General features: G+C 40.9%; 1 protein-coding gene across 2 annotated transcripts; it reads left to right on the top strand.

Moving 5' to 3' along the window:
• The first annotated feature begins 17,881 nt into the window (after window positions 1-17,881).
• RB1CC1 (RB1 inducible coiled-coil 1) lies at window positions 17,882-69,154 on the top strand. Of its 2 annotated transcripts, none has more exons than XM_082233730.1 (24): window positions 17,882-18,241; window positions 30,139-30,257; window positions 31,079-31,208; window positions 31,786-31,912; window positions 31,999-32,169; window positions 34,323-34,525; window positions 35,470-35,905; window positions 37,168-37,338; window positions 41,808-41,992; window positions 42,647-42,833; window positions 42,936-43,017; window positions 43,751-43,812; window positions 44,456-44,559; window positions 45,336-45,462; window positions 47,516-49,422; window positions 55,552-55,705; window positions 56,518-56,626; window positions 56,723-56,963; window positions 58,245-58,299; window positions 60,732-60,779; window positions 64,300-64,358; window positions 65,733-65,869; window positions 67,366-67,436; window positions 68,185-69,154. In XM_082233730.1, the coding sequence occupies exons 3-24, from the start codon at window positions 31,138-31,140 to the stop codon at window positions 68,260-68,262; spliced, it is 4,785 nt and encodes a 1,594-aa protein (XP_082089856.1). In that variant the 5' UTR covers window positions 17,882-18,241; window positions 30,139-30,257; window positions 31,079-31,137; the 3' UTR covers window positions 68,263-69,154. The 2 variants fall into 2 exon arrangements, with proteins under 2 accessions (XP_082089856.1, XP_082089857.1); XM_082233731.1 differs by having other exon boundaries at window positions 17,883-18,241; window positions 65,733-65,860.
• Window positions 69,155-72,089: the final 2,935 nt, after the last annotated feature.

The following is a 72,089-nucleotide window of genomic DNA, read 5'->3' as shown; positions in this document are numbered from 1 at the left end:
GTCAGATATGCTAATTGTCTAATGAGAGCTTTTGCCTTCACCTGCATCAATCTGGAAATTTGTTGTATGGTCTTGATCCTGAGAAAGAACAAAGCTTTCATTTTGTTCACTACTAACTTTCCTTGTTCATTTCCAAGGGGACTTAGCACAACTAAACTTTCTCCAGATAAGGCCTCATAAGTTTTAAGAGCTGCAAAATGTTTAATTTAGATGCAATCAGTTCTGCATCCTGTCTTGTTAATAATGAAAAGCAAAGATTATATCTCTGCAAGCCCTTTCCTGTTTGAAATGAGTTACAATTTTTATATTTGGTTGGGAGTACAAGTTTAAGGAAAACATGATCACTTCTTTCCATAGATTCAGTGAGAGCCAATGTGGTGCAGTGGTTAGAGCGTCAGACTAGGACCTCGGAGCCATAGCTGTCAACTTTTCCCTTTTCTTGAGAGGAACCCTATTCGGAATAAGGGAATTTCCCTTAAAAAAGGGTAACATTGGCAGCTATGCTCGGAGCCCAGGGTTCAAATCCCTACTCAGCCAGAGAGCTAAATTGCAAATAATGGCAATAAAGTAAAATGAAAATCAACAGATTCAGGTTTTCCTATCTAAAACCATCAGGCTCCCTCCATCAGATAGAAATTCCATAGAAATGTAGGTGCAGACCAGAGAGAACAACAATGTTTCAAGGATGAGTCAGGCAGCCTCATGCCAAAGCAATTGTTCTCTGACAGGTAATACATTCAGGATGCCACCTAAAGATAATCCTTTGATGGTGCTTATTTCCTGCAGGCAAGACAGCATGACTCACCATGAAGCCACTTGGCATAGTCATTGTCCTTGATAGGTAAAGCCATTGAGGAGGGCCATCCACAAGGTAAACCTTCTGGATGAGTCGTCCTTGTTTGTTTATATGCCCCAATCCACCTATTTCCAGAACTCACCCTTCAGGTGATTGACAGGTGGCTGGGTAAAAGTTGTCACACAGGGTGCGGGTGGGGGGAAAGCGCCACACCTCTATATTGGAAATAGCTGCTGTGTACAAACATTCCAGAAAAGAGCAAAATACTTTAGGCTATTATTATGTTGGTCCATCTGATGCTCTGAAAAAGCACCAGGTGTTGCGAAGCACCTCCAGGTGGCTCTCCTCTAGCTGGGTCAGGTCTAGCTGGCACAACCTCCCTTCCACCTGCTTTCCATGGGTATAAGACTTCATGTGAACCCCCCTACACCTAGACTTGATTTCTGGCTGGGTGAACAGTAAAACATTAATCCAAAAGCTTTGTTGAAAAGGTATCTATTTCCACCCCTTGCTCTCCCTTTGCTCGACGAAGTCTTTGTTTTGGGAAAGGCTCTGTAAATTCTTGGGTTGCTATTGTGGCATCACATTAAATGGACATGATCACTGAACTCAAAGTGCATTCCACCTTGCGGTGGTGTGAACAGAAATCCTGTAAGTAAATTTTCAGCTGGTGCTTTAGTTTCAGACCTGCCACCTTGATTTTGAAGAGGTCTGCTCACAATTCTGGTGAATAATTCAGTGCTCTGCTGTGATTTAATTGTGAGAAGAAGCCAAGATCATCATTACTGTTGGCTTTATGACACCCTGTGAAATCTCACAGCTACTCAAATTTTTTTGAAAACCCTGAATTTTCAGCTCTTTTCTGCATGAAAAGAATGGATTTTCAATTGGCTGGGATGGGGAGAGGAGAGAGAGAGTGATCAAACATTTACCACACAGGAAGAAGCTGTCAAGAAACAGAACGTGAAACTGAAGGCAGCGTGTTAGGATTTTAGATGCACAACTAAGATGAACAAACCTGAAAAGAGTGTGTGGGAGGTGCAGAAGATATAGCATGTAATGAAAGTTGTGTTGAAATTGCCTTTTCAGTGTTTGGAAGCTCAGCAGTTCAGCTGTCGGGGCCTATTTTTCTTCAGACAAGGTAAATAAACAGCAGCTCAAATGTACTGCTGTTTATTTTTGAGATAAACAAATATAAACTGGATTATCTCATTTGTCACTGCGGGTGCTTTCAGACTGTTGTTATATTTGGGTGGCCTTGAATCACATACCAGCACATTCAGGTTTACACAATTAAAGGTGATTTGGAGCTCTTGTGCAACACACCCATCTCCCCAAAAGACCAGACTTCTTTGTAAAAAAAGAACTAGTGGTGATGGGAAAATGCAGTGAAAAGTGCAGAAACACCTTTGCTTTGATGAAAGGTCTAGCCATATAGACTGAATATTGATGTGGGTTTTAATCTGTTTTTAGTTCATTGCTGATTTTGATTCTTTTGATTTTTACTGATTTATTTTTTTTTTTGTAAACCACTTTGAGGTTGGGTGTTTTGTTTTGCTTTTAACAATCAAGTGATGTATAAATTTTAAGAAATAAATAAATGTCATTTAGACTCCCCACTAACAAATCAGCATGATTGCTCATTAAGTAGCCAGCTGTTGCAAACAAATCAGGATGAACGCTCAGTAATGTTCATTTTCAGAGTTGAGACATTACTGTTATAGGCAATATGGGGTTGAGGGGAAAGAGAAGTGGGAGGGGGGAGGAAAGGGGGAGACAGTAACATTTCACTCTTTTACGTAATATATGAGCAAAGCTTTTGTGTCAGCATCACGTAAACAGGTACTTTATTTTTGCTGGCAGTGTGAGAGTCCTGAGGGTCCAAGGCGTGGTTGGTTGCAGACAGTTGGTTGCTGTGTGTTTTGTTTGTGTGTGCCAGGGGTGTGTGTTGCTGGGACCTGCCTGACTTTGACTTCTCTTGCATTCCAATCCTGTTTCCTTCCTTTGAGTGGATACTGTCTTTGCCTGTCCATCCCCTGCTCTTGTTCCAGATTGCTACCTGACCCAGTGGCGTAGCGTGGGTTCTCAGCACCCGGGGCAAGGCAAGTAATTTGCGCCCCCTAACCCGGGGCAAGGCAAGTAATTTGCGTGGATTTTAGCACTCGAGTCTCTTCCGCGCCCCCCCAGATGCTGCGCCAGGTGCAGCAGGCCCCCCTGCACCCCCCATGCTACGCCACTGCTCCCACCACAAGTCTTCAGGACAGCCATCCGAAGGCTGGCGCGGGGGGAAGGTCTCTCCGCCCCACCGCCAGGCTTCAGAGGAGGTCTGAAGACAGTGGGGTTCCTGCTTCCTCGAGGAGGGCCGGCCAAACGCGCCCCCCCAAATGTTGCGCCCGGTGCGGCCGGCAACCCTGGCACCCCCCACGCTACGCCACTGACCTGACCTGTTTTCTCCAGAGTCCACTGGGCTCATATGTGCCATGTTTGGACAGATGGGGGAATGGGGTATCTGCTCAGCCAACCCCAGGAGTACAGATGGCTGCATTCCTAAGGCTCTGCAGAGAAAGAAATGAAGCCGGTAGTGCTGTGAACTTCAAAGGGAAGGATGATCAAAATTAAAATAATGGAGAAGTTTTGCCAAGAAAAATCAATTCACAAAAGCACTTCCATAAAATAAAGGCATATTATTAAGACAGCTCATTATATCAAAGAATGTTTTTTCAATAATACAATGGGGGGAGGGAACTATTAATGATTAAGAAAAAATAAATAGTGAAAGTAGAAATAAGTGTGTAACTGCTTTGCCAGTGTAACTGTTATTTTTAAAATAATATATCATATACATATGCTACCAAAAAAGAAACTTTTAAATACTGTACTTTAAAATATTCTTCCTGTAAGCAATGAATTGAAGATAATATCAATATTCCAAACAGACTGTTGTATTTAATTTGCAGTTAAAAACAAAAAAGGTATTTCCAATATAATAAAAAAGGTAGGAGCAAAATGTGCTAACCTTGACCCTTGAACATATGTATTGTTTGTAAAAAAGTATTACTAATGTATATATTGTCTCTTTTTTTGTCTTCTGTTTGCTTTTTCCAAGGCTACAAATCATTACTTTTCCAGCTCAATATATAGTAGCATTTTGCTGAGACAAACATAAAACAATCAGATACAGTGTTTAATTCTCCTGGTCCCACATTGCTTGTCCTACAAGAAAGGGCAGCACGAGACTCGGAAAATATTAGCATAGATAAATGAGCCATAAGAAGACATGTAACTATATATAATAGTTAGCAAAACAAATTCTTTGTGGTCTTAAGGATTTACTGGCCTCTCCCATAACATGTAAGTTGTGTACTGAGTTGACTCATAATTTGGTATACCTCAGCGGTGTTAAATATAAACCATGGCTGAAACTCTTTACATGCTTATATGGGTATAGGTCCCAGTAAATCACTGGATTTATTTCTGAGTATACATGCACAGGATTGTGCTTAGTTGCATTTTTACACTAGTTCATGTTACATCCAGATGTGGTGGGTCATTCTTAGGCGGCTTCAAATATTGCAATAATTGCTTTTTTGAAGAGGTGCATGAGTGAATCTGCATTTCTGATCTTTCCACGCAGCAGGTGATTCCTTTAAAGGAAAGGACTTCTCTTTCCCAATGACCAGTAGACAGATGTGCTTCCAGTATAGTGACAGTGGCAGCATCATTTTTCAGTAATGGAGATTGAACTACAACCTTGTTTACAGGCCTTTCATTGGCTGGAAATCAGGGATGGGGAACCCATGGCTCTTTGGGTGATATTGGACTCCGACTCCCATCAGCCCCAGTTAGTATAGCCAATGGTATAAAATGAAGGAAGTGGTAGTCTAGCAATATCTGGAGGGCTACATGTTTCCAGTCCCTGTTGCAAAGGATACTTTTGATGGTTCATACATACAGTGCTAGAGGTAGAAGGAAACCAAAGAGCCATATTGTCTAACCTCCTGCAATGAAGGAATCACAGCTAAAAAAAGATGCCTGACAGATGTTCATCCAACCTCTGTTTAAACCCCTGTTAAACCTTTCAGAGAGGTTATTTGTACCATCTCCTCTGCCACCTTCTTGCCATCAGGACTGTGCCATTGGCTCTGAATGAAAAATGCATTGTTCCTAGTTTTGAGGAACAGTGGTCTTCAGAAAACACACACATAATAAGAATCAGAAACCCATATGGATAGAAGATTTAGAAATTTGTGGGGAAATCTGTGAAATTGAAGATCTCCTTGACAACAAGAGGATCTTGAGACAGGGTATGGTGAGCTGTAATACTGACATGACAAAGTCAGCTCAACATGGCAACTTGGCATGTGAAATAATGTCACACAAATATCACAATACAATACTGCATGATGACACAAAGCCCTATTTTCTTATGATTCATAAAAAGATTATCCTTCAGTTTAGTTCTCTGTAAGGCACCAAAACTTGTATTTGACTGTAACAAAGGTTTAGTCAGCAAATTTGAGGAGTTAGATGCACCATATCACAACTCCCTTGAGCAAGCAATGGCAGCAATGTCAGCCTGACATAGATTGCCCTTTCAAATAATTCCTTCCCCAAGCTCCCACATGGCATCATCTTTAAATTAAAGTTCTGCTAGGTTCTCTCTAACCTCTTGCTCTTTTAACAGGATATAAAATCACCTTGCTAGGTTTAAAACCTCTTAAATAGGGCACTGAAGTGAATGGAACTAAAGCTGCAATTAAATGGCTACTTACCTGGGAGTAATTCCCAAACAACCCAGTGGAACTTTTTTCTGAGTGAACATGCTGAGGATTGTGCTGTTTGCCTGCTAAACTGTTTCCTGAAGTCTCAGTGGAGCAAAGCAGCTGTCATACTAGTATTTTTTAAAATTCAGCTTTTAATGATAAGAAAAAATATAACAAAGAATATAATAGACAAAAAATGTAGCACAACAGTCATTGTCAGATCTAATCATTACACTTCTTTTCACAGGGATTCAAAAATGGAGCAGAGAGTTCCAGAGACAACACTTCATTGATCTCAAATATCCAGTCATGTATTAAGCATTCCACAAGCTTGCCTATCTTGCTGTGGTGTCTGAGGCTGCTACCTCTTCACTGAACCACTTTGAAGGTTTTGGATTTTATTTTTCTTACAGTTAAGCGGTATATACATTTTATGAAACAAATAATAATTTTATATATTTAATAAAGTTGAATCAGACTGGATAAATGTGTATTTTTGACAACCCTTTATGAAAATAGATTTTCCAAGTTACCTTTCTCCACATGGACAGAAAGCATACTTTGCTATACCACTGTTCCAATGTGGCTTTCTCCATGTATTTCCCAAACGGTGCAGTGGTTAGTCTAGCCGTCAGCAACAGAGAACATATTTATTCTTTATTCTTATGGTCTATCTTTTGCTCATCCCAGACATTTAAAATTGCCAGGGAGGAAACTGCAAGCACGTATTGATTCGTACTGTTTTGTTTACTCCAATATACAGCACCAGAAAACTGCCACTTTCAGACATGTGCCCCAGAGGCAGAAATATGTGCCCTTCACATCTCCACAACTCTAGCTTTTCTGAGATAATGTGTGTGCAATCTATGACAATATAACTGGATGAAACTGAGAGGGGGAAAGTGGCCATTTTAAGCAAGTAGGTTTCAGCAGAGGTGACATGTGTGAAAGTGTGTGACAGTTTGAGCAGGGCGAGAAGGGAGTTGGGAAAGTCTCTGTTGCGTCAGCTATTTGGTGTTTGCTTCTGTGTGGTACATTTTTCCTTGTAAAAACTGGCTTAGAAAGCAATCCTCAGTATCTCTCCATCCCTGCTTTACTCAGACTTTTGCTCTTGTTTCAGCCTAGCAAGAAGGGAGGAGCATGGGCTGTTTTAAACTTGCCCCTCTCTTATTCCTCAGCACATCATGTGAGAGAGATAAAGGATGTGGAGCCCTCAAAACATTTCACAGTACCTCCCCACAATGTATTTTATTCCTGGTACTATATGTTATCTTCAGCATAGTAGTAGTCATGTGGTAATTTATAAGATGTATTTTATAAACAAGCAAACACCTACAGAGGTGCAACGTCTATCAAGAGAACTGAACCTTTTCTAACTGAACATGTAAACTGACAGGCTTGCTCTTAAGAGTCTATTCACCTTGAAGATACATATCAGCATGGGGGGTGTACAAAGGGGGTGCAGAACAGAAGGGAGAAGTGTTAAAATGGGGGTGGTCTCTGTGGAAAGGAAAGGTGAATGAAGATGATAATGATGTGTGCGTCCTGAGTTGGGCTGCACAGTCAGAAAGCCTAAGGCACAGATATGGGTTGATCTGTGTGCAAGGGAGAGCTGAGGAAAGTGAGGAGGGTGGAGGGAAAGGGGAGTCAAGGTGAAAATGGGGGTGCAGGGAGGAGTAGGAAGCATGAGAATGGGGTGAAGTTGAAAGCAGGAGCATGAAAGGATCTGAGGAATAGGAGGGGATGGTGGCTTCATAATTGGGTGGGTGGTGAAAAAGGTGCTTAGTAATCTGTGGGAGGAGGAAGACGGAGGTTGCTGTGGGGGGTAGTTTCGTGCTGGGACTGGTATTCAGAAGCATTACTGCTTCCAGTTATGGAATCAGATCATTATCTTCCTTGAATTTGTCTGATCCTCTTCAAAAGCCATCCAAGTTGGTGAGTATTTTGCATCTTTCTACTTGAAAACATCCTTTTGAGCCTCGGCTTTGCATGGGGTGGTGGCAACTGCCTGTCTCAGAAGAGCCATTCCCACCCTGTGTGTTCACATACCTTGTGATTTACATAGCCAACAACAAGGCTTTAATGATGTTCTCATTAAAAGACATCAAGCAAACCAGGCTACTCCTGCCGCTGTATAAATGGGTGTGAGTGTTTGTGTATGTGTATCAGGCTGCATCTATGCTTGTATCTGTGATGGGGAGCAAGGGAATGAGACAGAATTTACCATTCCCATTTACCTGGAAAAAAGGAGACAGCCTGCAAACTCTCCCTACTTTGTGCGAAGGCACATGCTCCCAAAAAAGGCCAGCTTTGGTTTGACCCTGTTTGGTGCAAGAGTGGTCACTGCTCACACCATACCTGATTCAGTTAGGCGCGGATGTGTCTGGTTGCTCAGCTTGCATGGCTCAGTTTGCCTCAGGAAGGTTTCCAGCAAAGGAGCAGAGCGGTAAAGTAATTACAGATTCATTTGCTTTTATTGATAACTTTACTTAATTAATACTTTGAGGATGTCCAGGGACAGCCCTTTTCAAATGACAGCCACAGCAGCTCTTAAGGCAGACATAGATGATCCCTCACCTGCAAATTTAATTGGAAGTTATTAATCCCAGATTAATAATCCCAGATTTGACCAAACTGCAGGAGGCAGTGGAAGACAGAAGTGCCTGGCGTGCTCTGGTCCATGGGGTCACGAAGAGTCGGACACGACTAAACAACAACAATCCCAGATTCCTCCCACTAACATGCTCTTATAACTCAGCCTCTTTGGTGTTGTTCATTGGGTGGCATTATGCCCTACACTCCTACTAGCACAATGGAATACAATGAACTCCTTGGTCAGAGGATTTTTAAAAAGAGTAAGTTGTCCTCCACTCGGAAGATGCATTAGAGTACTTCTTTAAGCATCCCAGGATGCTGAAAGATGAGCAGGCACTGGCTGAGGAAGGAGAGGAGTTAATGAATCATGCATGTATTTGGCGAGTTGGGGCCATGTGTGTCAGCCACATTCCCAGCACAAGAGGATTTGCTCAAACTTTGATTGGCTCCTTTCCCTCCCTTCTCATTACCACACCATTAATGACTCATAACTCTGTAATGGACGCTATTTCACTTGGGAACCTAAGCCTTCTTGTTGTTTCTTTACAGGCAGTGATTCTGAAAGGATCAGGTGATTACTGTTAGGACTGTCTTATTTCTGAGCAATCAAAACAAAACAAAAAAAATCAAAACAAAAGGGAGGATGGCTGGAGGAAAACTTGGATAAATCAGACCAAGCACAGGCCAGATATTCTGTGGCCAAAAAATATAAAAAGAGCCCTGCCAGAACAGACCAAAGGCCCATCTTAATCCAGAATCCTGTTCTCCCAGTGGCCATCCAGAGGCCTTTGACAAAACTACACGCAGGAGCTGAGGGCAACAACATTCTCCCCACTGGTATTGAGAAGCATCCTGCCTCCAACACTGGAATATTTTCCATGGATTTGCCTAACCTCCTTTTAAAACAATCCAAGTTGGTGGCAAATTCCACAGCAGGGATGACACGGAAGGGAACTTAATTTTGTCACCCTTGTGTTTGCTTGTTGCTGTCCAGCAGACTTCTTCTTCTTCTTCTTTTTGCTGCTGCAGTGGCATAATGCTGGCTTTCCTCTGGGATAAAACCCAGTTAATCCGCTGTGGCTCAATCGCTCTGCATTTTGCTGATAAAAGCACTGGCATTTTCTCTGGCTTAGATGCCACACTGGTGTAACTCAGCCTTATAATTATTGCTAGAGATGAGTTCAGGTTTTGCAGCCTGGGGATGTAGACGTGTTTATAATAATATAATAATAATTTAATATTTATACCCCGCCCATCTGGCTGAGTTTCCCCAGCCACTCTGGGCGGCTTCCAATCAAGTGTTAAAAACAATAAAGCATGAAATATAAAAAACTTCCCTAGACAGGGCTGCCTTCAGAGGTCTTTTAAAAATAGGATAGCTGCTTATTTCCTTACATCTGATGGGAGGGCGCCACTACCGAGAAGGCCCTCTGCAGCCTGCCCTCTGTTGTGTCTGGGCACCAGTGAGTAATCTGCAGCCCAAAGAATGAATGCACGTGGCCCTTGACCTTCTTTCAGGTGGTTGGCAAGGAAGTGGAGGCAGGGTAGAGGTGGCAGAAAGAGAGGAGTCTCACATACTTTGGGCTCTATCCCTGCCCACTATTGCCAGCCCCACACACCCCAGCTCCAGACCTGCCTACTGCCAGTATGCACCTTCCAAACTATTTCCCTTCAGGAAATGTGTCCCTTTATAGAAAAATGGTTCCCCAACCCCCAGCATTGATGACTAGTTCAGCCTGATTAGGTAGGAGAGGCAATGTCAGTATAGAACAATAACACTGGATAAATCAAATATTCTTCATGTTTTGCTTTATAATGGAGTGCATTAGGTTGTGGTTTGAAGGGTGTGGGGGGGGGTTTTTTGCCTCTGGCTAACCAGCATTAGTGTGCTCAGTAAAGGCCAGATGTTGACTCCCCGATACAAATCAAGCTTTCTGGCATGACATTGCGGCCTGAAGCTGTTTCTGGGTCCATATCTGTATTTGATAGCAAAATAAACATGGTACAAAGAAAGCAGAGCAAGTTGGCACGTCATAGATCATTAGATTCTGACCTGAGACAGCAAACAAAAGAGCACAGACTGAAGTTTGGCCCTGGGTATCATGTTTTATTTTCATATTTTCTGGAGATTTTGGCCAGTCATATATGCACTTAGGTGGGAATAAAGCCCATTAAGCCCAGTTGGGCTTACTTCTGGGTAGACATGTATAGGATTGCATTGTGCATATATACCTTTAGCACACATTTAAATGCTCCTTTCCTTCTTTTCCTCAATTACAAAACAGTAACAGCGCTACTTCATCACAGGGATGTTGAAAACACACACAAATCGTTTCACTACTTTGGAAGGCTTTAAAATTTACGCTCTGCGGGATTTTAATTTGCCTGGTGACATTCAATATTTTGAACTTGCTTGATACCAGCTTTATTGTTTTATAATGATACTTTATGCAATTCTTTGTTGCTTTTATATTGGACTTCGATTCTTTTTTAAAAAATGAAATCAACGCGGAAATTATTAAAATAAACACCCAGGGAGGAATATGGAAAAGCAGAGTGAAACTCAATATCTTAATGCCCAGGCTGCTGCATATCTCAGATACTTCTCAGATAAAGGTAGGTAGCCGTGTTGGTCTGCCGTAGTTGAAACAAAATTTTAAAAAATCCTTCCAGTAGCACCTTAGAGACCAACTAAGTTTGTTATTGGTATGAGCTTTTGTGTGCATGCACACTTCTTCAGATACCACGTGTGCATGCACACGAAAGCTTATACCAATAACAAACTTAGTTGGTCTCAAAGGTGCTACTGGAAGGATTTTTTAAAATTTTGTTTATACTTATCAGAGCTACACTGCGTTCAAATCTATATTCCTATGGAATATGAATTCATAGAATCATAGAATTGTTTAGTTGGAAGGGAACATGAGGGCCATCTAGTCCAATTCCCCGCTATGCAGGAATCTTGTTGAACGTGGGGCTTGAACCCACAACCCTTTCATGCTCTACCAACCAAGCTAACATAATTCAAGTCACTTAGGAACAACAGTTTTGGAAAGGGGAAAACCATTGATTCTTGAGAGCATAGGCTTGTTAGCAATGCACATTGCATTCTTCAGGTGCAAAGTTCCCCCCGCCCCTGCAAATGTCCATTAAAATGCATGAAGTAGATGGAATCTTATTTTGAGAGTTTTGCAGAAAAGGTTTGGTAGAGCTCACTGGGAATTCAAAGAGTGTGTTATGTGGCCCTAAAAAGGTAGCGCATGCAGTGACAGTGCAGCATTGCATCTGTTTTGCTAAAGTATATGTTTATCACTAGACAAGAGGAAGAAAAATGGGAGACCTGTGTACAGACCTATGCGCTATTGGTCTTTAATATGGTACTTAAGATTTCTTGGCCCCGAACTGCTTTAGAGCTTTAAAATGGATAACTAGGACATCACATTTTGTGCCAAAATGAACCAGCTGCCGGTGAAGATGATACAAGTGTGGAACGACATGTTCCATCACTAGGTTTCAGTTAAAACTGCACAATTTGTTGCTGCCACTTTTATTTCGAATAAGATGAACACACAATGATATGGAGAATACTTACACAGTGAAGGAAAATGCACCATTTGTTCTTCTTTCCTAAATTGGTATGTGATTTATCATTTGCAAGCATCATTGCGTTCAGCAGAACTCGCTCAAAGTGCCAAGTATACTGGGATGTATTATAACCTTCCATTCACACATGCAGTAATTTCTAGAAAATTTGATGCTTAAATTTTATCTCCAGAAAAGTGTTACTACCCAGTCTGTTGTGTCCTTGCCAGAGATGGTAACAAGCTTGAAATACAAACAATGGTTTGATGCTCCCTCTAGTGGCGCTTTTGTAGCATTGCCACTTGCAGTTTGTAAGCTGACTAATAAGGTACGCTTTCATTGCTTGTGGCATGGCATCGTTTCCCAGAAAAGGAAAAGTCACCATTCGGAATGCTATATTTCATGGATACATCTAACTCACTTCTGGTGCTGAAAGGTAAAAGGCTTAAGCAAGCTATAGTCCACATTGCAAGGACTGATATAGAACCACCACCGTAAATGCATGTCATTGAACAGAGAGAGAAAGCAAGGTTTTCACAGAGTGGCAAGTCAATCAAACACACTCCAGTGATGGCAGATGCTTTGCAATGACATATGACACAAGTCAAATATAGCAGGCAGTGTGTGATCATTCCAAGGCAAAGAAACAGATACTTCCATCTCCACCAGCGCAGAGTTGGAATCAAAGGGTAGAATCCAACATGGTGCTAGTATTAGTGTTCTGTCTGTGCAAGCATTGCAGTTTGCCAGATGGAGTGACCCCCACAGTACACTGTTCTGAATGCCCAGCCAACCTCCGTGGGCACGTGGAGGCAGGAGGGGGGGGGGCGGGAATCCCATTGCATGGGTGGAAATCTTTGCACAGGGCTTCCACTGACAGGGCATATTAGGTGAATCCCACCCAAAGTAACACAAAAATCACATTGGATTGCTCATACTCACACTATTGGGGTGATGGTGGAAGGAGGCTAAAGGTCATGAAATGCACAAGCCCTACCCATTGTCAGTTTTAGGTAAATCATAGGTCAGCTTTTAAAAGCAGTACCTAAGGGTGTGGTGGTGGGAGGCATCATAAATGGAATGTGCCAGGATTCTTCTCCTCTCCCTGTAATTCGAGCACTACGTTGTTCTTTCTCAGGTTCATGATTCCTGCTCTCAGCTGATCCCTCCAGATGTAAGACAGCCTCCAACGAAATCTGTGCTCTTCGGGAAAACTGACTTGCAATGTACAAGTCTAGGGGCATTGTGAGGGGGTGGCCTGGGAGTACACAGCACATAGTTAAACTATGGAATTCACTCCCAAGGAGGCAGCGATGGCCACAAACCTGGATGGCTTTAAAATAGTACTGGACAAATTCATGGAGGAGAGGGTGACTGATGGCTACTAGCCATGATGGTTATGCTCTGCCTCCACAGCTGGAAGCAGTGCATGCTTCCAAATAGCAGTTGCTGGAAACCACGGGGGGGGGCAGTGCTCTTGTGCTCATGTTCTGCTTACTGGTATCTTACAGAGCCAGTGTGGTGTAGCGGTTAAGAGCAGTGGACTCGTAATCTTGTGAACTGGGTTCAATTCCCCGCTCATCCACATGCAGCTGCTGCTTGGGCTAGTCACACTTCTCTGAAGTCTCTCAGCCTCACTCACCTCACAGGGTGTTCGTTGTGGGGAAGGAAGGGAAGGAGATTGTTAGCCACTTTGAGACTCCTTAGGGCAGTGATAAAGTGGGATATCACATCCAAACTCCTCCTCCTCCTCCTCTTCTTCTTCTTCACCACAGGCTTCTGGCTGGCCACTGAGACAACAGGATGCTGGACTAGATAGGCCACTGGCTTGATCCAGTAGGCTATTCTTTTGTTTTGCAGACCGAACAATACCCCTAACTCCAATCTGTTTTCCCGTAAATGTAAAGTCCAAGAACAGGCTTCCTCAACCTCGGCCATCCAGATGTCTTTGGCCTACAACTCCCATGATCCCTAGCTAGCAGGACCAGTGGTCAGGGATTATGGGAATTGTAGTCTCAAAAACTACAAGGTTGAGGAAGCCTGCCCAAGAATATGTGACCTTTCACAGAAAAGAGTCCCCATCCCTCACCTACATCGTGGTTCAAAGTAGGGCTTGTTAACCTTTCTGAGTTTATTGACACATCTACAAACAAGAGAAATTGCAGTGGTTACACAGAGTCTGCAACCATGCACATACAACAACCTTTTCTATTGGTCATGAAAGAATTCTTCTTTCAAGTCTAATTTCAATGTGGTGGAGGGAAATAAGACCCTGGAAAGGCCTCTGAGCACATGTGTGCCCATGGGCAACCTGCTAGTAATCCCCAGTGAAGCCAGCGTGGTGTAGTGGTTAGTGCTGGCCTACAACCCGAAACACCAAATTCCCATGCAGCCATGAAAGCTCACTGGGTGATCTGGGGCCAGTCATTGCCTCTCAGCCTAACCTCACAGGATTAAATGAAGAGGGGAAGAACCATGCACACCACCTTAATTTGACCTCCTTCGGGAAAAGGTGGGATATAATTGCAAGAAATAAATAAACAAACATTTGTGTCACTCTCAAAGGTGTATAGAGTATGGGCCAACAAGTGGCCTAAGTAAAAGGAGGCAAATAAACAGATCTTACCTTACCCAGAAAGGCTAAAGTTAGAATGCTAACAGTGTGTCTCAATAACTTTAGTTAAAGAAGAGTGTTTCTGAAAATGAGTTATTTGCAAGCCAGCTACCATCAAGGAAGAGAGTGATTTTTCTTCCCTTAATATTTTCTGTTCACGCAGAATGAAAAGAAAATGAATAGAGACAGACAGAACTGAGACACAATTGGCAAGCAACAGCTTAAAAATAAAAACATGAAAGGCCATGATTATCCCAGCCATGATTGCTTCTCTGTCTCAGGCCAACAGGCTTCATTTGGCAGCTGCAAAACAAATAAACAAGCACATCCAACCAAGAACTCCTTGGTATTCTTCTTGGGCCTTTGTTTGTTTATCGGTTGGAGGAGTATTTGACAACTGCTCAATAGCCATGCAGAAAACAAATGTTTATGGGAAGCTTGTGTAAAATGTATGTGCAGGTGACACTGAAGCTTTCATGATGACCTCTGTATCACTTGGACATATAGTCTAGAATAGACTACTGACATCCCTGCTTGCTTATATCGACAAGCTCTACTAGGTGCTCTTTAGTTACATGTATACTTTACTGCTTTTGCTTGTGTAATTAAAGTCTGTAAACATATTAGTTTCTCTTATTATAATTAAATATAGGATGGATCAATTTGAAGACAGGAACGTGGCAGAAGTTAAACAGCATTTTTTAAATTGTGCAGCAAATACAAAATAGAACCAATTATGAACAATTACATATAATTATATACCTATAATGAACAACCACAGAACAATAACCAGTCTTCAGCAACCACGTTCCTTTCAGAGGTTTTAGACTACAACTCCCATCAGCCCCAGTAAAGCATGACTACATTGACTGGGGATGATGGGAATTGTAGTTCAAAACACCCGAAGGGCACCAAGTTGCCAAATGGTTATCTCTAAATCAAAACATGGAACTTACAGCACACTCCAGTGCTTTAAAATTAATGATTATTTTTTTTAGTAAGAAAAAGTGAAAAAGCTTGTCAAAGAGGGGCAATGGAATAGAAGGACTGTTTTTTAATCAGCTTTCCCCAATCAGATGCACTCATATACTTGCTTAAACCTATCTATTACTTGCTGTCTTGCCTTGCCCTCAAATCCCATGTTATTTAACTCAGTATTGCCAGTTTACACAATGTGATCATAAACTACGCCTTAAGCAACATTTTTAGCAGGCACAAGAGTAACACAAAGGCTGCCTTGCAAAAACACACCGAGACATGAGTGGGACGGAATAGATCCCACAAGGGTAGTTTTCTGCATATGCAGCGATATGACAGCTCTGTAGATGACAGTCTGTATAGGAAAATCACGCACACGGGGAACTGAAAGACAACTGTAACAGAGTTGGGAATCTGGATATGCACATGAACACACAGACACACAAACCATTTCTGGAAGTAGCAAATGTGGGATGTGTGTAGTGGGGAAATAAGGCAAGACAAAGGAAGGACAAATATCTTCATTGGTCCCTTCCTGCACACAAACACTGACACACACCTGTGTTTTCATAAATAAACAGCAGAATCCTCCCATTTTTAAACACGGCATAGCATGCCTCACAGTCACACACAACTTTCCTCCCTGATGTGGGCATACACTCCTCCCTTGCTTGGGCAGGATGACATATCACTCCCTCACTATCTGCCCTGAGCACACTCAGTCCAAGAGGACAACTGGCAGGCAGGTAGTTTAATTCTTTATTGATAAGCAGGAATTTACAGTAGCTCCTGAGGTGCACTCAACATGTACACCTGTGCTTCTGGTGGCTAGGTAGCTGGTACCTTTCCCTGGACATGGTAAAGCCACAGGCTCTTTACAAGCCCTTCATGGTTCTCTGAAGTTCCAACTTCAGGACTTCAAAGTGCTAAATCCCCTGTGACGTCAGGTTTACTGACTGGTGGGTGGCCTGCACATCAAATGTGGCCTGCAAGACTAAATCTGAGAAGGATTTGGCCTGTGAAGTCATAAAGGTTCCCACTTCTAGTCTAAAATGTTGTCTATGGAGCACTGAAGAGTTCTGAACTGTTAAAATGAAGGATTTTTTTAGAATAAAAAACTAAATTTAAGTTTTTAAAGAATCCTATATTGCTCTGCTTTAACAAAACCCAGAGCTCTTCAGAACTCTGCACATAGCATTCTAGACAGCCTCGCATTGTAAGCCCTACTGAAGACCTATATAGCTTACTGGGGGACTCCAGTAATGACCAGAAAGAAAGGCTAGTGTGATGCCTTCAAGTTATTTTTTTTTAATGCAGAGGCAAGAATACACATCACTTGGCCACCTCTGAATTTCTTTAAAGTTAGAAAGACGGGAAAACCCACTCTTCCTGTAAGGGATTATTATTTAGGAAAGTGAATCCTTTTTACTTTCCCACCACCCCTGGATCTATTTGTCTACTATTTGGGAGACTTAATCCACACTATAGGGATTCTTGTGCCAGCAAATTTCATCCAGTTTGGCCCAAAGGGAAGTTATTGCGTTCCGATTCCCTGTTATAGCGCATGAGGAATCAGAGTTTGTTTTATACAGAATAACTCATTAGCTGAATTCAGATTGGAAAAAGAACATAAAGTGACTCAGAAACAGACCAGAATTGTGAATCTTGGGGCCCAAATGTTTTCATTTTTAACCAAAAGAGACTGTATCCTTTTACATTCTCTTTAAATGAAAGCTGAGGGAAAAATAAAATATAGATCAAATGTTACATAATAGCACCTTCAGCTCTACAAAGCAACACCCTCTATTCACAGTGGCCTAATTTCTAATTAGGTAACCTCATGCCTCAGCACAGCACTAATTTATTCAGCTAAATTGGTAGCTGTAGATTGTGGACCCTTTGGTCAGGGACCCTTGTTGCTTGAGGCTGCAAGGCTAACCATATATATTTAGAAGCAAGTACTGTACCATTGAATTCAATGGAGCTTACTCCCAGCTAAGTGGGTTTAGAATTGCTGTCCTGGAGTCTTACAGGAAGGTATTCACATGCTGAATGGTAGCAATGGGGAGTGTAAAAATATTTTTTCCTGTCCACAAAATTTCCCCCTCTTTCTTATACCCTTGGTTTCTACATTGGCGCTAACAGTCATGGGAAAAAGAAAGGGCATCTTCTTTGAATTCTCTGGTTTTGTGAAGACATAAAAACAATCTCCTGTTCTTTAGCAGGACTCAAAATTAGATAAATACAACCTCAGATGGACAACAACACATGACGTTTACGTCGAGTCACCGCCCAACTACGCTTCTGCTCCTGGTAAAGTCTCCATTTCCTTTCCTTTCCTTCTTTTCTTTGGGGGTGGGGAGGTGAGGAGGGACAATTTCCCTCTTCAAAAACCGACCCTTCCAGCATTTGGAAGGGGAAACTATATGGATCCCCCCTTCTTAGCAGAGGAGGAAGTTTCCGTGCCACTCTATCCTCCGAGTCACCGCCTCTCTCTATGGTTCCTCCTCCTACCCCCCTCCAGGTCCTCCGGCTTGTGCCTTACCCAGCGTGCACCGCGGCGGAAGAGAGTGACGACAATAACAAACAGCGGCGGCGAGGGCTGCGCGTAAAGCGAGCGGGGGGCCCTGCGAAGGAGCGCCCGGAATCCCCGGCTGTGTGGCTTCCCTTCCCCTCGCGCCACCTCCGCGTCTCTCTCCCTCCCTGTTCCTGTCAGGGAGCCCCGCCGGCGCCTCCCTTCCCGCTCTTGTCCTCCGGGCGGCGGCGCCTGAGGTTGCCCTGTGGAGCCGCAGCGAAGGGGAGGAGGAGGAGGAGCTTCCGCGGCCGCCGGTCACCGGCGCGGGATGGTGCGCGGGGCCGCCCAGCTGTTGCTGCCGCTGGCGCCGCCGCCGCTGCTGCTTGGCTCTCCTTCGGGTACGTCGGGAAAAGGGCGCGGTGGGGGAGCGAGGCGGCCGCGGCAGTTGCTGCTGTCGCCGGGGCGACCAAGGCCCGCCTTCCTCCTCCTCCTCCCTTCGGCAGGGAGGGGCGAGGACCCTCTTTTCGTGACGGGGGGGTGGGCGCACCCGCTTGCGAGGGCGGAGCCGCCGCCACCCCCCCTCAGTTGGGGTGGGGTGGGGAGTTATCTCCGTCCGTGGGCTAAAGAACCTCGCGGTTTGGGGGCTGAGAGCTGGGGCTCTCCTCGTCTCCCTCCCCGCCTCTGGCCCGCGCAGCTCGGAAGGGGGACCGGCTCGTCCTGAAGTTAACTCTGAGGGGGGATGACTCAGCCCATCTGCGCTTCTCGCAGCCCCGCCCACAGCACCTTGTTGCGAAAAGGGAAGCAGCGTGCTCCGAGGGGGTGGCTGGGGTGGTTTTGTTTTCTTCTTTCCTCACCCAGGACAGCAGGCTTATTGCCTAAAGCCTTCATTCGCACGGATGCTAGCGAAGGATTTCTAGTTTTTTTTTAAATTTTTGCTCCGTCTTCTCCCCCCCCCCCCAACTTTCTCTCCTCTTCCTTTTGCGCTGAAGGCCCTGTGTGAATGCCAAGTCACATTGGGTCGGAATGGTCTTCTAAGTTAGGTGGGCTTGGCCCAAATTGACTGTTTGTGTGGGTGGGTGTCACTGACCGGGTGATATTCACACAAACCAGGTAATTGCCTCTTTGTAGGCTTCGCTTATGTTGTAGGTTTGAGCTTGTTGACAAAATACACATAAGCATGCTGTTACAAGATGAAATTGTTTGGGACAATTAAATGGCTGTTTGGTAGATAAGCATAATAGAACATTGTATTTCATTGACACCATCATGTATTTCATTGACACTGGGTCACGTGAAGGTAGATTGGTTTAAGTGATATGTAGGTTATGCTGAACATGTTATGAAAAGTTGGTGTGTAGTAAATCACTGTACTCTTTTTACCATGAATACTACAAAAAGTATTTAATTTTTCTACTATGAAGTTAAAGCTATTGGAACATCTATCAGTGTGAGTAGCATTGCAACTGCTTTTATTTTTAACTTCGGACACTGGTTTCTAACTTCAGACACTGGCGTTGCAAAATTTGCTGCTATTTCTTTGTGTCCTTACGTTTTGAAGCTTTGAGGTGCATTGTAGGTCTTTGCCAAAGTAGAATGTGAAGAATAATAGCCTTCCCAATCAGCGTTAACAGCAAGCGCAGCAATCCAACACCCCCTCCTCTTTATGCTGGATGGGGGTTGCATTAGGTGGAGGTGTTCCTCTGCCCACCTCTTAGATCTTCTGCTGAGCGGGTGGCAAGCTGTTGCTCAATGGTGTCAGGCCCAGTTGTTGTGTCCCCACTTTCCACTGTGTCCACTGAGAGTGGCAGGGCTTCTATTGTGGCAGTGGCTCCACTGCTCTGCAAAACCCCAGTGGCAGGAGATGGGAGTTTGGATTGCACTCTTTAAATTTAGTTTTATGAACCTGTGAAGCATAGTGTTGTGTTCACATGAGTTCCAATGATTGGTGTTTCTTTTTGTAAAACTGTTTAGTTGACAAAATATTTAAGTCATTGGCAGTGTGGACTTCATTTTTTTTATTTAGAGAGTAATCATCTTTCCTCCTGTATATAGTATTAGATATTTATTTAAGTTTAAACCTACAGTAGGACTGGGCAATATCTGGTTTTGAGCACCATGATACATCCACCAGCTAAACATAGCAATATATTGATATATCATGATGTCTGAAATAAAGATGGAACTATGTAAAGGCAAATAGTCCTACAATGTATTTGGGAAATCAAGAATTTAATGTGAACTGTCATAAGAAAAGTTCCCTGTCACAGTATTGTCTTAATGTAGCATAGAACAGTACATAGCAGTTACATAACCAACTACTGCTGTAGTACTAGCAGTTAGTGAATCTTAGGTGTATTAATAGGGCAAGGGCTGCATTCAAGTATTTCTTGGATTTATTTATTTTTTAGGGGAAGGAACTTGCTTGTACCTGTGTGCTTATAGTTTATTGATCAGACATTTTAGTCTAGCGCTGAGGTAGAAAGTATTTAATATGTTGGTATTAAAGTATTCCCATGATACAGGAACACACCAATGATATAGCCTGCATGAAATTATTTCACAGTTGTGCCATGCTATAGACTCCATTGGCCTCATAGTTTACATTAACTGTACTGATAGAGGGGTATAGGTATCATAGTTGTGAAGTATTTCACCTTAATTTGTGATGTACTTGTTTTTGAACAGCTCCAGTATATCCTTATGAGAAGCTAATGCTCCATGTAAGGTGTTTTGTCCTATGTATTCTCTACTGGTTTTATTCTCATTAGGAATCTTCATGGACACCCTATGTGGGTCTCCTTTATGGGGGTCTTATTGAGCAACCCTATAGATACTTTCCTGAGAGTAAATCCCAGCACAACACTGACTTCTAAGTAGATGTATAGGATTGCTCTACTGGTTTAATTTCAGTATGGATGAAGAGATGTTTTCATCCAACGTGTATTGATCCATAACTGCTTTGGTGATTTTTAAAATAATGGTTATTATCAATGAAATTTCATGATGCTTACATTTTAAAATTAAAATAAGTTTACTGGTTGCAGTAGGAGAGTTTGGGATTACATGTAAATTAACTGTTAAAGAATTTAAACTCTGTTGGCATGGGGGATTGAAGAGATTGTATCTATAAATCTTAAGAATCCATGCAAATGTGAATTGTTACTTGACAGAATACCTTATTTGTATAGTGTGGGTTTGCCAACTTTTTTTGACCACCAGGTGCGTTTGAATTTTAAGAGTTCTGGGGACGCTAGTCACCAAATAGCTGCTAGTAATGCAAAATGGCTGCTTGGCATAACACTAAATTAGAGAAACAGTGACCCCCAACAACCTTATGTTTACCATGGGAAGTCAGCTATGTCCTGCTGGTCCTGATTGTTGAGATTGTACAATATCAATTTTACACACACACTGATAGTGTTGTTTCCTAATAGAAATGGGAGCATTCCTCAGTACCAGGAAAAATATACAAGGTGGCCACACCATACTGGACATTTTGCCTCATAACTTTCTTTCTAGGAGGGCTAGATACTTACTTTACTTACTGTCAGGGAACTGACATCGGAGGAAAGGGAAGTGGTAAGGCTCCCAGAGACTGGGAGAGAGTCAACAGCCAAAGCAGGGACCAGCAGGGGGAGCGCGGGGTCTCTGGAGGAGGATCTCAGTAATGCTGAGAGAGACGCAGCAGCCCAGGCAGGAAGCAGCAGGGGAGAGAAAGGGGTGAGAGACACTTCGAGCGAAAATAGCGGGGAGGTGTCAGAAGCAACTGCAGGGAGACCCATGCTTCGCCGGAAGCTGCCACGTCGTGAGTCCAGGAGACGCGTTTCCGTTAAGGAACTTCTTTGCTGGAAGCGCTTCCGCAGACAGCCACTGTCAGACTCTACTAGTGACTAGAGCAGACATGTCTGAGGAGCTCTGTCACACACAGAGGTTTGTGGGGTCGCACAAACTCTGAAGGGGCACAATTTTAAGCACAAGCAGCTAACCATCCCCTGACAGCAGTCTGACAGTCTCTGTACGCTGCCTGTGCAGGAGAAAGCATCATGAGCAACCCAGTCGGAACCGGAGACGCAGGGGTTGGAGCTGGTCCAAGCTTGGAAGAAAGGTATCAAGCTCTGGAGGTCCAACTTGCGCTGCAGACGGCGAGGCTCGAGGAGAGAAGGGCTCAGGATGCTGACAAAAAGGGGAGAACCACTCAGTTCCCCAGAAAGGTACCAGGATTGGTGCAGAAGTTTGGGGGGGACCCCAAGGATTACCATGCCTTTAGGACTGAGATGCAATATGCTCTGAATGTGCAGTTTGATGAGTTCCCTGATGAGGAATCGCGAGTTGCGTTCGTAATTGGGCATCTTGAGAAGGGGGCGCGGGACTGGGTTCGACCCCTGATGGCAACGCACAACGATATCCTAAAGGACACTATGAAATTCTTTCGTGCAATGGATATCATGTTTTCCAGCGATATTGAGGAAGGGGTGGTACGCAGACAGCTAATGGCTTGCAAGCAGGGAAGCAGATCTGTCCGTGAGTACTGGACTGAATTTACCATGCTGATTCACAGATTGGGGTGGGATTTATCGGCGGCACCCATTCAGATGCTATTTGAAGAAGGTCTTTCTTCAGCTGTGAAAGACGAGCTGGCCAGGAGCCCCAGGGCGGGGTCTATGGATCAGCTGACCAAATCTGCGCTGACCATTGGAGCGCGCCAGGAGGCAAGAGCCTTGGAGAGGCGGGAAGGGAGAGGGGAACGTTGGAAGGAGTTACGCATTCCAGACATTCCTGAGCCAGCTTTCCCGCCGGCAGAGCCGATGGAAATCGGAACAGCCCGCGCGCGCGCAGTTTCAAAGCCCAGTGAGGGGGCGAAGAAGGAGGGAAAGGGAGCCCGGAAATGCTATCTCTGCCAACAGCCAGGCCACTTTGCCAGAGTCTGCCCCCAGAGGAAGGAATGGCAAGGGATGGTGGGAGCTGTTGAGGGGGAAGAGCAGGGAGAAACGGAGCAGGTAAAAGCCAACGCCTGGTTGCCAGCAGGGCACTGCAGCCAGGCCAAAGAGCAGTGAAAGTGCCCCTTCCCCAAGTGCCAGTGCCAGAAGCTCCTCGACCTGCTCTAGTGATTGAAGTGTCGCTAGAGCTGCAAAATGGACACCCCCTAAAAATAAAGGCGCTGTTGGACTCAGGCAGCTCCTGCAATTTCATGAGCAAGGAGTTTGCTGCTGAGCACCAGATACAGACTATCCCTTTAAGCAACCCCCTGCAGGTGACCACGATCGATGGCAGGGAACTGTTGGGAGGAGGCGTCAGCTTGCAGACCGTCCCAATGATAATGAGGGTGGCAAGGCACACAGAACTGATAGCGTTTAATGTGGCCACCTTGGGAGGCGCTCCCATTATTTTGGGAATGAGCTGGCTAGCCCTACATGATCCGCTGGTGGGCTGGCATCAAAGAGTGGTTTCCTTCGGTTCCGCACACTGCTTAGAACACTGCAGGGCGGAAAAGGGGTCAGCAGGGGCCCAAGCCACCCTAGCAGGGACGGAAGTAATGGAGAAGGGGAAGGTGCCACCACAGTATGCTGATCTCAGCGACGTGTTCAGCGAGAAGGAAGCGGACCAACTACCCCCGCATAGGCCCTTTGATTGCCAGATCAATTTACTCCCTGGAGCACAGCTTCCTGTAGGCAAGTTGTATGCCATGTCAGACAGGGAGATGCAGGAGTTGCGAGCGTTCATTGACAAGAACCTGAAGAGAGGCTTCATCAGAGAGTCCAAGGCAGCGGGGGGTAGCCCAGTGTTTTTTGTGGATAAAAAAAAACACGGACAAGCCGAGGCTGGTATGTGACTTTCGGGCCCTAAATGCAGTGACAGAGCCGGCGGCTTTTCCTATGCCCAGGATTGATGATATTTTGACCAGGGTGCGAAAAGGAAAGATTTTTACAAAGCTGGACCTAAGGGGGGCGTACAACCTGATACGTATAAGGAAAGGGGATGAATGGAAGACCACCATGTTCACCCCTTTGGGGGCATTTGAATACCTCGTTATGCCTTTTGGATTACAAACAGGCTCCGCGTGTTTTCAAGCCTTTATGAACCATGTACTGGGGCCTTTGCTCTACAAGAATTGCGTGGCCTTCTTAGATGACGTGTTGGTGTATTCGGAGAATGAGGAGCAACATGTGAGAGACGTCAGAGAAGTGTTGAGCAGGCTGCAAGCCAACAGACTGTGGGTGAAACTGGAGAAGTGTCAGTTTCATACCAAGGAGGTGGAATTCCTGGGGTACCGCTTGTCAGACAAGGGGCTGGCCATGGACCCCGGCAAGGTTCAAGCGGTGCTGGAATGGAAAACACCCAAGACCAAGAAGGATGTGCAGAGGTTCCTAGGGTTTGGAAACTTTTATCGTAAGTTCATCCGAAACTTCGCCCACCTGACGGCGCCCATCACGGACTGTCTCAGCAGCAAAAAGAAGTTTGTTTGGACGGGGGAGGCGGAGCGAGCGTTTGAGGAACTGAAAAGGGCCTTCGCCTCTGACGAACAACTTCTACATGTGGATTTACAAAAAAAGCTGAGGGTCGAAACAGACGCTTCTGACAGAGCCATAGGGGCGGTGCTTCTTCTGCAGCCGGGGAAGGAGGGGTCAGAGTGGCGACCGTGTGCCTTCTTTTCGCGAAAGCTGAACAAATCTGAGAGAAACTACACGGTGTACGACCGGGAACTTCTTGCGATTTATGAGGCCTTCCGGAGATGGAGGCACCTACTAATTGGTGCACAACAGAAGGTGCAAGTGTGCACGGACCATAAGAATCTAGAGTATTGGAGAACTGCGCGAGTGCTCAACCAAAGGCAGTTGAGATGGGCCCAGGAGTTCTCCAAATTTAACTTTGAGATTTGTTACGTACCAGGCCCGGAGAACGTGAGGGCGGACGCTCTCTCACGCAAACCTGAATATTTGGAGGGAGAGGGTGCACCCGAAGAGACCCATGTCATTCCCGAGGACCGCTGGGTGTGTGGGGCGGCTTTGGTGGGGCAAAGGGAACTGGTAGAGGGAACGGTGCAGGATGAATACGCCCAGGACAAACTCAGGGGTCTCAGGAGGGAGGGAGACAAACCCGGGGGTTTTGAGGAGAGAAACGGGGCGTTGTACTACAAGGGAGCGTTATACATACCTGAAGGGGAATTGAGGGAAAAGGTACTCAAGCAACTGCACGATAGCCCCACAGCAGGGCATTTTGGGCAACACAAAACCATGTGGCTGGTTACCAGGGAATTCTGGTGGCCCAAGGTCAGGGAAGATGTGCGTGAATATGTGAGAGGGTGTGACCGATGTCAACGAGCCAAGGGGGAGAGGCGGGCACCGGCAGGTTTATTAGAACCACTACCCACGCCGGAAAGACCATGGGAGGCAGTGGCAATAGATTTCATGACTGATCTGCCCAGGTCCAAAGGGAAGACAGCCATTATGGTTGTGGTAGACCTGTTAACCAAGATGGCCCACTTTATAGCCTGCTCACATGCGGTCACAGCAGAAGAAACCGCTAAATTGTTTGTGGAAAATGTGTTTAGGTTGCATGGTGCCCCCTTGAGGGTGGTTTCGGACCGAGGGAAACAATTTACTTCCAGGTTCTGGAGGAAGCTCATGAGCTTATTGCATGTAGAGGTGAATTTTTCCACTGCCCGTCATCCAGAAACCAATGGGCAGGCGGAAAGAGCTAATGGTGTCCTCCAGCAATATTTGAGGTGTTATGTGAATGACAGAGAGAATGATTGGGTGGAGAAGCTGGCGTTGGCAGAATTTGCCTATAACAATGCAGAGAACGTGTCCACGGGGATGAGCCCTTTTTTGGCCAATCACGGGTGTCATCCCCGAGCCTTCCCAGAGGGGGAGGGGGAGAACTGGAGCGTTCCTGCCGCAGAACAGTTCGTTGAAGAAATGGAAGCGATCCATCGCCAGCTCCAACTTAATTTAAACAGGGCGAAGGAGGAATATAAGAGGCAGGCAGACAAAACCAGAAGGGAAGGGGAAAGCATTAGGGTGGGGGACCAGGTGTGGCTGTCCACCCAAGGGTTACCATTTAAAGGAGGTTGTAAGAAGTTAAGACCCAAAAGACTGGGCCCATTTGAAGTCACGCAACAGGTCAACCCAGTGGCTTTCAGACTCCGGTTACCGAACCACATGTAGTTGCACCCAGTGTTCCACAGATCATTGCTGTCACCGTATATAGGGGACAGAGAGGGGAGGGTCAATAGGGGACCAGCTATGGAGGAAAAAGAACACAGCTACCATGTAGCGGAGATTCTCGATTCCAGGTGGAGGGGAGAGCAAGTAGAGTATTTGGTAATGTGGGAAGGGGAGCCGGAGTCGGAAAACACCTGGGTCAGGGCAGAGGATGTAGATGACGAGGTTTTGATTGAAACTTTTCATCAGAGATTCCCTAGAAAACCCCAGCCAGTGGCGAGGTTCCGGAGGGAATACTTCGCCACCACCGACGACGAAGAAGAGTTGGAGGGGTTCGCTGATTCCGAGGTGGAGGAGGATTCAGCGAGTCGGAACGAAGACCGATGGAGGGAATTGTTCGAGACGTCTGAAGATGAAGAGGATTCTTTTAGGGGTTTCAGCTCCTCACCGCCCAGAGGAGAGAGTAGGGGCGGGGGAGAGGGGGGCCCTGGAGGGGAGGTGGATGTCAGGGAACTGACATCGGAGGAAAGGGAAGTGGTAAGGCTCCCAGAGACTGGGAGAGAGTCAACAGCCAAAGCAGGGACCAGCAGGGGGAGCGCGGGGTCTCTGGAGGAGGATCTCAGTAATGCTGAGAGAGACGCAGCAGCCCAGGCAGGAAGCAGCAGGGGAGAGAAAGGGGTGAGAGACACTTCGAGCGAAAATAGCGGGGAGGTGTCAGAAGCAACTGCAGGGAGACCCATGCTTCGCCGGAAGCTGCCACGTCGTGAGTCCAGGAGACGCGTTTCCGTTAAGGAACTTCTTTGCTGGAAGCGCTTCCGCAGACAGCCACTGTCAGACTCTACTAGTGACTAGAGCAGACATGTCTGAGGAGCTCTGTCACACACAGAGGTTTGTGGGGTCGCACAAACTCTGAAGGGGCACAATTTTAAGCACAAGCAGCTAACCATCCCCTGACACTTACTTTCTATAGTGAATTAGCATTCCAAATTCTCATCACAACAGTTTTGCATATAGGCTGTTGTGTGCAAAATGCAGGCAAAGATCACAGATGATAATGTTGTGACTTGCTTGAGGTCAGTGAATAAATTCATAGCCTAGTCACAATTTCAAATTTAGTTTCCCAGCTCCAGTCTTATGCATTCACCCACGTCCACCCTGTCTTAACAACACTATTTTTTGGAATCTCTGCAGTTTTTTGTGTTCCACACAGCAAAGCAATATTCATAGCATATTTCATATTTTACGGTTGGGGGTAATGAAATTCCTGGGCGCCAGCTTTTAAAAATACTTTGGTGCCTAGGATTTTTCCAGTTTTCTTTGAGTTTTTTTTGCTTCTGTTTAGACACGCCCTTGGTAAGAATGGTACAGACACTGTCCTGGACCACACAACATAATAAGCGAAATGATAGCTTACTTACTGAAACTGCCCAAATGTGGGCTCCGAGAGAGGAGTATGCAGCTGCTTTTCTTCTCCTTTTTCCTGCTGTCCTGTGTTGAGCTAAGCCATGGTTTGTCATCAAACCAGGATTTGTGAGTTACACTCTCCTTGCTAACCACAAGCTGTAACCAATATTTTGTTTTTTGTTTTTATTTCACTTACGAATCACTCCCATAAGGAATCCTTGGAGGACCTTACTGCTTATTTTCCTTCCTTGTAAAAAAATGTCTCTTCCAGCCATTTTGTCCTTTTACCTGTTTTCAACCTGTAAGAGTACCCCTTGATCTTGTTTCTTGGCTGCTCAGTTTGCTCAGAAGCACTTGAATAGTGTATAAAAAGTTCTGTGGATGTTCCAGGTACATAAAATTTAGCTGATTACCCCAATCTATATACTTGTGACACTCTGAAATAGAAGTGGCAAGTTAGAAGCTCTTTGAAGAAGCCATGCTGACTTGTCTTCAACAAGGCTTATGCTTTTAGGTGTTTTAATGTCCTAGCTTTAATCATGCTTTCTTCTAATTACTTAGAACGTCACGTAGGCCTACTGGTCTGTAATTTGCTAGATTCCCTTTAAATACTGGCATTAATTACACTGATAGCCTTCTAACCCTCTGATTCTGGTTTTAATAAGTTGCATTCTTTGTGAAAATTTGGCACTTTTCACATTTGAGTTTGTAAAGAAGCCTTGGCTCTGGCATAGACAAACTCGGTCCTCCAGATGTTTTGGGATTACAACTCCCATTATCCCTGACCTCTGGTCCTGTTAGCTAGGGATGATGGGAGTTGTAGTCCCAAAACATCTGGAGGGCCAAGTTTGCCTATGCCTGTCTTGGATGAATGCTATCTTGCTCCAGTGATCTGTTAAACTTCTAATGTGACATTTAGCTTTATAATGAGATTGCTTAGCAGCTTTATTTGGCATGGCTCTTTCTTCCCCGAAAGGAGTGGTTTGACTGTGGAAAACCAGCATTTTTTACAATGAAAACTAGTGGAAACAACACATTTTGTTTTGCTGCAGTCTCCAATATTCTTACAGTTGTTCTTTCACCCATTTGCTATCCAAGGTTCTTACTGCCTCTTTACTGGTTTCCTGCACTTAATATCTTAACTTAAGTGCTTGTGGGTTTTTTTTAAAATACTCTTGTTCATCTTTTTTGCTTGCTTCAACTTGTATTTGCCACAGTAAGCAGTCTGGTTAATTTACCTCTTTTGAACAGTGCTTCCATTTTTCTAAAAAAGACTCGTTGCAGTTTACGGTGTTCTTGACATTTAACCACATAGTCTCTTGGATTTGTTCCTTTCCTATCCTTTCTATTTTATGTACTTATTTTATTGGATTTTTATTAAAGTGGTTTGTATAACCTCGAAGCTTTCTGGGACAATCTGGGCCTTCGTTATATCTCCAAACTGAGTTACTTTAAACAAATCATCTCCCATTTGGAGGGCTGCCTCTTCTGAAATGAAGTATAACTGTGCTGGACTTGCTAGGAAGTTTTCTGCTCATGTGCATGTTGAAAATGATAGAGTTGTAATTGCTCTTCAGAAGAAGTTTGGCAACACATCCTTGATCTGATTCAGGGCACTGCTCAGGATTCGGGCCTCATCTACACTATACATTTAAAACATACTACTTTAAACAGTCCCAAAGAATCCTGGGAAGAGTAGTTTGTTAAGGGTGCTAAGAGTTGCTAGGAGACCCCATTCACTTCCAAAGCTACACTTTCAGTAGTTTAACGCTGGGTGCTTCTTCCCAGGGAACTCTGGGAACCGATGGAAATGAGTTGGGTGGAATGTGGTTGAAGGAGAGAGAAACTTGTTTGATTGGATGCAACTCAGTTTCCAAACAACGTTCATAATAAACCCGTGATCTGATTATGTTTGGATGTGCCCTGATTTTTTTGTTCATCTCAGTGTCATCATCAGAACTTTGATCTGGACCAGGTTAGGGCAAGAATATATAGTATTTGTACTGCATTTCAAACGAAGCCTCTCAAAGTATATTGCACTTGTTTTTCTTCCCACAGTGGTTCTGGATAGGATGACAACTAAGGACTATGCTTTGTTCAGTTGTAAATAACAAAGCCTGGTCACTGGTGGTAATTTAGTCTCTCCTCTGGGCAACTAGACAGGGAAGCGTTTGTAAATTACAGAACAGCTGCTTTTTCTCCTTCTTAGAATCATAGAACTGTAGAGTTGGACCCCAAGGGTCATCTAGCCCAACCCCTGCAATGCAGAAATCTTTTGTCCAATGTGGAGCTCAAACCCACAGAGCTGAGATTAAGAGTTGCATGCTCTACTGACTGAGCTATCCCACTATACACCAAATTACTATCATAGATATGTGTGAGCTGGTGGTATTCATGAGTCTGAGTTTTCTGTTTCAGCTTAGATGAAATTGTTGTGTTCATGCTGTACAGAAATAATTTAAATGAGATTTTTCAGTATTAATCAGTCTTACATTTCTTTTCTCTACAATCACCTAGTTTCCCCCACCTAATGTTTATTGTAAACCTTCTATGGCAATTTTGTTTTTTGTTCTGTTTAGTACAGAGTATACAATTGGCATGAAAAAGTGCTTTAATAGTAGTTTTTGAAGTGCAGCATTGTCATGAACATTTGAATAGTCATTGTTAACTTGTTTCCTGTTGCACAAATATTCGCCCTTCATTCTCTCTCACCCCCCATTACTTTTTAGGTCTTTGATGCTCTGTGTTTAATAGAAACTTCATTCTCTTGCCAAAGTCAAATGAGGAAAATAGGTGGTTTTGCAACCCAGCTGTTAAAGACAGTGGAACCTCCATGCAGTGCCTGAAGGTAACTGTTTCATCCCGGAGAGCAAATATTTCAAGTTTAAACTCATAACAAATTATTTGCTACATTTTTTTTTGAGAATTTGTTGCTAAGTGATTGGTGTCATCGTAAACAAATTAAAGTCGCCGGGTTTTGATCTTTTAATTAATATATTATAATGATTCCTCCTGAACATCCAGGCACTGAAGTAATTCTAGCAGTTATGTAAACAATTCCTCTAAAGTCTTAAAAATATAGCCTATCTGGGTGCAGAACCTTTGTTGCCAGTGATGGTTGGGGCTAGAGGCAAAAGTGAGTGAAGCAATAAATGTACAGATTACCATTATACAGTAGGCTAGTAAAGCAGCCTGTTTCCTAGTTCCTTTGCAAAAATTCATGAAAAAGTATGTGTGAAAAATTTGGAATTCTCAGGATGTTACGGAGTGTCAGTCTCCTTGTGTTTAGGATCTTTGTGGGGGGGGGGGAGGGCACGCATGCAAGAGATGGTTGAAAGAGGCAGAATAGACTAGTAATACAGTGATACCCTGTATCATGTTACCATACCTTGGTTACTAATAGCCATGGGGTGGTCACTGACACAGTTGCTTCTGACCTCCCCCAAATCAACAAATCACAGCAAATCAACCCCTGCTAAAGGCTACCACACATACATATGCTGTCATGGAATGATTCTCTTATGTCCTTGAACTGCTGCAGCATCAGTTCATAGCTATATGTTAGGATTTCCTACTATGAATGTGCCTCAAGTGTTGACACTGAAAACCTTTAATTTGAAAATAATTTTTATGTGTTATTATTAAGCTGATACTTGGGTTTCTTTTCAGCTTTTAAATAATAATAACAGAGTTGAAGCTATAAGCTTCCGGATCCTAAAGAAGTCACCATGAAGTTATATGTATTTCTGGTCAACACTGGAACCACCCTTACCTTTGACACAGAACTTGCCGTACAGAAGTAAGTAAATCCTTCTGGTCTTCTGTGAGGAGTCTGTTGCTGGACTGTTCGTAGCAAAGTCATTTCTTGATTCACAGTATGTGTTTTGCTTGGGAGTGAGAGTTAAAGCAAAACTGCTATTAGAATGAACCTTTAGTGTTCCAGCTTTTCTGAGACATTTAGAGAATTTAATAAATACTCTCTTATTAATGTGGTTTTTGTGGCATTACATGAACCTTGCTGGACCTCACCCCCTTTGTCCTTGTTTGAGATCCTTCCTCCTTTGCCAGTCACTCTAAATTAAGAGAGCTTGTGCTGGATATATGGCATGGTCACTGCAGCAGGGCTGCAGGGCTGCAGTGTTAAGTTGCCTGTTCTGTCCTTAGACAGTTGGGATGGTTTCTCATATAAAATGCCACTAGTGATGGATTGACAAAGGGCAGTTACTCCTAGCCTCTATCATTGTCCTAGTGTAGGAAGTAACAGTTTAATAATGGAACTTTGGCATTATCTATATTAAGTCTTCAACATTTAGAGTACTCTGTAAATGTATAATTCTTAAGGAAGATACTGAAACTTTTTTTGTCATTTTAATCAGTGTGGCAGACCTTAAACAAGCTATCCAAACTAAATACAAGATCGCTATTCAACATCAAGTATTGGTTGTCAATGGAGGAGAGTGTATGGCAGCTGACAGGAAAGTCTGTAGTTATAGTGCTGGAACGGTAAATATTCACTTCTCTTTCCATTATTTCATTTTTAAAAAAAAGTCTGGAAGGAGAAGAAAGTAATACTTCTTATCTTAACACAGGATACAAACCCAATTTTTCTCTTCAACAAAGAAATGATCTTGTGTGAACGTCCTCCAGCTATTCCAAAAACAACATTTTCAGCAGAAAATGAGATGGAATTAAAAGTGGAAGAATCTCTTATGATGCCTGCAGTTTTTCACACGGTAGCTTCACGGACACAGCTTGCTGTGGTAAGCAATTTCAGACCCTTTAACAATTGGGCTGTGTTAAAGCATTGAGCACTCAGTAAACACTCTCAAATTGAAGCAAGCTGGACATGTTGCTGCTTTCATGGTACAAAGTTTTACTTTTGGTACTCTTCTGTTTCATTTTGTGGGGATGGAATAGTATCTTTTGGATTTTGACATACTGGATTAATCCAGGAGTCTGTAAACAAGTTTTGAAATGTCCTCCGTTTGTAGGAGGTTAGAAGTAATGATAAAGAGGGCTGGTATGGTATGGCAGGGTGAACTGGTGTGGAATAAGGAAGGGATTGTGGCATGAAACAGAAATGTGTGATCCCATAGACTGTTTTAAAACTTTTTAGAATCTTGGTAAATGCCCAGAAAACATTGCATTTGCACCTACCTTTAGTAGTACCATTTTCTCTTGAGTATTTTTCAAAATTACATTTTCTTTGAACGGAAGACCACCAACATGTTTGCAATATAAGTGGTATTTCTGATGCAAATGCACTTTATGCTATTTATGGACGTGCAAATAGATATGTGTGTTGCATGAAAACTACATGGGTTTTCATAACTTTCTGTAAAATGCTTTGAGGCTTTTTTAAAAGTTGGCATATAAATCTTATGGAATAAATATGATTACAATTAGGTATTTTAGATGGTTTGTTAAGAACAGATTTCATTTTGCCTTGATTGGGTGGATAAATCCTTTGATACTGTGGGATCCAGTACATTCCAAAAGTGCATCAAAAAGTGGTCAGCCAGATGTTTCAAAGAAGCTTAATAAGTAGCATGTGATGGACAAGGGTGATTTGATAGCTCAGTTTCTGCAGAAGATTCCAGGTTAAATGTGTGGCATCTTCAGTTAAAAGATCACCTAGCAGGAGGTTGGGAAAACACTTTCTGAAATCCTGGGTAGCCTCTCCAAGTCAAAGTAACTACTGGGTTAGATGGACAAATAGTCTGGTGGAGTTTCCTATGCTCCTTCATAGCCATATCATGTTTCTCCCTAACAGCTAGTAATCAAAGTTATGCTACCTCTGAACAAAGCAATTTGTCCTGCCAACATTTATTTAACCCTAGCATTCATTATATTCTGTGACAATGAATTTCATAAACTTCATTTACTATAGGAAAATGTACTTCTTCTTGCTAGTTAGTCCTGAGCCTGCTGCTGGTCACCTTCATTCAGTGACCCTGAGCTCTTTGAAAAGATGATAAGTTATCATATTTAATGAAGTTAGTTGGTTTTATTTCCAAAAATTTTTGCCACCAACATTAGGAAATAAATTTAGCAATCAACAGCATGAAGTGAATGAAATTTCATTCGGAAAACAAATACAAAATAAATTACAGGTCAGTATATCTGACTAATACATCAACTGATGAATACATCAACATCGGTGGATCACCCCTCGGACAGAAGTGAATAGATTTTGACAGGTGCCTAAATACCAATGTAATAGGTGCTTATCTGATGTTCGCTGGAAGTGCATTCCAAGGGACAGGTGCTTACCCAGAACTAACATCATAGCAGAAGTCAAACTTAGTTTATTGACCCTCACCCAGCTCACTTCAGCAGCACCACACCTGATTCACATGCTATGGAAAAGTAGTACTGGGTGTTATTGATGTACTGATGAGGGCCAATCAGAGAGGATCTTGGCGTTTTACACAGTCTGGAAGTAGGTAGGAAGTGCTTATTGGCACCTAGCCAGGACTTGGGAATATCTAAAAAAGCTGGAGCATAAGCTGGAGGAGATTTTTCTCTTGCTCTTGCTAGATGCTTTCTTGCATATTAACAAAACATGCAGTGCCTATGTGTTGGCTGGCTTTGGAAACTGCACAGCATATCACCTTGTTAGTTAAAAAAGGCAGACGAGTGATCTGCAGGGGGTGAGGCATTTGAGCCTGTGTTGTTCTGAGCCTTCCAGGACAACTACCCTCACTCAGATTCCTTTTGCAGGGCCTTCTACTGCACATCTTGTCTTTGCACCAGTGAATCATTTCCCTCCTAAGGAATATCTAATAAATGCTTTTAGTGTTTCATATATCTTAACTTGAAAATGTCAGAGTTTTTTGCATCATGTTTTGCAACAAGTTGATATGTATGTCTGGAGCACTAACACGTTAACGTTTATGTTGTTTTTGTACAGGAAATGTATGAGATTGCCAAGAAACTTTGTTCCTTCTGTGAAGGCCTAGTCCATGACGAACATCTTCAGCACCAAGGCTGGGCTGCCATAATGGCAAATTTGGAAGATTGCACATATTCTTACCAAAAGCTGCTTTTCAAGTTTGAAAATGCATATTCAAGTTACCTGCAGTCCATAGATGATATTAAGCTGAAACTTACACAGTAGGTTTGCCATTAGACTCCTCAGTAAGAAGCTACCTCTGCATTGTCGCTTTACTGAAAACTAAGGTTTTATGGAGTTTTTTTACATTTACAGTAAATTAAATTTAATCCAGTTCCAGTGTCTTTGCACTAATTGAAATAATAAATAGTGCTAATGGTATTATTTATAGAGGTTTAATTTTGGAGTTAAGGCTATAAACCCAAACTTAAATCTCACTGAATTCTTACTTTTGAGTAGATATATACTGGGATTGCACTGTAAAAAAAAAATGTAAGTTTTCCTAACCTTTTTTTCTTCAACACTCCAATGCAAGACTGTGACTGGCTCAAGGACACCCAGGGAGCTTCACAGTTAAGGAGTAGTCCAACACTCGAACCATCACACTACACTGGCTCATCTGAAACCATTTGCTAAATAGTGTTGCACATGCATACGTAAAAGTTTTAGCTCTAGTAAAAAATAATCCTATTCAAGAATTTAGGAATTGAGTCCATGGAGTACCCACAGGGTTGTATGTGCCAGCCCTGCCCCTTCCCTGCTGCCCTTTCTGAAAGGGGCTTGTAATCACATTCAGCAAACCCCAGTTACAGAGGGTTCTCAGTCACATGGGAGACTGTACCCACATTCAGCTGGAGGCAGTTACAGTTCCCCGTCAGACTTTCCTTCATAATGTTGGATGGTTGAGTGGAGAGAGCAGGGTCACTGCAACCCCTCCATGGATACAATTAATGAACATCCGAATAAGGCTCAAGTCATAGTCCAATTCAGAATAGGTTTGAATATTTAATTTTATAAGGAAGCATTTCTTAATTGGAAAAAGTTGAAGACTTGAGTATTAAATTGTATTGAGGACACGTTTGAGAGCATATTTTTAAATTATGTTTGCCACTATACCTCAGTTTCTTTGTACTTAATAGATTTGTGTGTGTGTTCTTTTCTCAAGCTTAGGGGCTGCTGTTTCGATAATGGCCAAGATCCCACTCTTGGAAAGCTTAACCAGACACAGTTACCGGGAATGTTTAGAACGACTAGATTCTTCTGCTGAACGTGGTTGGACAGAAAGTGAAGACACTGAGAATGAGAAGTCAGCTGAAGTGGCACTTTCTCCTGACATGCTTAAAATGAACAAACAATCGCTGTTAGCATCATTTTGCAAATCGGTAGAGCATGCAATCCCAGATGGCACACCCTCCGAAAAAGTGGATGAAAACAGCCAAGCCAGTCAAAATCCTTCTGTTCAGGACAGTGATGCTTCAGTGGAACTTAAGGAGACTGATCTGCCTTCTTTCAATGTCTCACTTTTAGACTGGATAAATGTTCAAGATAGACCTAATGATGTAGAATCCTTGGTCAGAAAATGTTTTGATTCCATGAGCAGAGTAAGTTAATGCCTCAAATAATGCCATTGGGTTCTCTTCTAATATTTTTGCGTTCTGGCTTTCCAGCTTGCTACAAGTTTAAGCATTCTTCATAGGAATACAGTGAGATGTTCTTACCAGGAGTTATGAATCACATTTTAATAATAGTTGTACAATCCTCTTTCTTACTCCTACATTGCTTGATGATCTTGCTGTGGTTTGTGGTTGTGGTTTGAGCGAGGTTCCCACTGTTCATGAATGATATTGTTTTCACTCTAACATGGTCACTCCCTATGGGAATTGTAATGAACAAATATCCTTTTCCTTGTATCAGCAGCCAGTCATCTTCTGAGAGGCTAGGGGTGGCCACTTGCTGCTATTGTCATTGTTAGAAAATGGAAATGAGCCTTGGGTCCACTTCAGAATTGACTAAGTTATCACAATATGCCCATGATGTTAAATCTGAAATATATTTTAAGACTCTTTTATGGGAAAAGAGGCTCTCCCATTGTTAGCATTTCTTTTTTTAAAAAGTAGATTGGGGTCAGAATAGAAACTTGTGGGATATCGTAGGCATTAAGCAAGTGTCCCCAGGACTACCTTCTGAAATCTTCCATCTAGGAAGGACTGGAGCCACTGCAAAATGGTCCCACTCCATCTAGCAGTCCATAAGCACTTTGTAAGTGATGGTATCTGAAACTTCTAAGAGGTCTGCGAGAACCAACAGGGATGGTACTCTCTCTATTTAGTTCCCAGCAAAGATCGTCCACCAAAGTGACCAGAGTAGTCTTCTTCCTGAAACCAGATTGAAATGGAATTGTTTCAGAGGGAGCCCACTTTACCTTGGACAAGTCCCAAATCTCTCATAATCTGCCCAATTCAGTTCAGATTCGTCTGAACAATGCACATACCTGATGGATACATGGTACATGGGCTTGAAAGCTTTAGAGGCCTGATTTAAGAAAAAAGACCAAAAGAAGCATATTTTGGAGACTTTTTTTGTTCAAACGAAACAAGCTGCAATCCTGTGCACATTTTCTTGGGAGTAAGCTCCACTGAGCATAGTGAGACTTGCTTCCAAGTAAACATGCATTTGGATTGTGTTGTTAATCAGAAGGTTTAAAGAACTAATATTAGAGATGACATTTTCATCTGCAGTTTAAAATCTTTCAAGCTTTTGGTTTCTAAAGTTACATATGTGAAATTATCTTTCCATGATCCATTGATAGTATTTTTTTGCACAAAAAGTGGTTATTCATGTCAACTGCCTTTTTGTTTTTCAGCTCGATCCAAGGATTATTCAGCCCTTTTTGGCAGACTGTCGACAAACAATTGCCAAATTAGATAATCAGAACATGAAAGCCATTAAGGGACTTGAGGACAGGCTTTATGCATTGGACCAGATGATAGCTAGCTGTAGCAGACTGGTAAATGAACAAAAAGAACTTGCTCAGGTAATGACTCAGTTTTTATGTGAGTGGCAGGTGGATGATATTGTTTCCCAAGGCTACTGTATCCCCCCCCCCCAATAATGTCACTATTTTTAAAGTATCACAATTTTATAATTTAGTATTAAGCCCAAGATTAGTGCAACCGAGGCTAGGAAATGTGCTGTATTTTATCAGAACATGCATTTGGAAGGTAGCCTTCTGATGGAAGACACAGCTGTCTTTTGAAAGGTGATGAAGAGGGGAGCAGAGCTGGCTGTGCCTTTAGGCAAACTGAGGTGGCTGCCTCAGGTGACAGAAGCCCCCAAGGCAGAGCCCCATAGCTGCCCTGCCACATCTGTACTGATGCAGTGGTACCTCTGGATACACACATCTCAGGTTGCATATCCTTCAGGATGCGAATGTGGCAAACCCAGAAGTATTTTTCTGGGTTTCGCCGCACGTGCATGCGCAGAAGTGGTCCCTCCAGTTGTGGAAACCTTGGGATCCGACCAGAGCTCTGGAACGGATCCTGTCCGCAACTGGAGGTACCATTGTATTGGCTAAAATAACATGAGATCTTGTGAGTGTGCAAGATCTCACGTGATTCAGTGAGATCTCCCCCAAAATATGTGTCAGGGTCAGGGCTGGCAGAGAAGCGGCAGTGAGAGAAGCTAGGCAGGTAAAGGTACTTCTTGTTTCACCTTAAGCAGCAAAATGGGTCTCAACATCTCGGGTGGAGGCAGAGTAACTCCAGGCACTCATGAATGAGACAGATTTTGTAGGCCAGTTCCAGGCTTTATTCAGGCCTGCTTGGGGACCAAACCAGCTCTAGTCACATGAGAGAGAAACCGGGGTGGGGATGGGTTACACTCTTGATTTTGTTAGATCTCTTGATGGCCTTTGATACCACCAGATCACCACTGTGGGTTTAGGAGTAGGGAGTGCTTCTTTGCAGAAGGTAGCATTGGGTGATGCCTTTCAGTCCCCTGGCAGTTCCATGGTATAAGGCGCCAGTGGGATCAAATGTCATTAGGAAGTATTGAAGCACAGCTCTATTTCTCGGTAACATCTGAATCAAGAGGTGCTGTGGAAGTCCTGAAACAGTTAATGGATTGAGGAACAGCAAACTGAAATGAAACACCATCAAAGATAGAGGCCCTGTGTGTGAGTGGATACTGGATATGAAAACTGGTCCGTTGCCTCTTCTGGATGGGGTTGCACTCCCTCTGAATGAACAGGTGCATAACATGGGGGGTTGATCCTTGATTCAGCATTGCCAGTGGAAGCACAAGCATCTAGAAATGCCTTTTACCAGTTTCAGCTAATAACACCAGCTGCAGCCATTTCTGGACAAGGGTAGTTTGGTGACAGTGGTACACACAATGGCACTATTAGATCGATAGTCCACTTTAAATGGGGCTGTCCTTCAATTTCATCTAGAGTTGCTGCTAGTATAAAAAGGCTGTTGCATGGTAGCTTTTCGAGGCAACGTATAAAGCTTCTGTTGAAAGTATTGCTCTGGCTGCCAATTTGCTACTGAGCTACATTCAAGTTCTTATTACTGGTGTAAAAAGCCTTTACAGTTCTGGACAAGGGTATATGAGAAGTCACCTCTTCCTCCTGTATCCTAGTCACTGAGATTTGTGGATAAAGATCTGTTGACGGTGCCATGTGCCCCTGCTGTAAAGCATGCTGTGGCTCCAGTTCTCTGCATTTCTCTTTCTTGGAAGTGAAGCAGGCTCCAGCACTGTTGCCATTATTTATTTTGTTTATTTCGTGTCCTTCACCCTAAGTTCCCAGGGCAGGTTACAATATTATAGCACAATTGGGATTCGAGTTTCTCACTCCCATAACCCCCAACTCTGTTGCTCCTGCAGCAACAGTAATTAATTGCTTGCTTTAAGCTACCTGATTTTACTCTTCAATAAACATTTCTCTGTCACAGTGACCCTGAGCCACATAGGTTTATTGTGAGAGGAGGGTGTGTTGAAGCTGCTGCCTCAAAGCAGGGAGAACAATTGGTTGTGAACTGGATTGGATCCTGTTTGTGGAACTGGGATCCATTAATAAATGCTGGCAATATTATTTTAATTTTCCACATAGCTGTGTGTGTTGTGCATGACATAGAGTGAAAATAAAAATAAGTTCTTGATTTTATAAATAAATTCATCCATTAGATTTTCATCAATATGGTCAGTAGGTGGCAATGCATAATAAGGCTACTTCCGCTCAACTCCTAAATCAAATGTAAAGCTGAAGAGATGTTTGTGCTACTTCCTTTCATTTTGTTACTTTCATTTGGTTGTGTTTATTTCAATAATGCATATATCACATCTTTTATCTGAAAATGCCTTTCAGGTGGCATACATAAAAATTAAATGCAATATTGAAATAAACTTAAAAGTCGTGAAACAAAAATATAGGAAAATAGAGAGGAATAAACTACAGTGGTCCCTCACAAGACGAAATTAATTTGTTCTGCGAGTTTTTTCGTCTTGTGAATTTTTCGTCTTGCGAAGCACGGTTTCCCTGGGTATTAACGGTTTTAAGAAAAAGGAAACAAACTTGCAAGGCGTTTTCGCCTTGCGAAGCAACTCAAAAAACGAAAAACTCATTCGTCTTGCAAGGTACCACTGTATTCAGCCAGTTAAAAGTACAGCAATTTAAAATCCCTGGGCAAATAAAAAGGTTGAAGCCTGTTGCTAGAAAGAATACAGTGTTGATTGTTTGCTTTTCTTTGAAATCTTTGTATTATGAATATAAAGAGCTATATTTTATTCAAAATCCAGCCATTTTTATATGTAGAATACAATGCCTTTTCCCATATTTATGTAGAGACATCTGAAGTTCTGAAGGAGTCAAACGATCAGCTGGTTATGTGCTAGCAATCCTGCCATTGACAGCTGTGTCCACAGCTGACACACTCTGTGTGTAGCTTTCAACAGCCACTATTTGTGTTAATTGAAATCACTATGTGGGACATAATTATTGAAGACAAATATTCAGCTTCACCTCATAAATATAAAATGATTTCATATGTAGTTCCACATGTTTACTAGCTGTCCAATGTATTTTTTCAGTGGCGACTCCCACTTGATGGTGCAATGTTTTCCTTAAACATTTCATTACTGCCCACTTCACTACCTTTTGGCACTAAAAGAAGACAATCATATTTTCCTTAGTTTTTAATGGACAGTCTTATTCTTGTTGCTTTTATTGTTTTGTGGTTTAAAATTTTTATTGTTGGCTACCTTCAAAGCTAACCATGGATCATTATTATTTTTTTAAAAGCTACTTCATGTAAATAAGATGCAGAATTTTTGTAGTTTGCAATTTCATTATATAGCTGTGTCTACAATCCTGTACATGCTTACCTGGGACTACCATTGAACTCAAGGGGGTTATTTCTGAGTAGGCATAAGATTGCCCTGTAGCAGAAGTAAAAACATAATTGAAACTCTTTTAGTAATAATTCACTAAAATGGAGCAAGGTCCTTGAAACAGTAGGAAAAATATGTTTTAAAATTAGCAGTTTGCGTGACAGAATAGTATGGTTTGTTAGTCTTGTTGACAGATGTTCTATTTTAATGTCATGCAGTTATATAAGTAGGTTTTAACAAATAAGGTTTTTTACTCTAGGCCAGTAATTAAGTTATGGTTTGCAGAAGATTGTGCCCATTTTGCATGGAGTACTAAATGATCTGAATAGTGTTCTTGTCCTTGGTTTGTGTATATGAAGCTGGCGCAGAACATTTGACAAGATAAATAAATATGTATTAATTTCCATTTTTATACCACCCATCATGGGTTACAAATGAAACATCAAGCTCATAGAAATAGACAATTGTAGAGTTGGAAGGGATCCCAAGGGTCATCTAGTTCAACCCCCTGCAATGCAGGAATCTCAACAAAAGCAACCATGACTGATGGCCATCCAACCTCTGCTTAAAAACCTCCAAGGAAAGAGAGTCCACCACTTTCCGAGGGGATCTGTTCCACTGTCAAACAGCTTTTACCAGCAGAAAGTTTAGTCGGAATCTCCTTTCTTGTAACTTGAAGCCGTTGGTTCGAGTCCTACTTTGTCTGTTGAATTGTGTTTTTTTATAAAATGCACAATATCTTGTTTTAAACGTGACAGCTCAAATAACTAACACTGTTTAGCTTGGTTTTGGTATATGCATGGATCTGGGCTATCAGGGAGCATTAAGATGTATTATAATTAAGTGATGTGCTGTGAAGACCACGCATAATAATAATAATAATAATAATAATAATAATAATAATATATTATTTATATCCTACCCATCTGGCTGGGTTTCCCCAGCCACTCTGGGCGGCTTCCAACAAAATATTAAAATACAATAGTCTATTAAACATTAAAAGCTTCCCTAAACAGGGCTGCCTTCAGATGTCTTATAAAGGGCAGTGTTTTTGTCCTGCTTTTGTTTTCATATCTTGCCATAACAATGAATTTTAAATCTGTTTTCTTATAGGGATTTTTGGCTAATCAGAAGAGAGCAGAGAACTTGAAAGATCCTTCTGTATTACCTGATTTATGCTTGAGTCATGCAAATCAATTGATGATTATGTTAACTAACCACCGGAAACTTTTAGATATTAAACAGAAATGTACTACTGCCAAACAAGAACTTGCAAATAATCTACAAGTCCGGCTGAAGTAAGTGATGCTGCTGTAGTCTATATGCTCCTCAACCATGTTTTGTTTTGTTTTGTTTTGTTTTTTGTTTTTTTGTCACCAGCCTGTCATGCATGCAACGCTTCTAAAATTATGTTTTTATGCAGGGATGGGAAGCCTCCACTTTGTAATGGTCAGTAACTAAATGGCCTGCTAAGTACTAGGTGCTAAGATTGGAGATATCTGTAAAGTTCGCTCATCTCTTTTTGGGTGGGGGCTTGCTTTTAGTCTTGTGCAAGAAAGATATTTAGTTCATATCCGACAGTCAAACCTGAATTTAGATTTAATTGTGTTAATGTGACTTATTGGGACAGTTCTGGGATCTTGAACTTGGTACGCGATGCCTAAATCAACTGTATGAGAATCTCGTGTTTTGTTTTTGTATTTTTACCATGCCATTGAAGCTTGACCAATATGCCGTATAAGCAAATATAGGTAGATTTGTAGAGATGGTTTTTGGCATTCTGTATTATATTCTGGTTTTTGGCAGAAAATGAACAGAGAACTTCTCTTTTGTTTACAAATGAGCAAACTGATACAATTCTGGAAACAGAAGTTCTGGTAGAAGCATTTGGTGGAGAAATTTTATTGCTCTTAACAATTCAGTATGCTACAGTGAAACTTTGTATTCCATAGGTGGTGCTGCTTTGTAATGCTTCATGCTGACCAGGACGGAGAGAAACTTCAAGCGTTGCTTCGTCTCGTAACAGAGCTGCTAGAAAGAGTGAAGATTGTAGAAAAGCTTAGTAATGTCCCTCAGATGTACTGCTTGGCTGTTGTTGAAGTTGTAAGGAGAAAGATGTTTGTAAAACACTACAGGGAGGTAAGCAACTTGAGTACAGGACCTAGATCTCAGATTGAAGACTAGAGGAGGGAACATGACTGTGTATGTATGTTTAATATAAATATATATTTTTTCTTATAGTGGGCTGCTGCTTTAATAAAAGATGGGAAACATCTTTATGATGCAGAAAAGGCCAAAAGGGAATCTTTTGGAAAGTTATTTAGTAAGTATTTTTTTTTTCTCTCTCTCTCTCATTCTTAAACCTGTAATATTGATACACACACCACTTTTATCTCTGAATAATAATTAGGTCATGCATTGTGGCTACCATGTAAAGACTATTTTAAATTGCAGCATTTTGTGGCTGTTTCCTTATGTTGAACTAGTTGTGTGCAGATAAAAACTAGATCATTGGGGGGGGGGTTGCTTTTGAAAACTACCACCATCCCTTCTCTTTCCTTTCTTCCCTTTGCTTTATTGCCCTAGGCCAGGTGTGAGGAACCTGTGGGCCTCCATCTGTGGCTGAACTACAGCTTGCATCACTTTTGGTCATGCTTGCTGGGGCAGATGGAAATTGTAGTTCAGCAACACCCGGAGGGCCAAAGATTCTTCACAGCTGCCCTTGGACCTTCTCTCCCACCCCTCACCTGAATTATACAATGAAATTACCTTTCATGTAAAAGTTGAAAAAAGGAGATCTATAGGTATACATGGAAAAAATAAAAGGAAATTGTCCCTGTTAAATTTGCACAAATAACTTGCAATGTAGTTCTATATTGTTCCTCTTAATAGTGTCCTGAGAAAGAACTGTTGGGAAATGCATTGGGCTCATTACTCCCCCCCCCCAAAAAAAAAAAAATCCTCCCCCATTGTTGTTTGTTTTGTTGTGTGTACACACACACATAGAGACATACACATATGTGAATAAATGAAATAATATTTATTTCTCTGAACAGGGAAATCTTTTCTAAGAAATCGTTTGTTCAGGGGACTTGATGCCTGGCCCCCATCCTTTTGTGTGAGTATACCATACTTTTTATTTTTAATGAAGACTTTTGGCTTTTCCCAAACACTTTGAGGAATTAGTATAATTTGAATTTAGAAGGAAGTGTGTAGCTACTTTTTGTATTAACTGGCTTGTGAAGAAGGGGGTATTTAGATTCTTGGTGGCATAGAATGATTACTCTGCCTCTTGATTTAATATTATACTTTCCCTAGAATAATTGCTCTGGTAGCATAGATTAGTTATCTTTCATCCAGTGTAACCATTTCTGTGTATATTTTCATATAAAAGTGTAGACAAATATTTCAGGCTTATAAATAGTCTCTACCCTGTCTGAGGCACAGAAGAAGCAACCAGGTTGGGAAGCTTCTCAAACCTTGAATACTATTTTCTTAGAAATATCTGGTCATTTGTTTAACAAATTTATTTGTGGGCAAGCTACTTTTGTAGATTTGTTTACAAGCCTCAGATGTTCCTACTTTCAGCTGCAGCTGTTTTAGTGATTAGGAGACGTTCAAGCTCCTTGCACAGTCTTTCAACTGATAAATGGAAATTAAAATATATCTCAATGGTCTTTATTTACGGGCTTAAAACATATCTCAGTTGTCCAATCTATTTTGCTATTTATCATGTTCTCATTGATTTGTTTTACATACAGACCCGAAAACCTCGCAGGTTTGATGGTGAACTTCCTGATATCTCATTATCTGATCTGCAATTTTTGCAGTCCTTTTGTCCTTCAGAAGTCCAACCATTACTCAGGTAAAATGAGTTCCTAAGCATGTGGGCAAGCAGAAAATAGATTGGGATCTATTGCTAGATCTCTGGGCAATTTGTAGTAGATTGGCAGTGGTTCCCATAACAATAAACTAGTAAAATTGTAGTAAGGTGGCTCAGAGAAAAAAATAATATCTGCCATAGCTAGCCTTGCTTTATAGTATTCATTTATTTCCTTTGGCCAGGTATTTGTATGGTTTGGTGACCTAGTTTTAGAGGCTATGTATTAGAATCCCTGATCTTTAGCAGTTAGGGTTCAAACTGAACACTTTTGTGGCAGCAGGACTTTTCATGATAGCACAGGATTGCCCTCCTTTGAATAACTGGTAAGACAGAGACAGTTGTGAACTTTTAAACATCTTTAAAATGTCTTCCCAGGCTTTTGGGACTCTTGGCTCTTGATTTTTATGTATATTTTTGTTTTGTGCATGGTTTGGTTTTATCTGTGATAATACAGTTGTGTTTTGTCATTTTTAACTTAGAGTTTGGAAATTTTGTTGAATATTGTGTTGTTTTATGCAAATCATAGAATCATAGAACTGTAGAATTGGAAGGGATCACGAGGGTCATCTAGTCCAAAGCCCTTGCAATGTTTGCCCAACGTGGGACTCACCCAACCCCACGACCGCTAAACTACTTAAAGATTTTGAATATGCTAAGTGGTATATTTTTATATATAAATATTCTTAAATGCAGTTAACACTTGTCATCTGTTAATATCTGTTTAATGTAATCTGTGTTAATTACTCCGTATTTTTAAGGGTTCCTATACTTTGTGATTTCGAACCTCTCCACCAGCATGTACTTGCTCTACATAATCTGGTCAAAGCAGCACAAAGTTTGGATGAAATGTCACAGACCATTACAGATCTGCTGAATGAACAAAAGGTACCATTGTATTATATGTGTGACTTTTATATATGGGTAAATTGTTGAATGCCAATCCTAAACACAATTACTTAGAAATTAACTAAGTTGTGAAGTGAATCGGTGAGGAATATTTCTGAGAAATGTATTTTGTGAACAAGAACAAAAAAAAGTTGCTTCTCAGTTCCCCGGCCTTTCCTGAGAGTACCCAAGTTTCAGTAGATTTTTCTTGTGGAGTGTCTCTTCTCTCTACAAGAAGGCAAACTGCCTGCAGTTGGCAGCTTATTGCCCATACTTTATATAATATCGCAGTCAACTGCCCTAAAATTTTTGATTGAGAAACTAGGAGGGTTTGATCCTTTAAATCTTGGCATTTTGCCAAACAACAGACCTTTTTAAATGCTTTCCTGTTTTTTGTAAAGTTAACACAACTTATTGGACATACTGGAACAGTCAGCTAAAAGTTGCTTTCCCTAACCTCCAAATATATTTTGTGGTGCTTAAATGTTGGGTTTCTGAAGTACCTAGGACCTCTTAGTCACAACATTTATTTGAAGTAACATACTTAATCACAAAACGTTTCAGGTTTAAACATAGTTAAGTGTCAGTTATGTATTTCTGAAAGCATCTGTTGCAAATCCGTGAGCTTGTCACCTCATCAGGGGTCCGTCCTTTGATTGTTTATTACACCACCCTTCTTAGAAAGGTAACATATGGAGAGACTTAAATCAAGGAGAAAATTTGTAAAATATTTATCTTGGTGTTCATTGTTATAGGGGCTGCTTCTGTTCATATTTCTGATTCTCAGAGGATTTTTTCTTGGGAATTTACTATTGATATTAATTGGGAAGCATTTTGCTACAAGCCTAAATTAGGCTTGCATGGCTAATATTGGAAATATTTTTCTTTAAAATACTAATTGAATGGAAAGAAAATGTGATAATGAAGCAGAATCCACTTCTTAGTTCTAGTGTGCTTTTTCTGAACTCAGTTTTTGAACCTTGTTTTGTCAACACAGCATAAAGCCTGAATAAACAATTAATTTAAGGAGATACAGCTTGAAAGAAACTAAGGTAGAAATTAGAGCGTGATCATGGCTAGATTCCATTCATATCTTTGTGTTATGTGATTCACTTATTAAATAAAATTGTACTTCTATAAGTGCATGTAAACGGGCAAATCCCGGTAATTCAGAGTAATGTAATTTACCATCTGACAAGTATTTCAGGACCTGTATCATACACTAATTATGACCAGTTTACTACATAATGTTCTAGCACAGGAGTGGGCAACGTTTTTTTAATGTTGTGGGTTGCATGTTGGTAGTCGATGGAGCCAGAGACAAAAATGTTCTCAATTAACTGATTCAGAATAAAGGCTGCCCTGCCACAAATAGCATTATGGCTACCTCAGATTAGAATTCCTAGTCTTCTACAAGTCTACTCAGAAGTAAACCCCACTGGTTTTGATGTTAGGTCTCAATACATATAAAAACAATTATTTTTAGTACAACAAGCATATAGTTTCCAGGCCCTTTTTAGAAAGGAAGTAAAAATAGTTCCCATTTTACTTCGGCATACTATGCACACACATCCATGCAGAAATAGAGCATAAGCATACCAATTTATTTTGGGACAGCTTGGAAGGGGGGTTATTTTCTCCAAAGTATGCAAGCAGGAAAAAAGTTGTTTAGAAATTCCTTTATGTTTTATCAGATAAAATACTGTCCGTTTCAAATATTCTGAAACGATATAAAAGTGGAGGGGGGGGGAGAAAAATTAAGCTAGGAACAGTAAGGATGAAACAGAATGAAAGGAACTCTGATGGGATGCAAGAATGAGGCAGCTTCAGAAGATGCATCAAATGAGATTTGCTGGTGTGCCCTGGATTAACCATGGTTTTACTTTCGGCTACCTATAGCTGCCAGTAAGATGCCATAAGGTGTTATGAATTCCTGCTTCTCTAATGTGAAATCCTGCCGCATGTATGGAGCCCGCTCGAGGCCTATCTTAGGAATTGTTTATGTTTATGGAACGATAGTGTTTTAACTCTGGCCTGTGTTTTATACTTCTAGGCTTCCAACAGTCAAGCCTCGCCACAGTCTGTCACTACACCAAGGATGGAAAGTACAACAATTGCTACCTCTCCTAGAACTCCTCCACCACTCAGTCTTCATGGTCCTTTGTGCCCACCTGTGTGCCCCCCAGGTCCTTTAGAAGAATTGTCTCCAGACAGTATTGATGCTCATACATTTGATTTTGAAACGATTGCCCATCCAAGCATTGAACAAGCCCTTAAGCAAGGGTCATTAGACTTGGACTCACTGGCAGAAAGTCCAGAATCTGATTTTATGTCAGCGGTTAATGAGTTCATAATAGAAGAAAACCTAACGTCACCGAATGTGATAAGTGATCCTCAAAGTCCAGAAATGATGGTGGAGTCTCTCTATTCCTCAGTCATCAATGCAATTGACAGCAGGCGGATGCAAGATACAAATATATGTGCAAAAGCGGAAGCTTTAGAAAATTCTGCTATAAATGTTTATATGGAAAAATGTAGAGATGTTGCCGAGGAATCTCGGTTAAATTTAATAAACATAAAAGAAGACCTTTGTCATTTTAGAACATTTGTAGAAAAAGAACAATGTGACCTTTCCAGTTCTTTAAAATGTACTTCAATAGAAATAAAGAATATTATAGAAAAAGTAAAATTTTCTCTTGAAAAAACGCTAAAAGATAAACACCAGAAAGAGCTGCAATTGGTAAAAACTGAATATGAAAGCAAAATGAATACTTTAGTTGAAGATGGTGAAGAGAACAAAAAAAAGATCACAAAATTAAAAGGTGACTTAAAAGGTCTTGAAGATGTTTTGCATGATAAAGATAATGAATTTGCAATAGTAAAGAATGAAAAGGAAGCAGTTGTGTTTTTACAAAATGAAAAGGAGCAAAAATTGCTTGAATTGGAAAGTCAAATGAAGAATCAGAGTTGTGAAATTAAAGAACTAAGAGAGTCACGTGAAAGGGTGATGGAGAGTTTGAAAAAACTTCATACTGAAAACGATGAAAAAATGCAGCTTCTGAGAGCAGAACTTCAGACTTTGGAGCAAGATCACTTAAAGGAACTAGAATCCAATCTACAGGAAAGACATACACAAGAATTTGATGAACTAATGGCTAAACACAATGATTGCTTAGAGGAGTTGAAAAAGGAGAATAAACTCCGTCTTGAACAAATGCAAGAAACTCATGCTGCAAATGTCCATGAGAAAGAACAACAGATTGAGGAATTAAAGGTCAAGGTTTCTGAACTGTCTGACTTAAGATGCAAATTAGAGGTTGAACTTGCACTGAAAGAGGCAGAAACAGATGAAATGAAAATACTTTTAGAAGAAAACAAAACTCAACAGCAAGATAATCTAAAAAGTCTTATTGACAAGGAAACTGAAATGTTAAGAAAACAGATTGATAATTTGAACCATGTAATACAAATTAATAATGATGAATATCAGGTGGGTCTAGCAGAGCTAAGAACTTTAATGACAATTGAGAAAGATCAGTGCATTTCAGAATTAATTGATAGGCATGAAGAAGAAACAAATTTGCTTAGAACTGAATTAAGTAAAGTAACTTCTTTGCACCAACAAGCTCTTGAAGCAGAAAAAAGATTGGAAGAACAAATAACAGAGTTGCAAGGTAAGCTAGAATTGGAAGTCAGTGCCCTAGAAAAGCAAAAAGAAGAAAATTTGGTATTGTGTGAACAGCAAAAGAAATATGAAGCCACTATCAGTAAGTTTGCAGAAGAAAAAGAGCTACTATTAACTAACCATGAACAGGACAGGAAACTGCTTGTTCAAAAGCTCAACTGTGAAAAAGAAGATGCAGTCCGAAATGCCCTTAAAGAATTTGAATTGCAAAGGGAAGCTGTTGAAAAAGAACTTTTGGGGAAAATCCAGCAACTAGAGATGCAAGTTAATCAGAGGTACTGTATGAATTAAGTTGCCCTCTAATGTTTGAAATAAAATAAACCAACAGTGCTTAATATAATTTGTAGTCAGTTGAGTAAGTGCAATCTCAAACTATAGGTTTTCTCTATTCTTGGATTAGTGGTTCCTGCTCTTGCTCAGACGCATCTTGTCTCCTTAGATATGTTTATCCTTTCCCCTCGCTCAAACCAATCCCTAATTCCATCATTATATGACTTATGCTCAGGAGCACGTAGTTCTTTTTCTATTGAACTTCTGTATTCAAGCTAGTAAGTATACATTGTGATTGCAAAAATGCTGACCTTTTTGCTTCTTTTTAGATAGTTCAAGCTCCTGAGTTGAGGACTTCATTCAAACCTCCTTAATACAGCTTTTCACATCTTCCTGTTGGGTGTAGATTTTTTCTTTTTTATCTTCCAATGGATAGGTGGACCTAAATCAATCAATCACCCCATGAAATTGGAGTCCCTATGTTAAACACAAGCTGTGTGTAAGAAAGAATTTAAAAATTACCTTTCCCCTAGGGTGAAAAGTTGTTGGATAAGAGAAGCACCTTCACACAATCTTGCAGCATTAGTTAAGCACAATGTGCATTATTTTAAAACTGTTGCATCTAAATTCAAAATTCTTTTTGATTGATAGGGCAGAATCCCTCATTTTTCTAGTAAAGGAATTCTCCACATAGTGAAAGGGAACCTTTGGATCCAGCTCATAATGTTTATTGATCATGAAGGGGAGTTTGCACTGAATGCCAGATGGAAGTAATACATCTGTCCAAGCTGAGCAGACTGAATTCCTTAAGTGAATGATGGAAGAATATTTCTGTTTTTAAACATCAGTCATTGACAGCATAAAGTGATATTCATAACAATGTTTCTGGCTGCGCACAAATAGCTTTAAGAGTCACTGAGTTTTATCGGTTGAGATTCTGGCTTTTTAAAATTTGATTTTAATGGGAAAGCAGCATGGGGGAGTTTTTAAAAATCAGTCTGGCAGTTTACCAGGGACAAAATACTACACAAAAGTGCTCTTAAAATATAACTATAGGGCTGCTTAAAAACCGTGGCACTTGTTTTTGTTCCTATTCACAGGACTCATTTATTCCCCAGATATCTTTTAGGAATTAGGTTTTTTTAAAAAAGATTTTGAAGCTGCCCCATCCAAGAGTGAAATTGAACTTTTGATTGATGGATGGAATTTGAACACTCCACATAGGCCTGGTTCTCCCTCTCCACCCCTCTTGTTACCCATAAAAGGAAATCAAAAACTTCTGGTTTAAATTTAAACAGTATCTTCAGAACTCTTAAGAACTGTAATTTGTTTTAAACTTTGGTTAATGAAAATAAGCAAAGGTTAAACTGTGGCTTCTCAAGCTGTCATTTAAGCAAACTACCTTTATTTGAGTTTGGATGTCACAGGGAACCACTGTTATTTTAAAATGGAAAATTGTAGGGAGAGGAGAGTGTAGAAGCCCAAGCCTCAATACAGTCCATTTTTCAGCAACAAGCTGTGGTTTCTCGTTACTTCTAACAGAGCCATACAGTGAACTGTTCCTGAAGGGTTGCCATGTTAGTTAGATGGCAGACTCTGGTTCATGAAAACGAATACAACAGCAATATTAATAGTCTTTAAAGTGGCACAAAAATACGTTTGTTTACCTAAGCACAGTTCTAAGTACTGACCAGTGTTAAAATTGGAACATAAGATTCTAAGAACGTTCGTAGTGTGCATAATTTGCATTCATGGAACGCAGTAACAGACTTTTTCCAGAAAATACTTCAGGTTTCATTTCCTACCCTTTGAAGCATATAGTTGCAAAATAATAGTGGTAACTGTTTCAGCTTTTCTATAAGTAAAGTGATTAGTGGAGCAGCTGATATTTTATTTCTGGGAGGCCTGAAGTGACTTTACGAAGATCACTGGAGACTACAATGTCACAACAAAAATAAAACCCAGATATTTGAAAAACTTAAGATGCTGAAAATCTGGCAAATGTATTCACTTCTACAGTTCAGAAGTAGCCTGAACTAAAATTATGTTCTAAATAGGTTCTTTGTACATATGACCTATGTTCTTTTCCTCAAATGAAATATCATGGGCCATCTTCAAATGTGATGTGATATAGAGCCAAGAATTTATGCTTGTTATAATTATTAATTTTCAGTAGCGAAGATAAGTTGTTAAAAATCATGCAGTCTAATGATGTCCTATATTTATTTTATGGCTGTTACACCATTTATGATAGTCAATTTATATAAATTAGACATTTATGCTCATGCATTGAATACATGCAGTGCTCATGCCTGAAGGGGCATTCCTCAGGAAATAAGAAAGCGCTATGTACAATTGCTTACCCGCAACTGAAAGAGCTCTTCTGTTGTTCGCTTCATTAGCTAGCATATAGAAGAGCAATTACATATATGTCTGTAAGTAGTAATCAGGCTTGTTAATGTTGATCACCTAGGGAGTGGGGATGTTGAGGGTCTAAATCCAGGCATGCTGATCTTCCAACAAGTGATCACTAGTAGCATGGTGATTATGTGGGGTGGCGGCAGTGGAAGAAGGAGAAGAAGAAACAGAAGTGTATGCATAGGTGTGTGTTTTTTCCAACCAAGTTTCTCTGGACAGAAAAATTTGCTTGCAATGAATAAAAACATGAGCTACAAATCCAAGAAGCTGTTTTGGCTCATACAAGGGGCTTCTACTGGCTTAGTGGAAAACTCAACTGTTTTTTTTCTTTAAACAGATGATCCATACAACCAAATGCAATACCACTGACTGCTTTTCAATTTTTTTATTAATGGGGGAATAGAGAGAAGGGCTTTGGAGGAAAATATTGATGAGTGAACATGTTCACATGCGATCAGGCTATTCCTCAGACTGCAAGCCGTGTGTGGCTTTATAGGTTAAGTCAGCATTGGTGTTTTTTTTAGTGGAGCTAGGGAAACTAGTTTAAACCAAATAAATCTATTCTGCTCAATGGTCTTGGTGATCTATTATGGAATAGTCAAGGTCCTCCAAGTAGTCTTCAGTTGCAGCCACATGTACACCACCTTGTAGTTTACACACTGGATGATATTAGAGCTTGAATTACCCAGTCTTTGTCCACCAAGGAGTCCCACCACTCACAACAGTAGTGATGTGGGGTGGTTATTTTTCCATGGCAAAAAATGCCTGTTTTGTAAGTTGTTTATTAACAATGAATTGATGCTAATTGAAAATAAATATTAGACAAGCTTGGCAGTTTCATTTTTTAGCTTTGTTTATGAAATGCCAAAAAAACCCCACATCCACCAATGCAAAATTAGATCATATATCTTTGTTTTTTAAAATGCAGATTGCCCTAATTTTCATAGAAAAATCTTACAATTCAGTGGTATCTGGACAACCCACAAAATTGTGCAGCAGCCTCAGGTACTTTGTACCACAGATGTCACAGGCTGTTAAGTAAGTGGCAGATCTTAGAGCACTCCAAAGCTACAAAATGTGCCATAAGGAAAAGTGTAACCCAGTCCAGCACAGGTGGACAACGTATTCTACTCCAAATAAAATCTCACAGGCTTCCACCCACCCCACCCAACTCGTATGGACCCTGCACTCACAACCTTGACATTATTAGCCCAACAACTCTGACCTACTCAGCTAGCTAGACTTTGACTTCCTCCATCTCCACTCAAAGTATTTTCTTCCATGAGTCAATAGTTTGTTCAACATGAATAATGAAAAGTAAGTCTAAGATAGCTTTATTAATGATCAACTACTTAGTTGTTTTCAAGGTTCTTTAGCTAATACTTTATATCTACTTTATGTTGGTTTTAGTATGGATTTAAGTTTTTTCTGTTGACAATGTAAGTCTTTTTGACCGTGTAAATTAAAGTATTATGGGTTAATGAAGTAAAGGTTTTTTAAAACCACAGCAGCAGCAACAACAACAAACTAGCAATCCAAGACATTATCTACTCAAAACTGTTACATGCAGGTCAAGTCAGACATAATGATTTTCTTTAGGCAGCCTGCATTTTTCTCTTTGTGTGGAACTTTTCACATAGTGCAGTCTGGGCCATGGACTGCCACAGGAACGTTCTTCAATGATCTTGTTAGTAGTTGAGCCAGCTTTCTCCATCTAGGGTGAAATTTCATGCAGTCATCCTCTGTATGTGGGTGGTTGGGGGGCGGGGGAGATATGAAAATGTCTTATTCTTTCTGCACATGGGCAACCCCATGCCTTTTAATCAGCAAAGAGTGAGTTCAGAGTCCAGGGATATAGGATAGATGCAAGGGAGAATTGATTTTATATAAATCTGTATATATCTGTTTATACTCTCTCTCTTTTACTGGGGGGGGGGGAGAACTCTCTGTTCTTTTGCTCCATTCCAAGAGTACACAACTGTAGACCACTTGATGCAGGAGTAATCTGGGGTGCTTGCTAGGGATAAAGGCAATCCAAAGCTTTGGGGGCATGGTTGAGTGGAGCCAGTGCCCCCATGGCAAAGATCCTTGAGTATCTGTCTGCTCACCACTCCTCTTGGCCAGAGGAAAAGATTATTTGTCCCTATCTACAAGGATGTGCACCAACAAAATCAGGGACGAACATCACCAGGAAACCCTTGGAATACTTTGCTTAGAAGGTTAAAGCACTGTGCTCTGTAGAGATAGTCCAAGGCTATTGTTGGGGATAAAGAGAGCAAGAAGAGAAGCAGCCAGGCTCAGGCAACTGTTCAGGTAAAGACTAACCTATCTGGGCCTATGTATATATAGTTGGGTGCAGGAATGCCTGGAGGAGGGGGGGGGGACAGGTGGGAATGTGGTGGGACAATACAGCTTCCAGTTTCTCTCATGTCTGCAACTGGGTGTGCTAAGCACTAGAAGCAAACAGTGGTGAACAATTGTTTGGTTAGAGGGTCAGATTAGGACTGAAAGGAGGCCGTTTCCAAGATCCCTGGCAGATCTTGAGTCCATCTGACATACCTTACAGAGTTGTTATGAGGACGGAAAGGAACTATGCATGCTGGAGGAAGGGCAGGGTTTATTTTTAACCAGGATTCCTCGTTTGAACATAATGCTAGGCTGAGATTCTTTGAAAGTAACCTTGGCAGAAGTCCTGGAATTAGGAGAAAGGGGAGGCACATGGATTTTGTTTCTTATCTGGAAATAAACACAGAGCTGCAGCCTTATTTTGTAGATTAGAACTTTTTTTAAAAAAAAATCGAGCTTTATTATATTCTCAGGGGATTGTGGAATGCATTCATTGGTATCAAAGTTTTAAAAGCAAAAATAATACATTTTCAGTTGTTGGGGGTGAAGCCAGTTTGTGAGGCCACATCAAGACATAATGTGCTTAGTGCCAAGTTGTTGACTTACTTAATACGTTACTTTACAAATAGAATAATTTAGCTGTCTTAACATGAGAAATGAATCTTGGCGAATATTCAAGAAAGACAGTATTGAAAGCAGATCCATTTCTTACAGAGTTTTTCCCATCTCCTTGTTAAAACAAGAATATACATTGTGCTCCCTATGTGGCATGTCAAGACCACTGTGTGATGTGTCTGTAGCTGGATTATTTTGCATTTTAATAATGCTGGTGGTGTACCTGATTCACAAAGGCTCCCATGCCTGCTATTGTAGTAGGGTATATTTAGACAGCTATTAACTCTTGAATTTCTCTGACTTTAGAGCAGCAAATTGCTTGATAGTGAATTCCATCTTTGCAATCCCATTATAATGTAATATAGGGATTAATGCAAGTTTAGATCGAAACTAAATTTATTGTTCCTCCTATAACCAAGATTTAGTTTCATTTTTAGGTTGTTTTTTTTTACTCTCCTATCTTTCCATGAACACACCAATTATTTGCACAACATCTGAACTTTCTCCTGCAAAGTCAAGCAAAAGAAGGCGAACACACCGTGCGCTAAGAATCTTGCTGCTGTGTTTGTTTAAAAAAATAAGAAAAGCTTTTTCATACATTTATCAGGAATGTTTCCCCTTGACTAGTCAGAATTTTGAATTTCTTAACTAGGGAAACACCAGATAAAGTGATATTGAGGTTTAAGGTTTCCCTTTGTAGATTGTTCGTACCGTCCTGGGCTGGTCATTTAAATTCAATGTTTTCCTTTTCCTAGTTCGGTTGAATCATCTGCATCAAGCTTAGTTGCAGAACTTCAAGAAAAACTTCAGGAAGAAAAGGTGAAGTTTTTGGAGCAGCTTGAAGAACATGAGAAAAGAAAAAATGAGGAAATGCAAAACATTCGAACATCACTCACTGCAGAACAGCAGGTAGACGAGGCTGTTTCAAGATTTCAGATTAGATACACTTGTGAGGATGCTTTAAAGTAACTAGGAGCTCCATTGTTTTTCACAGCCTTCTTAGAAATTCTCATTCCTCAGAATTCCAGGACCTTTTGATGGTTTCCTTATGTCTTTAGCTTGCAAAGGGATTATTGCCTAGCATTTCAGGCTAGTACTGGTTTTCTGACATGTCACATACAGCCACTGCTTGTTCTTATACAATCCCTGTTCAATTGAGTGGAGTTTTCACTGGGGACCCAAAAAACCTCCATTGCATGTTTGGCAATTGTGCCACTACATCTGAAAGATGCTGGCGCAAGGAGACAAATGAGCAGCTTGGAGAACATCAAAATTGGATGCATTCTGGGCTTATGCTTCTAAAAAGTAAAATCAATCAATCACTATTAATTGTTATTTCCAAAAAACATTTTTACCCTGCTTAGTCAAAGAAGGCTCAAAAAGCAGCTTACAAATTTTGATGATGATAAGACAGTCCCTGCAGCTCACAGTTTTAATGAGGTATAGCACAAAAAAGAAAAGGAATGGGGAAGGAGGTGGGGAAAGCAAGCTGGAACTAAAAAATACGAAGAAGCAGAGCCAAAAGTTCCCAGTCTTTCAGTCTTACCTCTCTCCCTCTCCTGTACCTGATGGAATGGCTTCTGGTAGATGGCTGCTGAGGGAGGAGGCCAAAGCTGGTATGTTGTAGCCTCTTCAGAGATTGAAAAGTACCTATTTGTTTTTTTCATGTCATGTATATGTACATTGTATTGCTTAAAATAATGCTGATTCTGTATTTTCAGACGACGTTTAACACTGTTCTAACAAGAGAAAAAATGAAAAAGGAAAACATAATAAATGATCTTAGTGACAAATTAAAAGCAATAATACAGCAGCAGGAAAGGGATAAGGGTAAGCAAATGTTTTGTACATGTAGTTTGAATCCAATTAATTGCTCTGCAGAATATCAGAATGTTGAATATTACTTATTGGCTGCCTTTTGCTCAGATCTGATTGAAAGTCTTTCTGAAGACCGAGCCTGTTTACTCGAAGAGAAGAAGAAACTTGAAGAAGAGGTTAATAAGCTGAGAAGTAGCAATTTTGTTCCACCAGCCTGTTTACCCCCTCCTTCAGAACCTCCCGGAGCTTGTGCAGCTGATTTTACAGCAGAAACTGAGCGATTAACGTCAGATACCACAGAAGAAGGAAAAATGGATTCCACGCTGGAAACAAGCATGATGGCTGTAAAGTTAGTACACAAATCTTGAAATAGATATGTATCTGAATGTCAGTAGGCATTGTTTTGAATTTTTTATTCTTATTTGAAATGCTTGAAAATGCCCCCCCCTCCACTGTCATGTGAAGCAACTCAAATCTGAGGTGAATAGGCTGTGGGTGCAAGGCTTTTGGACAACCTGGAATTCTTGAGGGAATTTGTATTTATATTTTGATCTGATTTGATACATTTTTACATCTCCAAGCTCTTCAGGAATGGGAAAACACTAGGCAGAGAGACAGACAGAGAGAGGAGTATATAGTTTTGTGAATGACATCTTTATTTCTTTGATTATCGGCATTCTCCTTTTCCTTCCAGTTACAGTGTTTATTTTGCTGTGAGGGATAAAACACATCCATCTACACCTTGTTCGGCTTTGGCAGCATGTGACTTTGGTGCAAATTTGAACAGAGAACAATATTCTTTTTTAACTGCCTCAAATAATTTTCTTTATTCATAACTCTAACCCGTCCACCATCCTTCTATAATTTTTGCAGGCACCATATACTGGCACCTTTTCCTCTTTTTTCGTCATGTTCATGGAAATTGTTTGCAAAAGTACATAGGAAATCATTGGACCTCTTTTTAGAAAACAAAAACACCTCAGACTTTAAAGGGTCCAAAATCTGAGAGCTTCATTCCCTCAGAAGTGACTACTGTGCCTATAAATATACAATTCTGTCTAAAAAAATGAAAATCTAGACTATACTATAGATGTCATAGGAGTTGTTGGTTTTTACCCTATGTCTTGGATCCAGAGTGAAACATCAAGTCAGTGCAAGCCACTGACCCAAAGCAACCCCCTCTTCAAACCAACCAGGAAGGTCCAGAATATTTCTTCTGGACATCCCTACTATATTAGCACATGGAAGTGTTTTCACTGAACTGTGTTATCATGTGAAAACTAAAAAGAGAACTCACCTGGTATAAAGACTCTCTCACCTCAAAAATGGTTGCTGAACTGCCTTTGAAAATCCAAAAGAGCACAATAGAAATACCATGCATGTTTTCCAAGGCATTGTGATTAATTAATTTGCTTGGATTCCTCGTTCTTTTTGTCACCTGCTATTTAGGAGCGGGGAATATACAGCATGTCAGATACACTGGAGACACAATGTAGCATGTCAAGATGAATATAATATGGCTTATCTTCATTTTCTTGTGACATATTAATCTACTAAAACCCTCTATTTGACATACTTTCTCATTAATGAAGCTGTGCATCTTGTTAACCGTTTCTTATTTTATTTTTAGTGAAAATGTGCAGATTTTGTCAGAGGAAAAACAGAGGATAATGATGTTAGAAAAAGTGAGTAGTTTTTTGCTCTGGTTACCTATTTATTGCCTTCAAGAGAGATTAGGAACCTCTGTGTTCAGCTTCATGTATTAATGTATTGTCATATATTTGCTGAAATAAGGTGGGCTGGAACCACATGGGAGCTAACAAAAGCAAAAGTCCTAACTTTTTGTCCACTGTGATTGCCTTTTTTTCTTATGCATACCGCTACTGGTTATTTAGGGAACGTTTGCCTGCGATTTCAGGTTGTTGTAAGAATGTTTGTAAGGGCTATCTATATCTAATGTAGTGCTAAGTGACTTGTTCCCTTAGTGCAAGTGTTTACTCTAGCACAATGGAACTCTACTTCCCTCCACCCTAAATCTGTTCTGGGAGTTTATCCCAGATTTGGGAAGGGTGTGGGTTGTGCTCAGGCAGAGGAGAGAGTTCCATTGCGTAAGCTTATATCCTTGTGTTAATGGAGTGAGTGCATTGATGCCACCCTTGAACCCTCTGATTTTAAGATACTTGAAGATGCTTATTTGGAAGAAAGACAAATTCATCCATTGGTCCTATCCAGAGTCATACACAGCAGCTTTAATGACGCTGAATTCTATTTTGGATGCATGATGAGCCTGAGTTGCTATTTGACATAGCACAAACAGTTCCCAAAGCACTGACAAAAACTGTGTGTGCAGTTCGAAGTGCAAGATACAGAGATCCAGCCCAGGAACTGCATGTGCAGCACTTGTTTGCACATGTGGATTCTGGTCAGCCAGAGATCTGCTCACAGCAGCATGACCTTTGCTCACAGGAGCATGTTGTGTTTTTGTTTTTTGCATAAGCCTACCTTGCTACCATGTTTGCTGTTTATTGAGCAAACCTGTTACTGCGTTATATGTAATCTGTAAAATCTGTAAGTTAATTGTCCTATTAATTCTTAACTAATGTAAATTCATTGTCCCATTCTTAAATCAAGTGAGTTCCATAGTTTTACTTTGACAAACATCTTTTTAACTATTAGGTATAGGTATAGGGACCCCTGACCATTAGGTCCAGTCATGGCCGACTCTGGGGTTGCAGCGCTCATCTCGCTTTATTGGCCAAGGGAGCCGGCGTACAGCTTCCGGGTCATGTGGCCAGCATGACTAAGCCGCTTCTGGCGAACCAGAGCAGCACACGGAAACGCCGTTTACCTTCCTGCCGGAGCGGTACCTATTTATCTACTTGCATTTTGACATGCTTTTGAACTGCTAGGTTGGCAGGAGCAGGGACCGAGCAATGGGAGCTCACCCCGTCATGGGGATTCGAACCGCCGACCTTCTGATCGGCAAGTCCTAGGCTCTGTGGTTTAACCTACAGCGCCACCCGCATCCCATTTTTAAAGTATTACTGAGTAGTAACACAACTATTAATGCTGCTATTCTGCAACTGGATGACTCAAAGCATTTCCTCATTTTAGCTGCTTAGAACTATTGGATCAGAGTCAATACTACCCTTTTATATTAGGACATTTAAACTGATTCCCGTTAAAACTAGAAACATAGGAATTATTGTGGTTACTTTGGCTTTCCAGTTAATACACATTTCATAGGTTACTGAGAAAACTCAGGGATGTAACACATGCTTTGTATCCAGAAAGCACCAGGTTTAATCCCTAACACCTGTAGTTAAAAAGATGTCAAACAATGACTGGTTATAGATGTGTTGACTGCTTTTTAAACTTGTAATACAGATCTCGCCTACCCAGCCATATGCCAGTAAAAAAGGGAAGATGAATACTTGGATCTCACCCACCTCCAGTCAAAGCTGGTGTGGTGCTGGTGGGAGAGCTCATCTGTAGAGATGACTGTTTTCAAATTCCTCCCCTGCCCTCAGACTGCAGGTCATAAATTGCGGTTGGGACGTGTCTTGGAAGCTCGGACACCATGGGCCAAATTAATTTAACAGTATCAAAGATTTGAGAATTTCTTCTATCATGCAACTTCTTTGCTAGCCAATGAGAGAAAATTTAACTTTCACGAAATCAAAGCTGAATTTCCAAGTTATGTAACTACTTGGAAGAAAAATGATTCAGCTATGAACACCATTATTTGAGTTCATACTTAATAGATGGCACAGCTGGTATGAATTTCTGTTCCAGTAGGCCAAATCTGATCTGAAACATATTCAAACCCACTAAAGTATGTGGCACAATAAATAAGTGTGGGTTATACACTTAGCTGTGCGCGCACACATACTTACATCTATACTGTTTTTAAAAAATTGAGCCTCTAGCAACACAATCCTAAACCTGTTTACTCAGACTTTAAGTTGCACTGAGATAAATGAGCCATCCTCTCCCACATAAGTATAGAATTGCAGTCTTAAAATATTGAAAACATGCATATGAAGTTATAAAACTAATATATGTAAAACTATATCTAAACAAAATGTTGAAAGGTTTCTGTTATGCTGTTTTATAGACGTTGCAGTTGAAAGAGGAGGAAAATAAGAGGCTTAATCAAAGATTGGTAAGCATATAACAAAATTATGTGTTTAGAAAACAAATGTGGTTAAACAGGTAGGTTTTTGCCACTCTTGGCTTGTGGCAATGAGACTTAGCTCAAGAGGGTATGCCTTTATAATACAGCGTTAAGGCAGGCTACATTTGGATGTGATGATCCTTGTAATTGAGAGGCCCAAGAAAACAGTTGAGGAGTAAAAAATAATAATTAAACCAATACTTTCAAAGTTGTGGGGAGAGCAAATATTCCTCCTTTTTGTTTATTTGATTTCTCTCTTTTTAAAAAAATCTAAGATATTTCAGAATTTGAGGATGGGAGTAGTTTTTCAAAGAAACGGGAAATTATTCATATGTATGTTTGTTTGTGTGTGTGTGTGTATTGCTTGAAAATAAAGCTAGCAATATATAGTGAGTAACAACCTTGCCAGAAGCAGTTCCATGGGAGTTGCTAGGAGCTAGTCCAAGATGTATGATCTAGAATTGTGATGCATTAGTCTAGAAGCATGATGTCATAACAGGAGAGATGTGGCTACATGGGGATCTGGAACACATAGCACTCATGAAAGCTGCTGGTATTGCAGCACTACGAGTGTTTATTAGATTTATTTATGTTTCTGTTTGTGATTTGTGTAAAGGACTTTGACTAGATATGCAGTGGTGTTCATTTAGGGATGGTTGGCAGTAGACTTGATTGATCAATTGATTAAATCATTCTTGATTAAAGATTATTTCAAGAAGGCTTGTCCCTCATTGCTGAACCTTCCCCACAGTGTACAGCCATCAAGGAGTGCTGGGAGTATAGAGAACATGCCTTAGAACGGGTAGCCTGCATAGCACCCTCTAGATGTAGTCGGTCAGGGATGATGAGTGTTGTAGTCAGTCAGCCATGTTGCCTGGAACTGATGGAAATGATAGTCCAGCAAAATCATGAGGAAATCACTTTGGCTACTCCTGCTATTGATGCATCCCCAAAGGCTGTGCAAAACAGAGAATATTCAGCAGGCAAGCTGGAGTCTTGCCTGGTTTCTTTAATGAGATTTTGTAACCACTTCATAGGAATAGAAGTATTATAGAAGGTTTCTAATTACTTTGTAACTAAGAATCAGTGATACAGTAATAGTTTTGCATAATAATGATGTTGAAGTGCAGTAAAAAAAGTAGTTTTCACTGGAGATACTTTTCACTGGCGTTCTAAAATACTATTGGTTGGATCCAACATAGTATTGCAGTAAACATTCCAACAGCAGAACAGAATGTTCTCTCCTTCTCTTCCCCTTGTATACCCCCTAAATCTGATCTGAGGCTCTCATAACCCTCATAGTCCCATTGTGTTAATGGTAATCCTTGTGTGAGTGCAGTTATTGAGTTGACTACCATCCTACGTAATCCTATCCATTTTTACTTGAAAAGTACGTCTCACTGATATAAATAACTTGCTTCTAAATGTTTGTAGCCAAACTTTCATTTAATGGCAAACTTTCCTTTTTCCCTCATGTGAAGTCTAATATATCTTCTATTGAATTGTGTTCAGCTGAACATAACAAAGCTACAAGAGAGCATTTGGCAGTTGGATGTATGATTTAAAGACCGTTTTTTGTCAGTAACAGAAGTTTCACAAGGGGAAAACAGTAACTTAATTATTTCACAAGTAAGCACGAATAATCTAAAGCTAGTTTTTGCCAGTCCATGGGTAATTATAGCTGCTACTTGGTTTTGAAGCAACTAATGTAGCAGCCAAGAGCATGACTGCATTTTTTCTTGATACTCCCAAGATTTTATCAGCAAATGCTTCCTTTCATTTACGTCATCATAAAGAAGAGATGTGAAGTACATTCTCTCAGCTCGGATGTACTGTGAGAGCAAGGATTTAAGTTCAGTTTTCCATTGATTGAGTGTTATTTTAGGACCCTCTTAGTATCTACGAGGTGCAGTAAGGAAACAGACCTCTTTCATCTAGAGTCACTGGAACATGTTATTTTTGTGACTGAGACTATGAAAAACCCTGAGTTTAAATGTCATAAAATAAAGGAAAGATTCTAAAAGGTGTGGGGTGACCGGACAAAAGCGTATATATTCAGCTTTTATTTTCCATATGGACAAAAAGTTACACTGTCAACATAGCAGAACACAAATTTATTGCCTCTTAATAGCCCTGTCGAGCATGTAGATCTTTGGATCCAGGCCAATATGTTGGAGAGAAAGCCTAACAGAGAAAGGAGATGATAAAAGTAATTATTTTATATATTGAGACTTAAGACCAGATCTGGTGATGAGGCACACAGTTTTTAACAGCCTTGTTTAAAATTAGGATGAAATAAGAAAGCATGTTAATAAACTTATTGATGATGTTTGGACCTGAAAATGCCATGAAAGATTTTTACAATACTGTATAAAAAAAGTGATTCCCTCCCCCCTTACTTTCTGTTCGTTTCTTTGAAATGGTTGTGCACAGAATGGTCCTTGGAAAAACTATACTTTTAAGAGAAGTTTTATATTGTGTGGAAATGATTTTGATGCATCATTTAATATGGGTTTCAGTGTTTGATGTAAGTGTCCATGCTCTTTTGGTAGCAATGTGAATGCTGAGCATAATTTGGTCAGCTTCTGAACGTTTTCTTTCCATTTGGGTGTGTGGGGAATAGTCCTACTTGCAGTCTTTTCATAGGCATCTGGTGAGAACAACATACTGAGCTAGTTGGACCTTTTGTTTGATACAGCAGGACTCTTGTTATATTCTTGCCCATTTGACTCAGAGTGAAGTACTCACTCCAAGCCCAAACGATAGGGGTGAGCAACCTTTTTAACCCCAAGGGGCTGTAGGCAGGATTGGCAGTAAGTTGAGGACTGTGTGTTTACATGCATGTGTGTGTGCGTGCACATACATGCCCTACTGCCACACACATCCTCACACAGAAACCTTGTCACAACCTTCCCATCACACACTTTCTCATACAAATAATAGTAAAAAGGAACTTGCCGCTGCTGCTTCTGCCACCACTATCCCAGTGCATTCACACATTTTTGTTTCATTACTGAGCCTCTGTCCTCATTGCCTTCCTTTTTAAAATTGAGTTTCACAGTGGCAGGTCAGTACAGTACCAGCTATTCAGTTAATGCCATTCAAAGTTAAATTCAGTACAGGTGAATGATCATCACCATATGCAGACTCCCAGTTGGAACTCCTGAGTGTAGCTGATCCCTGCAAAAAATCTAGCAGCAATGCAAGATGTGCTTTTGGTAGGAATCTTTGTGGCCCCACTCATCTGTCAAAAATAGCCTGTAGAGAGTGAACCAGTTTTGCATCCAGGCTATTGGTTAAAGAGCTCTCCAGCTATGGCCCAGATAAAGAGCATTCCTTTAAAGCTTTCATTCATACTTAAAGGATATCTTCCACTGGTGTCTGGTGGTGTCCCTAGGCAGTCTAATAAGTGGTAATAGAAATATGTTACAATAGTGACCCTATGGCCAGAATATGTCACACAAACCCTTCAGAAAAGGATAATAATAATGCTGTCTCATTTTTGCAGATGTCTCAAAGCATGTCTTCGGTGTCTCTAAGACATTCTGAGAAAATTGCAATCAGAGAGTAAGTATGGGTGTTAATAATGGTCAAGGAATTTTTCCCCTGTTTTATTGAATTCTTTTTTTAAAAAATTCCTCTTCTGGTAAATGCTTTTTAAAGTTCTAATTGAGTGCAGACTGAAAACAGTATATCTTAAAAGCTATTGAGTGAGTCAATTCCCTGCCTTGGTTTATTTAATTGTTCCTATTGTTTTAGGCAAGCATCTAACTGCCCCACCGCAGGTGTCTTAAAAAAATAATAATGCATTGTTTGTGTTGGGATAGATAATATCCTAGAATTAAACTTGCCTTAGACCGTTTCTTTGAAAACAGCTTGCTTATGAGACATAATAGGTGGGTGTGTAGAGAGGGGACATTTGCTGCCAAATACAAAAAACCTGGTTGATGTCATTCAAGTGATACTGGTCTGCATCCTTAAGGGAATACTCTCCAGTAGAGGTTCCCCACACACAACTGTGCAACTGAAAGTGAGGATTTGAACCTGTCTTCCCACTTCTAGTCCAATGCTACCTACTGCACAGCACTGGCTGTATTTTTTAGAACAACAACCCACTACATATGTACTTTTGTTTTACAAAGTCATATGGAAACGCATAATAGGATGCAGTTTTTTTTATAAAGTTGTCCTGATCCACTAGCCCAAAGGAGGGCTTGTGGGACTGGTCAGATGCAGGGATACCAAAGAAGGATGTCAAAAACGCCAGAGTGACCAGTTCTGGTGCTTTATTTTAAAAAAGGTGGGTACTTGCAGCCAACCAGCTTGCCAAGTCTCCCAGCCTTTACAAAAGTGGGATGGACATCGCGGTAAGGAGGTGGCTTGTCCGCACCCAAGGAGACATGTATACATCCTTTATGCACAAAGCAACATATGCGAGTTTACCCAGAACCTGCCATCACACCTGGCCAGTGAGGCCATAGGTGGCAACTGTCCAAAGTTTCTCCCTTCTCTGGGCCTAGAGCCCAGCACCCCAAAGCCCACAGATAAGCACAGCATCAAAGCAAGCCAGTTAGCATATATCAAAAGCAAGTGAATATAAACATCTATGAGCTCATACGTGCAACAACTGCCAATTAGTTTGGGGTTATCTTGACTACCAAGACAGTGTCTGCAGGCCTTCCAGAACATTTCACCTTTGGTTCAACACAAAAGTCCTCGATTCTGGCAGCATGTCCATACCTAGCTGGTGAAAGCAAAAACTACATAATGCCTCAAAAGCATATCACGGCACCAAAGTGTGTAAAGGGCATAATGACGCAGGCTGCAATCTTGTGGTCCCTTTCCTAGGAGGAAGCCCACTGAACTTAGTAGGGCTTTCCTCTGAGTAAACAAAAATACAATTGTGCTGCTTTTCTTCTGAGCCTTGTATTTTTTATCCAGTTTTCAGGTTGGCGATTTGGTTCTCATTATTTTGGATGAACGTCACGACAACTATGTATTATTTACTGTTAGCCCAACTTTGTATTTCTTACACTCAGAATCTCTTGCTGCACTGGATCTCAAACCAGGTGAGTGTGGTAAGTGTCATAACTCTGGAGAGAATGTTCTTCTGGTGCATTTAAATATTCAGTCTTGCAATAATCTGCTTAAAATTTATGTTTGAACATGTGAATGCATGTATTACATATACGTGTTGGGGCCAGTATATATATAACCGCTGGCTAGTGCATGATTCCCACGTATTATGAAAAATGTAAACATGAAGAGGGAATTGTGCACATTTTCCAGTCAATATACTTTCCAGCAGGACTCCTTGAATGCTTACAAGTTGATAGTATTTTGCACGCATATTTTTCATGTATTATCTCCAAAGGTATTTGAGTGGGCCATTGTATACAACCTAACTGCATTTTTTACATTTTCTGGGCAATGTTCATATTTGCCAGCCATTATGCATATGTACCAAGAAACATACCCTTTGTTTCTATCTGTATTACAGAGGTGGTAAATCCCTTGCCACATACTACGTGCAGCCCACTGTTTTAATTTTATACAGCTTGTGGTGTCCTCTCCTGCCGATGAACTGAGCAGTGGGAGAATGAGGGTGTAGCTGCAGTCTATTTTCTCCTGCTACTTAAGTGTTCTGTGGAGATTAGTTGAGCAGCATTGAGGATGGAGGTTTAATGCTTTGCTTCTCTAATGAGTAGCAGGGAAGCAATATCTGTGGGTGGGTGGATTTGAGGAAGGTGCATAGCTGTCAACTTTTCCCTTTTCTTGTGAGGAATCCTATTCGGAATAAGGGAATTTCCCTTAAAAAAAGGGAAAAGTTGACAGCTGTGGGAAGGTGGAATGAAAAAGATGAAGAATCAAAGTATGCCCCACTAATTAATGTCCATGTAGCTTTAAAGTTGCCTAAGGAAGTTTTCTTTGGTGCTGGGTTGGGCAACTGAAGTGTAGCAGAGATGAAGGTGAGCTGCCTGCCTGCTTTTATCTTCTATTGCTCCTTGGCCAGAGTAGATCCCTCTTACCACCATACAATAAACCAATTTCTTTTGTCAGTACAGTCATACCTTGGGTTAAATATGCTTCAGGTTGAGCGCTTTCGGGTTGCACTCCGCGGCGACCCGGAAGTAACGGAACGCGTTACTTCTGGGTTTCACCGCTTAAGCATGCGCAGATGGTCAATGACGTCATGCGCGGAAGCGGTGAATCGCGACCTGCAGACATGGGTTGCATTCACTTCAGGATGCGAACGGGGATCCGGAACGGATCCCGTTCGTATCCAGAGGTACCACTGTATGTCGCAAAAAGATGACAATATTCCACTATAAACATTTTTGCCATTTACCCTTTTTCAAATTCATTTATGCTTTTTCAAATTTAAATGCAAGATTGTGAGTTTAGAATATTGTACCAATTTGAGGTAACATTTTGTATATGGAAGTTTTTTATTCCGTCACATAGTTAAAATTAAGATTATAATGTGCCTGCTAGATAAATGGCCATGGACGATTTTGTGCCTAAAGTAGTTTGGATATTATCATGCCACAAGTAATAAATATTCTCCTTCCAGCTTCAGGAGCATCTCGAAGACCCTGGGTGTTGGGAAAAGTGATGGAAAAGGAATATTGTCAGGCAAAAAAGGTAAGGATACATATTCAGTTTCAGCATGGCTCATTGAAAATAGTTGCAAGAGTTCCTTTTAGTTAAGAGGGAATTTTACCCTCATTTTTACTCATAACTCTGTTTTAAACTCAGTTGTAGGAGTAATATTTAAAGTACCATATTTTTCAGTCTGTAAGATGCCCCCTATTTTGGGGGACTCAGATTTAAGAAAAAAAGGGGGGGAGATGTATCTCTGTATAAGACGCCTCCTAATTTTTGACATTATTTTTTAGGGGGAAAACCTAGTCTTATACACAGAAAAATAAAGTAATTGTTAACTTTTTAATTCATCCCTCACATATCATAGCCACCAACACTATTTTTTATGAAAGTGCTCTGGATCAACTTCTTAAGTCTAAAAGCTTGGCTAACCATGAAATACTTTTAATTATCTTCGGGCAAGTACTTTAGTAATTTGCTGAGCTGCTGCCAATAGCTAATCAAGAAGCAAGTGCTTTGAGGTGTCACAAAATTACATTTTTTTACCCATAGCCCACTAGATGGTGAAATAGTAATTTACCTCAAAAGGAGATTCGGTTTCACTTAAATATCTTATTCTGTTAAATTGGGTAGATTTAGTTGCATTGCCCATTCACAGCGGAAATGCCATGCAGCTGCCAGCTCAACCACATCTGCCAATAAATGAGATGAAAAAGTATTGTCTTCTGACTAGCTCTGGTATATTTCAAATAATTATTTGCATATGTGTGTTTTTGTTTTTGCTTAGGCACAAAACAGATTTAAAGTTCCTTTGGGTACAAAATTCTACAGAGTAAAAGCAGTGCCATGGAACAAGAAAGTATAACACATGATGGAAACTCCTCATCACCATTTTTTTCTGGCCTGGCCTTCAGTGCTCATTCACCACTCCCAAGTAGCAGGCCATCATCTTTTTATACTGAGGTCCCATGACAATGCACCACAATGTAATACTGTCCCCCCCCCCTCCCTTCTTCCTTTTTAATGTGTTACATTTTAGAAACAAGGATTTCATCACAACGTCTGGCCTAACTGTTCCAATTTTTTTACCTGGATAACTTTAGAAGTGTGGACCAAATGAGTTCATTTTCTGAAAGGGCAAATCTTACATATCATGGCTTATTTACTAGCCATGCTAATAGCCTGTTAAATATACATTAGTTCCTATTAGGTGTTAAATGTTAGCTACCATTATTACCAGCATATGACCTTTTGTGAAATCATTATCAAAATACTTGCACTCTTTAACAGATTCTTTATAATATGTATAAATTCATCAGTTATTTAAAGAGGAGTGTTCATTGCATGCAGATAATCATAAGTTTCTTCAACATGAGTTTGCCTCAGTAGATGAAAAGGTAACTACTGCAACTGGTGTTACAAAGCCCTTTAATAGAAGAGAGAGAGAGAAGAAAAATGTTGGACTGATACGAAACAGCAATAGGTAAAGCTTTTTCAAAGGATTGATCACAGAATTTTGAAGGGAAGCAGATGTGCTCCTGTATTTAAAAGAAGCACCTGAACCTTCCCAATCCACAGAGAAGTCTTGTATTAATCTATTTAGAAAAATCATATTGATAAAATTATATTTCATGGCTGAGGTTCAGGAAAAAAAGAATCCATTGTACATTAACTATGAAAAGGTCATTGAAGTAACAAATTATTGTATTGTAAAAGACACGTAGAATTTTCAAACAATAAAGATTTGAATCTGTAAATGTCTAAATGGTCTGCATGCTTTTTAAATGCCCGTGTGGTACGACAGTTCTATCCAAGACTGTTCTTGTAAATTTTAAATTTAAATGTATAAGATAATTTGTATGAATATAAAATGCCTGTATTATTTCAAAAGAAACAGCATTCTGAAACTTTCAGTGTATGGCAAAGCTCATAATTCTAATGAGAGTTCATGTTTGCACAGCAAAACATCTAAGTAAAATGGTTCAAATAAATTGCTTGGGACAAGGCAAAATAGTGTTTGTTCTAACCATTTTTCTTCATTCACAGTATCTTCCTAACTCTTCTTTGTAATTCCATAGAAGAATAATTGTAGAATTCAATCTACATTTAATGTCCAAGAGTTTCAAAACTTCTGGAAATCTTGTGAACTGTATGTAACCCTGAGCTCTTTGCTCTGGATATAGGGGCACTATAAATAGACACTTGATGACAAAGATACACATTACTGCACTTTTTCTTTTCACCACACAGAAGTAAAATAAACAAAAATAGTAGTGGCCCATTTCAAATGTTATCATTCCAGTCTGATGAACTGTGGGTCCGTGGGCAGGAACAAGCTGTTTCCTTGCATCCCTGGTTTCAGTGAAGATTTTTGTTGTTTCTTAAGCCCCCAGTTTCCAATGACACCCAAACTGAGTGACTGTGACTTGAGAGCTCTTGCCGAGCTATGATATGAAGCCAGGGTCAGAGCCTATCTTCATACCTTGGTTTGTGGAGATATTTCCTTTTGCATATTCTGTGTAAGGCAGGCATGTCCAAAGTCTGTTTTGGGGGCCTAATCTGGCCCCCGTGGCAGTATATGTCCTGGGGTAAAATTCTAAAAAAAAAAAGCTGAACAATTTTGGGGTAAACATTTTTTTTAAAGCACAACAACTGTGGTCGGCCCTCACGCATGTTCACTTTGGTCCTCTTTGGAAAAAAGTTTGATCCTCTGAAAAAGTTTGGACACCCCTGGACTGTAAGGTCTCAAAGTGGCGGGTGGGGTGGTATTTAGTGTGGAGAGGGAAACTATAACTAAAGTTGGACTTCCTCCTTGCAAAAAACCCTGTTAATTCAGGACACTGAAAACGAGAAGGCAGAAGCGGGTGCCACTTTGTGCATCCAGCTATCAGCACTTCTCATAACATTTGAAGCCACTCCTCTTTTAAATTACTCAGAACGGAACGTACATTCCTGTAAATGCTCATCCTGGGAAGAAGTTGTTCCTTGCTTACACCAGGCTCTCAGAAGAGCTATAAGAATATTAAGTCATAGATTTAGAATATAAACACCCAGTGATGGCCTTGGCTTTTCAGGAATATTTGTCATCTGTTTCATTTTATAATCTTTATGTGTGTCTGAAATGGAAATTCTGTCAAACAAAACCCTAACATATTCAGTAATGATTCTGAACAGTCAGCTGAAAAATATGTAGTTTACATACTTGTTGGATATCGCAGCCTAACTAGCTTATGGAAGTATGAGTGCTATGCACTGCCACCTTGCTTCATCTAACTCCACAACAACAAACGTCATCTATATCTTCGTAATTTGAATAAACAGCACACGCACAGTGAGGAGGTGGTACTAAATTACTCAGTGGTTCCTTTCCATTTCTCATGTGCCATTTATATACATTTTTCATTTCCGTTAGCTTCTTGTATCAGTCCTTGATGAGAAAGTACTAGTATGCATTCTCTTGATCATAGAAAAAAAATGTAGCTAATCGACTGTCCTTCATTAATGCTTTTCACTGCAGAACAGCAGTAGCAGAAAATGATTTTGTATACTCGGGGTCTTGGCTCAGTGGTAGAGCAAAAGGTCTCTGGTTCTGGCTCTGGCATCTCCAGGAAGAGCTAGGAATATCCCGTCTAAATTTCTGGAGAACTACTGACTGTCATTGTGCACAATACTGAGCTAGTCTGTACAGTGGTACCTTGGGTTACAGACGCTTCAGGTTACAGACTCTGCTAACCCAGAAATAGTACCTCGGGTTAAGAACTTTGCTTCAGGATGAGAACAGAAATTGTGCTACGGCGGCAGCAGGAGGACCCATTAGCTAAAGTGGTACCTCAGGTTAGGAACAGTTTCAGGTTAAGAATGGACCTCCAGAACAAATTAAGTTCTTAACCCGAGGTACCGCTGTATAAGACATCTTTAGGGTGTAACATGTGAAAGCAAGCTGTAGTGAGAAACCTTGTTCCTTCCCAGTCTATATAGTACATTTTGGCAGTTTCATGAGCAAGCCTAGTAGCTAAGTCAGGAGTCATATCATTATAGTGTCAAGGTAAAGAAAAGGAGCCGATGAAGTCGAGTGAGGAGCCAAAATGACTGAAGTTAAGATTGCTGTGCACATCACAGCTGCAAGACAAAGGCTGCTTCACATCACGTAGCATTTGTCTCTGTGGTAAACTGTTGGCATGTAACGGCTCACCACAGAAAATCAAGGCCATTTTGAAAAGAGACAATCTGTTCTATGTTGTGTCTCAAGCTCCAGGAGAAAGTACACTAGCAGCACCCATGAAGAAAATCCAGCCCATGTATTGCATAAAAGCAAATGAAGATCATTAACTTATGTTATTGAACCAGTAGAATTTTCTCACCAACAGAATGCAAATAGCACTGTTAAGTGTCACAAGGAATACATTCCCTTGCATACACTACCTTTAAAGCCTCGGCTCTGAAATAAAAATTCATACTCATGAGGGTACAGTAGCTATTCTCATGTCACACTAATAGCCTCACAGTAAACTACAAACTATTTTAAATGCTTGGGGTAGTAGAAGTGCTGGCCTGCATGTGTGCCATTTCTATAGTGATATATGAAGAGCTATAACTTGCCAGTCATACCATTCCAGAGTTGGAAGGGATCCCAATGGCCATCTAGTCTAACCCCCAGCAATGCAAGAATCTCAACCAGATCATACATGATAG

Source organism: Podarcis vaucheri, assembly GCF_965113315.1.
Source record: "Podarcis vaucheri genome assembly, chromosome: 8".
In the NCBI taxonomy this organism is placed as follows: Eukaryota; Metazoa; Chordata; class Lepidosauria; order Squamata; family Lacertidae; genus Podarcis; species Podarcis vaucheri.
Note: the sequence above shows the minus strand (reverse complement) of the source record. Positions and strands in the feature narration are given on the sequence as shown.

Bases quoted from the DNA above. Each gene is read 5' to 3' on its own strand.
- RB1CC1 (XM_082233730.1), top strand. From the start codon at position 31,138: ATGAAGTTATATGTATTTCTGGTCAACACTGGAACCACCCTTACCTTT. The intron at 43,018-43,750 runs GTAAGTATTTTT...TTCTCTGAACAG, and splicing joins ATCTTTTGGAAAGTTATTTA to GGAAATCTTTTCTAAGAAAT. The intron at 64,359-65,732 runs GTAAGTATGGGT...TTTTTTATCCAG, and splicing joins GAGAAAATTGCAATCAGAGA to TTTTCAGGTTGGCGATTTGG.